At 33.7% G+C, this 60948-nt stretch overlaps 3 protein-coding genes and 3 long non-coding RNA genes across 6 annotated transcripts; 1 reads left to right on the top strand and 5 right to left on the bottom strand.

The window, feature by feature from the left end:
* Positions 1-1417: 1417 nt before the first annotated feature.
* Positions 1418-20290, bottom strand: LOC142234373 (organic cation transporter protein). Its single transcript, XM_075305496.1, has 6 exons — positions 19258-20290; positions 12609-12855; positions 12450-12553; positions 2054-2823; positions 1818-1999; positions 1418-1751 (listed from the first exon to the last, which is right to left on the bottom strand). The coding sequence occupies exons 1-6, from the start codon at positions 19509-19511 to the stop codon at positions 1575-1577; spliced, it is 1734 nt and encodes a 577-aa protein (XP_075161611.1). The 5' UTR covers positions 19512-20290; the 3' UTR covers positions 1418-1574.
* On the bottom strand, positions 15072-15715 carry LOC142234374 (uncharacterized). The gene is made up of 2 exons (XM_075305497.1): positions 15324-15715; positions 15072-15247 (listed from the first exon to the last, which is right to left on the bottom strand). Exons 1-2 carry the CDS (start codon positions 15483-15485, stop codon positions 15083-15085), a joined length of 327 nt encoding a protein of 108 aa, XP_075161612.1. The 5' UTR covers positions 15486-15715; the 3' UTR covers positions 15072-15082.
* Positions 20291-21448: 1158 nt separating the features above from the next.
* On the bottom strand, positions 21449-21979 carry LOC142237049 (uncharacterized). The gene is made up of 2 exons (XR_012722311.1): positions 21735-21979; positions 21449-21680 (listed from the first exon to the last, which is right to left on the bottom strand). It is a non-coding gene; the product is annotated as an uncharacterized LOC142237049 (long non-coding RNA).
* Positions 21980-26593: 4614 nt separating this feature from the next.
* On the bottom strand, positions 26594-27343 carry LOC142234820 (uncharacterized). Its single transcript, XR_012721720.1, has 2 exons — positions 27116-27343; positions 26594-27061 (listed from the first exon to the last, which is right to left on the bottom strand). It is a non-coding gene; the product is annotated as an uncharacterized LOC142234820 (long non-coding RNA).
* A 6848-nt stretch (positions 27344-34191) lies between these two features.
* LOC142232991 (uncharacterized) lies at positions 34192-51430 on the bottom strand. The gene is made up of 10 exons (XM_075303732.1): positions 51276-51430; positions 47634-47992; positions 47284-47579; positions 45326-46000; positions 43702-45218; positions 43131-43623; positions 42270-43073; positions 42036-42212; positions 35508-35601; positions 34192-35434 (listed from the first exon to the last, which is right to left on the bottom strand). Exons 2-10 carry the CDS (start codon positions 47965-47967, stop codon positions 35088-35090), a joined length of 4737 nt encoding a protein of 1578 aa, XP_075159847.1. The 5' UTR covers positions 47968-47992; positions 51276-51430; the 3' UTR covers positions 34192-35087.
* Positions 40858-41513, top strand: LOC142234682 (uncharacterized). Its single transcript, XR_012721679.1, has 2 exons — positions 40858-40969; positions 41033-41513. It is a non-coding gene; the product is annotated as an uncharacterized LOC142234682 (long non-coding RNA).
* Positions 51431-60948: the final 9518 nt, after the last annotated feature.

The raw sequence follows: 60948 nt of genomic DNA, 5'->3' as shown, positions 1-60948 counted from the left end.
TGGTCTAAACAATATATGTTTGGGTAGTCTAAGTTCCAAACATTTTGTATTTTTGCATTCAAATTCAATAATGTTGTCTTCCAAAAAACAATATGTTATTATGTGACCATATAATATGTTTGGAAGCATTTTGCACCCACAAATATTATATGCTTAAAAAAAATTCTCCCAAACAATATTGTGCTCAAAATTTTATTTATTTATTTATATATTTACAATCATAATGAATTATGAAAATAAACAGGTAATATAGGTGCTAACAACATAGGTTTTCGACCTGAATGCTCAAAATTTTGTTTCTGCCCAATTGTATATTCCCCGACATCTTTCTCACTTCCACTAGATTTTTTAGTTCTTAGCACCTTTTTCTGTAATACAAACATTGTAGAAGAAATTATTCAATTTTATGAATTTTTTTTATTTTAATTTTACCTTTTGCCGGACGGGGATTCGAACAGCGGACCACACAGTTTGTAAGGATCAAAGAAGTAGCTGATCAATTGCCCAAGGAAAAATAAAATGCTAATTTTGTAATAACAAGCAACAACCACCAACTTAATTCAATATCGCTCCCTGTTAAATAGCGCTCCAAGCTACAAAACACATATATGTTTATAGGCTATTTCTAAATTAATATACGTTTGCATCCAAGCATATGATATTTACAAACATTTTATGTCCCAAACAGAATATGTTCTAACATATTAACATATATGTCCCAAACATGTTATGCTAGTTTATGAACATTATATGCTTGCACTCAAAAATATTGTGTTTAAAAAATTGTGTTCCAAACATATAATGTTTATAGCCAAACATATGAAAAACAGTCTTTTTCAACCGTGCGGCAATCAAAGTTCTGCTCAAATGAAAAAATTTTAATGACCTGATAGCTTGCAACTACCTTCCCAAATATGCTTTGCATCATACACACGTTTTTGAAAAAAGTATTTAAGTTGTAGAAAATCCGTAAAAATTGAAAAAAATATAAACAATTTTAATACGAGCTAATTGGACATGAAGATTAAGGAATTGGTATTATTAAGCTGTTGAAAAGAAAATGTCAGATACCCATCTTACAAGCTTGGCTATACATATGTTTCGTTGTTGGCTAATACACATTTCCATAGTCTCTAATAAGATCTGGCTGGGTGAGTTGATTCAATTTGGGTCTTATATGCTAATTTCCTATGAAAATTACATACGAGTATCATTTCTCCCAAGTTGTACCATTTATTCGCCACCACTGTGCACCATCTTCTCATATAGCTATAATCCCTTAATGTTATTTCGGAAATCTTTACATGAATTCTCCGCTTCTTTGGCTCGGAATCAATACCAAAATCGTTAGAGTAAAGACAAAATCTGTGGAACCGGGCATGCCTTTTTTCAGTGTACCAAGAACAAACAACCCCAATTTGGTTTTATTTATAATAAAGATATCATCTATTTCCATGCACGTGAGTGGTCAAAGAAGTAGTTGTCAAATTTTATTTCTAATTTGCGGGGTGTATTTAACAAGGCACTTATCGGACTACCAACGTGCATATATTAAAATTGTCATAAATGACAATCTAGCCATCAAATTCTTGTTCACGCTTTCCTTCCGATTTGCTATTTAAGTTACTAGCCTCATCCATTGTTGTTGGCAGGGACTTGTTAGCAGTTTCGGGAAATAACAACGTCAGACAGCCACTGACTAAAGCAAATGCACCAAATAAAATCTGAGGAGCATACTGGTAATAGTTAGCCTGAAATAAATTTGGAATCATTTCATGGAGTTGGAAGTTTTGAAAACACCAATACAGATTACTTACCAACAACGGCGTCTGCGGAGCTATCATCGAACCAATGCGACCAATCATTGAGCATAAGGACAGAAGGCTATTTCGAACATTTGTAGGAAATATTTCCGATGTGAAAAAGTACAATACCTGAAAGCTACAGGTAATGGCGAACTTTCCTATTAGGAATAATGTCAACTCTGTGGCATGTCCATCTGAAATAGAAGAGCACTAATGGGTGATATCTATAAAACTGGTGGTATTCTTACCTTTTCCAAAAAGTATTGTTGCCCCCATACAGAGGGCACATACTAACATCGAACCACAGAGGGATGTGCGCCTTCCCAAAGAATTCATAATGAAGAGAGGAAGTATGAGACCTGGAACTTGGACCAGTCCGTTTAACATAAAATTATTGTATTTATTGCCTCCCAGATTAACCGAATTCAAACTCAAACCCAAGGCCACTAGAGTGTGAGTGAACCAACAGAAAGAGCAGTTCACTATTCTCCAGGTGAATCGTTTAAATGCCTTCCATATGGGATAATTGCTTTCATTAGCTTCTTGCAGTTTTTTGTTGTTCGAGTCCACCAATTGCTGCAAACTAGAATCTGAGAGTTCTCGGCGATTAATGCGTGCGGCTTTGCGTAGAATGGAAATTGCTTGATCATCGCGACGCTGGCTTAACAGCCAACGGACACTTTCCGGTAACAAGAACATAAAAAATATTTGCAAAGCTGCAGGTATATAGAGAACACGAAGTAGAACCCTCCAGTTTTGGAACTGACCTGCTAGTACACCCAGCAGAGCTTCACCCAAAGAATAGAATATTGTTATGATAGTGGCGGCAGCCACACGTTTTTGGGGACCAACCAATTCGATGGCCAATAAAAAAGCAGTTGGAAAAAGCGTACTTCCCACCACCATGTCCAGCAACTCGAACGACAAGAACATATAGTAGTTCTGGGAAAACGACCGAATGATACCCATAATGGAGCTGAGGAAGCCAGCATATGCCAACATGGTTCGACGTCCATATCTAATTGGGAAAGGAAACGAAAGGGTTATGATTGATTGAAAGTTTTATTTACGCAAAATTGATTCCATTAAGTTCTTTAATCGATCAATAACTGAAATAGCGCTGCAACTTGCAATGATGGAAATTATTCTATGTTTTCTAGAAGGTTGAGATGATGGGATGAATAAAATTACGTAAAATTCGGAATTGTATTCTGCCTTTTTGCTAATTCTGATAATTTGCCTAATTCTGAAAAAAGTCTTCAAAACTAAGGAAATCGTCTTTATCTTTATTTATTTGTTGACTTTTTGTATCTTGACCATAACGCGATCAAAAAATAGGAGTTGTCGTTGACACGTTTTAAAGACTCTGTTCGCACATGAAGAACAAAATCAGGAAAAAACTTACAAATTCAAATTTGTATTAAAACTCAATTTTAAATGTGTCATAATAAACAACATAAATGTGTCATTACTTCAATTCACCTCTTCTTTTTTGACTAGGAAAAAATGCCAAAGTATTAGTGTAAAGATAGCATTTTTAGAACCGGACGTGTTTTTTTAGAGTCAAAAATTTCAGAGCGTTTACTGGGGGGCTTACATTCGATTTGACTAAAATTTGGATCGTATTCTACAAATTATATTGGAAAATTTGTTGTTTGTTAATATCGGCTAGTGTTCTTGAAGCCAAATTATTTGTTTAAAATTTCATATTTTCCTTTCCGAACGAAACAAGATGTCGGTTGGAAACTTGGTAAAAGTTGTTGTTATTATTGTAGGCCAAATGGCAATGCAAACTGGCCATCTCGGATCCCATAAAAACCCGTCCCTAGATTTGTCCCATATAAACCCGTCCCCAGATTTGACTTCTTTTAGATTTTTTTGCAAAAATTTTACATATCGATCCATAATTACATATAGATCCAATACAAACCAGGGCTGTGGAGCCGGAGTCGGAGTCTGAAGATTTTGCTGGAGTCGGAGTCGGAGTCGTAAAAATTTTGCTTGACTCCGACTCCGGCTAAACCAAATTTTTTAAAACACTTCACATTTTTGTAACTAAGCAAGTTTTTACGCAAATTAGTTTCCATTGCGTTATTCATTCGATCAATGTACAGCATGATTGTAAATGAAAATCAACTTCCAATTACGGCTATCTTTTGATGTTTCCTAGAATGTTAGACTAGCAGATGGGCTGGATCGATCCATTTTAATACCCGAAATTATATTTTTTTTTTAATTTTATTTTAAGGCCATATACATATGTGGAATATTGACAGAAAGTTGCTTTTTATAGAAAATTTTGTTAAAATGTTATTTCTATACAAAGTTTTGTCAAAATTTTATTTCTATAGCAAATTTTGTCAAAATTTTATTTCTATAAAAAATGTATTCAAAATTTTTTTACTATAGAAATATTTTTTTTTCTATAGAAAATTTAGTCAAAATTTTATTTCTATAGAAAATTGAGTCAAAATTTTGTTTCTATAGAATATTTTGCACAATTTTATTTCTATAAAAAATTTTGCAAAAGTTTGTTAAACAATTTTTTTTAAATTTTATTTCTATTGATATTTTATTTCAATAAAAATTTAGTTCAAAATTTTATTTCTATAGAAAATTTTGCCAAAATTTTAAAGCAATAGATTGTTTATTAGAAAATTTGGTCAAAATTTTATTTCTATAGAAAATTTGCCAAAAATTTATAGTAATAAATTTTTTTATTATAAAATTTTGTCAAAATTTAATTTCTATAGAAAATTTAGTCAAGATTTTGTTTCTGTAGAATATTTTGCAGAATTTTATTTACTACACAAAAATTTTTCTAAAATTGTATTTTTATTGATAATTTTTTCACAATTTTATTTCTATAAGAAAAAATTGTCAAATTTTATTTCTATAGCAAATTTTCTCAAATTTTTTTTTCTTACTGATGCTCACTGCTATAAAAAATGTATTCGAAATTTTATTACTATAGAAACATATTTTTCTATATAAAATTTAGTCAAAATTTTATTTCTATAGAAAATTTAGTCAACATTTTGTTTCTATAGAATATGTTATTTTGCAAAATTTTATTTCTATAGAAAATTTTGCAAAATTTTATTTGCTACATATTTTTTTTTAATTGTATTTCTATTGGAACTTTTTCAAACTTTTATTTCTATAAAAATTTTTGACAAATTTTATTTCTATAAAAATTTTATTCAAAATTTTATTTCTATATATTTGGTCAAAATATGATTTCTATAAAAAATTTTGCCAAAATTTTATTTCTATAGAAAATTTAGTCAAAATTTTGTTTCTGTAGAAAATTTTGCAAAATTTTATTTACTAGACAAAAATTTTTCCAAATTGTATGCTCACTGATGCTCACTGCTAAGTCGAAAACTTGTAGAAATGACTCAAATTTTTCAATGAATGAATCATAAATGCATTTTTGCGAAATTGTCTAAACAATTATAAATATTTCCCAAATATTGCCCGAGATTTTGTAGAAGTCTGATTTGAGATTTTATCAAAATGTAGATCTATATACAAAGTTGTGCAGAGTATATTATAATCGGCCCGCCCGACTTTAGACTTTCCTTGCATTTTTATTTTTTGTTAAAATTGTGTTACGTCCCATAAATTTATTTAATTTTAATTTTTTAATTAATTTAATTTTTTAATTTTTTAATTTAATTTTTAAATTTAAAGTACATAGATTTTGTAGAAGTATATACAATTTTGTCTAAATCGATTCAGATTCAAATTCATGCATATGGGAATATAAACCTTTATATAGCTCGCAACAAATTTAAAGAATTTGAGATAGTATCAATAATTTTGGTCCACAAATACATATATTATTGGTATCTTCTCATATTATGATGGGTATTTATAGCATTATTTTATTTATTAAACATTGCCCTAAATTTGAAATATAGAGTTTAATTGGCATCTAATGTGAAATTAAGACCTTTTTTTGCACACATAAATAAATACGATACTTTATATCGATCCACTTACGGTACCCCACAATAGAACTACAAATTAGTGGTATTAAAATGAGATTTAGTTATATTACCCGGAGTCGACTCCGGAGTCGGAGTCGGAGTCGAGCTGATGAAAAATGCTGGAGTCGGAGTCGGAGTCGAGCAAAATTGGCTCGACTCCACAGCCCTGATACAAACCAGATTTTCTTTTCTTGAGCCTACTGGCTCCATATTTCATCAGATCCGATGGAAAACCAGTTTGTTAAATGGACGAACATTGAGTATTTTGATCAAAAGGGGTAAAGTACGAAGACTCCGCTGGTGTTAATATTCCCATTTTATTCGCTACACTCCAAAAAAAATTAATCCTCTAATTCACTAAAGCCAATTTAACTTTATTTAAGTTCATGGAATTATTATTTTTGGAGAAAGTTTCCTTAACTATCAAATGGCGTACATTACTTAAATGAGCTAAACAACGGGAAAAAATTATACACAAATGGATAATAAAGATTTGCTAAATTCGCACTTCTCATAAAATAGTTTATTATTTCTTTAAATTTTACTATAAAAGCGCCCATCTTGAACTTCCTATAACACTAAAGACATTCTTGCAATTTTATAAATAACTATATTTTTTATTTTATTTATATTTGTAAAACCAACACAACAAGAAGTACCCTTATATGTGAAAGTGTTGGACGCATTGGAGTAAAATACAATATTAGTCTATATAACTTAATAATATTGATATGAATATGGATATACAAATTTAATTAAATAATTTATAGAGCTCAGTGTTAAAAGTTGTAGAGTGCCTTATGCGCTGTATGTTTGAAGGTAGTCCATTCCAGAGACGTAAAGGGAAAAATTTTCATTTTTTAATGAAAATGTTCTTTTTGGATCCGGAAGTGGTGCAAAATTGACGCAGAAGCGATGAATTTAACATGAGCTTGTCATAGGACGGAAGTCCTCCATTTCAACAGACGTTGCACTGAATTTGCATCACTTCTTTAGGTGTGATCCGAATTCAATGTTTTGGATGTAAATTAAAAAATTCTGTGATATTTTGTCAAATAAATAATTTTTATAATTTTTAAACGTTTGACCTCAAATATTTTCAAAAATTCACAATTATTTCAGATTAGATTTAGCATTTTTTTCAACAAATTTTAAATGATTTGTACCATTTTATGAATTCTTACTCTGTTTTTAATCTATGTGAAACAAAAAAAGTCAAAATTATCCATTAAAAGTATGAAAAAACCAACATATAAAAAATTTAATTAAAAGAACTTCCTGGGTAGTTAAAATAAAGAACATCATTGGGAGTGCATCTTTTGGAAGTGCTTTTAAAGTTGTGCCTTTGGAAGAACTTCCAAATTTTTTTGCTGGGTAGTTATGTCGTTGATGATGACTTGAAGTCTGCGACTATCGTTGTAATTACAGCTACCGAAGATTTCAATGCCATATAAAAGGGTAGGGATTAGATAAGATTTTACTAGCAACATTCGAATCTCGTAAGGTGTGCTCATGCGTACAGCTGTGATTCAATTTTGAATTAAACGTTAATCCTAAATTTGTGGCTGTAACTACACGAGGTATGTATATGCTGTAGCTTTCCGCTTGTAAATGGTTAAAAATTTAGATTTCGTGGGATTTATGCATAGCCCATTACTCTTTGCCCACACGCTCACAAAAAATCGCTTCTGTAACATATACTCCCAAACATATTTTGCTTCAAGCATATACATTTTTGGGTATTGTCCAAACATTTATATGTTTGATCTCTTCCAATATATAATATGTTTGAAAGCATATTAGTCTAAACAATATATGTTTGGGTAGTCTAAGTTTCAAACATTTTGTATTTTTGCATCCAAATTCAATAATGTTGTCTTCCAAAAAACAATATGTTATTATGTGAACATATAATATGTTTGGAAGCATTTTGCACCCAAAAATATTATATGCTTAAAAAAATTCTCCCAAACAATATTGTGCTCAAAATTTTATTTATTTATTTATATATTTACAATCATAACGAATTATGAAAATAAACAGGTAATATAGGTGCTAACAACATAGGTTTTCGACCTGAATGCTCAAAATTTTGTTTCTGCCCAATTGTATATTCCCCAACATCTTTCTCACTTCCACTAGATTTTTTAGTTCTTAGCACCTTTTTCTGTAATACAAACATTGTAGAAGAAATTATTCAATTGTATGATTTTTTTTATTTTAATTTTACCTTTTGCCGGACGGGGATTCGAACAGCGGACCACACAGTTTGTAAGGATCAAAGAAGTAGCTGATCAATTGCCCAAGGAAAAATAAAATGTTAATTTTGTAATAACAAGCAACAACCACCAACTTAATTCAATATCGCTCCCTGTTAAATAGCGCTCCAAGCTACTAAACACATATATGTTTATAGGCTATTTCTAAATTAATATATGTTTGCATCCAAACATTTTATATTTACAAACATTTTATGTCCCAAACATAATATGTTCTAACATATTAACATATATGTCCCAAACATGTTATGCTAGTTTATGAACATTATATGCTTGCACTCAAAAATATTGTGTTTAAAAATTTGTGTTCCAAACATATAATGTTTATAGCCAAACATATGAAAAACAGCCTTTTTCATCCGTGCATGTATGGACGCGATATAAGTCGTCATTTATGTTTATAAGACATTGTTGTCGCTAATATACATAGAAAACAACAAAGGTCCAAGTATAGATCCTTGAGGAATGCCTTTGGTTATTTCCAATATACTGAACAAAAGTTATCAGAAGTAACCGCTTGAATTCTGTTTGACAGATACGAAGATAGAAGCTTACATGCTGAGTCAGAGAAGTACGAGGGCGGTTCCGAAACTTCTTAGCCTATCAATGAAAGAGAATAGTTAGTTTTTCAAAAATATTTTTATTTTTCAATATAATCTCCTGAAACTGCAATACACTTAGTCCAACGCTTTTCTAGCAATTCTATTCCTTGATTAAAATAGTTTTCCTTAAGGTATTCAAAATAGCGGTTTACAACTGTAATTTCATCTTCATTTGAGGTAAAACGCTTGCCAGCAAGGAATTTTTTTAGATTTGGGAACAAGTAAAAATCACTGGGAGCTAAATCAGGAGAATAAGGTGGGTGGTCAAGCAACTCGTAATTTAATTCGTTGATTTTTTCCGTTGTTAAAACACTCTTGTGCGCTGGTGCGTTGTCTTGATGAAAAATTATTTTTTGTGTTGTAAGCCAGGACGTTTTTCTCGAATTTGCTGTGGTTGCAATAGTACTCTGAATTTATTGTTTTACCCTTTTGCAGATAGTCAATCAATAAAATACCTTTGAAGTCTCAAAAAACCGTTGCCATAACCTTACCAGCCGATTGCATTGTTTTTGCCTTCTTTGAGGCATTTCCTTCAGCTTCAGTCCATTGTTTGGATAGTTCTTTTGTCTCTGGAGTATATTGGTGGATCTATGTCTCATCAACAGTTATAACGCTGTTTTTGGACGACCACGTTTAAATTCAGCAACCAATTTTTTACTGTTGCATATGAAGGAGCACTTTCACCTAACACATTCACCATGTCATTATGAATTTCTTGTCCCGATAAACTTTTTTTATGTAAATATTTAATGACAGCACGCGTTTCTACGGATGCGTCTTTTTTGAACACCTGTTCCTATATGAAGGAGTTGCCAGATCGAAACAAAATTTAACATGTGTTCATAACAGAGATGGGAGTTTCCAAAACACTTAACTTTTTTCTGTTTATACCGCGCTTTTTGTGCTAGGCTAAGAAGTTTCCGAACTGCCCTCGTACTCGATGCTTTCATAAACTTCGTTCTGGCCAACACAACGAAATGTAAATGGATTTTCAATAGGTGCAGTAGACATTTGATCATAAACTTCTGGTGAAGGTGGATTTGATTCGATGTTAACTAAACGTTTATTCAGCTCATTAATATCGATTTCAATTTTATTTGGTAGATGTACTCCAGGCCCAATGCCGATATTACGAATTTCTTTCAACTTACTTTTAGAATCAAGGGCTTTTCGGAATCTTTCTTGAAAATATGAATTTTTCGCCATGTTAATATGTTTTACAACAAGTTTTCTTGCGCTTTTAAAGATATTATGCAGATGCGGCATTTTATAACGTTTCCAGCATTTGTAAGCTAAATTTCTGTCATCTATCAAGTTTCTCATGTTAGAGTTGTACCACGGTGGCTGTTGTGTTTTTATTTTTATGGCTTTTACAAGAATAAAGGAATTATAAAGCATTATTATATGATTTGAAATTTACATGATAATTAACTGATTCAAGCTCATACGTCGAATTCCACGGAACTGCATTAATAGCTTGATCTAACTCAAATTGGTTGAGGTTTTTAAAATCTCGATATGTTACAACTTGTTCTTTCCTAGCAACATTGAATTCATATGTTTGAAAGATTAAATCATGTTTTAAGAATCCCGGAACCGAAAGTTGATCATACAGCAGCGCTGTCGATGTTTGACATAAAAAAACAAATTCAAGTAATATTAGTTGGGAAGAGACCTCACTTGCATTACCAAGAGAGTTTCCACAATCAAATAACTATTGAAGTCACCAGCAATGACAACGTCATTGTAATCCAAAGAAATAGTTCTTATGTTTTCTACTACAGAAGCAAAATCAACATGTCTATGAGGCCTATAGACACATTCTTTATTTATTATTAATTAGTTACTGTTGCCGAACGACTAACTATTTCGTCCTGAAAATATATTTTGTCTTTACGTTTCAATATTTGTGTCGCCTATTGTGATTGATCATACTTTTTGACGTTTGGTTATCCGTAGTTTTGTTTCCCCTTTGATCCTCTTGTTTGTTATCGAATAATTTTTATTTGGAATCACAAAAGGAAAGAGGTGCAAAACTGCGGTGAGTATTTTGTATTAGTTTTATATGTATTTTATTTTACCGTTATTTGACATTGTTTTTAATCACATTCATACCTAAAATTTGTTTGTGTTTTCAAACTGTTAAATTGGCAAAACCTCCGGACTCAATTGCGGCCAGCAACAGTTACAGATGTATGCAGTAGCAATTGAGACCAAAATGTATGCCGTATAATGACAATCACTTTGAATTTAATTGTGAATATTTTTTAAGATGTATTTAAAAGATATAAAAAGTTTTTATCAGAGCGATTTGAAAACACGTATATTTTGAACTCCAATTTTGTTCCTTCAAACTACAAAATTTTCTTTAACAAGTGAGAAAAATTTCGTGAATTTGTAGAAAAATATGTACTAATGGATTTATTTACCGTGATGGAATGCAGAAGTCGAAAGAATATTTAACCAAGGAAACATTTTGAATACAACGTTAAAAAATAATATGAATGTCGTTACACCTGAAAAGTGTACACTGTACTACATATAGTTAGTATATATACTAACTCCCATTTTCATGAAGCTCCGTTAGTGCATATAACAGTTAGGAATTTAACTGATACAATTTTTTTCAGTTAAAGTTAACCGAAGAAAAGATATTTGCAATTTACTTCCTCTTCACTATCCAGCAACAAAATTTGGAAGTTGTTCTAAAGGAACAACTTTAAAAGCGCTTCCAAAAAAAAATGTTCTTTATTTTAAGTACAAACGAAGTACTTTTGATTAATTTTTTTAACACGGTTTTTTGATATTTTATAATTTTAACTTTTGTTGTTTCAAAAAAGGTTTAAAAGAGAGTAAGAATTAATAAAATGGTATATATTGTTTAAATTTTGTCGAAAAAACTGCTAACTCCATTCCAAAAAAAAAAATTTGCGAATTTTTGAAAATATTTGAGTTCTAACGTTTCAGACAAATCATAAAAAATTATTTGGCAAAATATAATAAACACATCCAAAACACTGAATTTGGAACCCAGTTTAAGAAGTGATGGAAACTCAGTGCAACGGCTGTTGAAATGGTGGACATCCGTCCTATGACAACCACATGTTAAATTCATCGTTTATGCGCCAATTTTACACTACTTCCGCATCCAAAAAGAATATATTCACTAATTTTTTGGCGACGCTTTTTTTGCTGGGCGGCAATTAAAGCATAATGGAAATACAAGAAAATGGCCGTAAAACAAATAAACATTTAAAGTAATTTTTTTTATTTGTTAATAATAATAAAAAATCAGCTTGTTTTTTCTATAAATTTTGTTTGATCTAGCTACTTTTGCTTTTCAATAATTGGTAATACTAGTCCTACCCCATCCTCCGTATAGCCTACATTGCTCCTTCTGATTACTTCTTGATCCGTTCGATGACACATGACCGGACAGATTAGCATTTTCGTTCTTATGAAGAAGCCAAAACATGGGTAAAAAGACGAGTCGTTGCCGAAAAGAAAGAAAATATAGTAACTAACGATGGGTCAATATTTAAATTATTCAGTCTGTTACAATTTTCTTGGAATAAATTCTCAAAAAATTCCGCATCCCAATACGGGACTCGAACCTGGGTCCTCATAGCTTTTGATTATGATAAATAGTAATGAACGCTGTTTGTAGTTTTAACTACGCATGGTGTCATGTAATCGCTGACACTGTCTGTTTTCCGTTTGACATCAATGTTTGTTGATTCTCTTTCATGAACGGATCTCACCACTTACCTATCTGCCAAAAGTCCTCCCAATGGAATACCAATAAATTGGCCAACATTATTAATAGTTCCTGCCATATTCAATTTCCATTCCTCAGAACAAAAAATTCCGAACTACAAAGAAGATAATGTTCGTTAATAAAACGACAATTAGGCTTGGAGCTCTTACCTCATTCGAAACCGTATATTCTTCATCGCGGAATTTAAGATCTTTTCCACATTTCTCCAAACGAGAAGAATTAAAATATTCGGCTGCACAGTAACCGCTGGATGGTAATGAGGAATATGTATCCATTACCCCTTCAAAGACATAACGGTTGCATTGATCTAGGTCTGAACCTTTGCTTGGTATGGTGAAATTTACCCAAGGTTCCGAATATTGGGTTGTAAGACTATCACATTGCGTTACATTGCACCTAAAAAAATAATATTTAATGTTGATAATTTGTTTTATATAGATTGATAAAATACGATATAAACATCCCGTTACTGATTATATGTTTTTATTACTAAAGGGTGATTCTTTTGAGGTTAGGATTTTCATGCATTAGTATTTGACAGATCACGTGGGATTTCAGACATGGTGTCAAAGAGAAAGATGCTCAGTATGCTTTGACATTTCATCATGAATAGACTTACTAACGAGCCACAACGTCGAATTTTCAGTGAATGGGCCCTAGAAAAGTTGGCAGAAAATCCGCTTTTTTATCGACAAATTTTGTTCAGCGATGAGGCTCATTTCTGGTTGAATGGCTACGTAAATAAGCAAAATTGCCGCATTTGGAGTGAAGAGCAACCAGAAGCCGTTCAAGAACTGCCCATGCATCCCGAAAAATGCACTGTTTGGTGTGGTTTGTACGCTGGTGGAATCATTGGACCGTATTTTTTCAAAGATGCTGTTGGACGCAACGTTACGGTGAATGGCGATCGTTATCGTTCGATGCTAACAAACTTTTTGTTGCCAAAAATGGAAGAACTGAACTTGGTTGACATGTGGTTTCAACAAGATGGCGCTACATGCCACACAGCTCGCGATTCTATGGCCATTTTGAGGGAAAACTTCGGAGAACAATTCATCTCAAGAAATGGACCGGTAAGTTGGCCACCAAGATCATGCGATTTGACGCCTTTAGACTATTTTTTGTGGGGCTACGTCAAGTCTAAAGTCTACAGAAATAAGCCAGCAACTATTCCAGCTTTGGAAGACAACATTTCCGAAGAAATTCGGGCTATTCCGGCCGAAATGCTCGAAAAAGTTGCCCAAAATTGGACTTTCCGAATGGACCACCTAAGACGCAGCCGCTGTCAACATTTAAATGAAATTATCTTCAAAAAGTAAATGTCATGGACCAATCTAACGTTTCAAATAAAGAACCGATGAGATTTTGCAAATTTTATGCGTTTTTTTTTTTTTAAAGTTATCAAGCTCTTAACAAATCACCCTTTATATTACATGGGATATATAATTACATCCTTCAATCACGGATAATCAAAGTCATACACTCGTTTCCGCATCACCATCCTATTTTCATTGAAGTAACTTTTTTTTTTCTTTTAATTTGGCAGAGATTCGTGTTTCATCTGCACACTGTCAAGTTCGAAGATGGGCTATATCGATCCAGGTTTTGATATAGGTCTCATATGAACCGGACCAGTCTTTAGATATCATTTGAAATATCCTTCATGTTCGTAAAGATGATATTTTAATGTAAGAACTAGGACCAAATAGAAGAAAAACGACCGAAAATTAAAACGATTTTTCTGCAAATGTACCCTATTTTCATCGATATATTTTGAACCACTTAGCTTATAACAGATCCAATCGTACACGTTTGTTCGTCATCTCAATACCTTGCATTATTCTGACCCATCTGTTGATATATATTAAACCTTATTGACCCAACGAGGTCCCTACTGACCCATCTGGAATACCTAGCTTGGGAGTCCCTTCTGACTCGCTGTGGTCCTTACCTTCCTATAGGGTCCCTTCTGGCCCATTTGGAATATAGAATTATATTTAATTCTATTAAAAAGTTATATTTTGTAATGTCCAGGCTGCTATTAGCCGTGTAAATAAATTAATTAATTAATTAAGTACCAACAACGACATAATCGGATTTTCTAGCTCAAGATTTTACAAGTGAAAAAAGGAAAAAAATTAAGATATAAGGATATTTCAAAAACTGTTCCATAAAAAATGTAACCTTTATTTTCGCATTCAGCACATGAAAATACATGAAAAGTCACCTCTCATCAAATGTACATGAAAAAATGTTATTTTGTAATGTAGGGCAAATTAATGAACATACCTGAGAATTGAAACTTCTTCGCATATATCCTCATTCTGATATCATCGAATTCGCTGCCCACTTGACGCGACTAAAGTATTCAATTAATTCAATTATTCTTTATTGTTTTTTATATAACGTTACAAAATGTTATATAGGTTCAAGTATATAACTTATAGTTAATAAAGAATCATACAGCATGGTTTGAATTCAAACCGTCTGCTGGAAAATTGAGTTTTAGTTGTTGATAAATTGATTAATTAATAATTAAATTCATCTATTAAAATTTTTCTATAATTTAAGACTTCTTTCAAGTATTTGCATAAACGGTACCAACAAAAATCTTCACCTCTATTTAGGATATCAACGATTTCAAATTGATGCAGTATAGTTTTCCCAATATCGGGCATCGGCCAAGAAAGTGGAACATCGTTTCATCTTCTCCCATGTTACACAGCGAACATCTATGTACAATTGTATTGAATTGATTTGCATTCAGTCCGAAGAGGTCTCCTCTTGCCTTCAAAATATAAGTAATTTGTTCTCTATTGCTATTCTCGTTAAAATAAAAAGCTGCCATTCTGTAGTCTACGTACTTGTATAAATGGTTTTGACTTTGTTGCGCTTTTTGTATGTATGAGTTGTGGATCCTTTTTTTGCATTTCCATTAACAATTTTCGTTGGACATCCAGCCATCTTTCCTTATTTAATTGTACGCTGTCTTTAAACCAATCCAAATTTTTATCTGCCAGTTTCATAGCCAATTTATGTGGCAGTCTATTATCTTCCTTGTCGAAAAATACTGTTAATAAAAACTGCAGATGAAGGGAATATGTATAAATATGGCCTGGTTCGTATCCCGTTTCCAAAGCAATTACATAATTTGCAGTACTGTTTGGTAGGTTCAGCACACGTTTGATGAAAAATCGATATAGTTTATCCACCTTGTCGAAGTGTGTTAGTTACTTTTTCTACATTTACTAACCAAATAAACTTTTTTTGAGTGTGGGCTTCTAGACCCCGAAATTTTTATCCGATTTGCCTGCAATTTCAAATGTAAAGGTACTATAGGTCCATAAATAGGTGTGTCTAATGTAGTGTGTATCGGTCCATGTTTTTGTATAGCTCCCATATATACCAATTTCTTGATTTGACTTCTTGGGGGTCTAGACATCCCAAGTTTATTTTATTGTTCTGAAATTGAAAATCTAAAAATATGTGAGGACCACAAATAGATGTGACGAATAAGGTGTGCATCGGTCCCATATACATATACCGATCTCCAGATTTAACTTCTTGGGCTTCTAGTCACTCCAATTTTTATCAGATTTGTCTGAAGATGGAAATATGGAGGGACTTTAGCGAAGTAGCGTTGGCATTAAATTGCATTTTTGTTTTACCTGCCTTTTTCAGTTTGAACCCAAGTAGAGAGCAGTATATCTGGTATATAAACTAATGAGCTGAATTATGTAATGGTAAAAAAGTTCTTTCTTTTGGATTTAAAAATATGAAAAATATCCGATAATAATAAAAATATGTATTTTCCATTTATATTTTTTTTCTAGTTCCAGAATTTGCAAAGTATCATCAATATAATACCAAATACTACATTGCTTTCCCATTATTTTTGTCTTTGATTGGTTCAAATTTTAATAGACGATTTTAATGTGTGGAAATTTTGGAAAGGAATTGTTACTAAAATTAAATTACCGAGCTCCTTAATACACCTTTTTATGCTAAAAGACTACAACTGCAAAAGAAGATTATAAATCTGCAACCTGGAACTAAGAATTGAACTTGATATTCTATGCAGGTAATGTTTAACAAAATTAACTTTTAATTGAACAAAATTAAATTCGAATTATTCTGTTTACTTTCAGAAAAACTAATTTAGCTTACAGTCTGCTGATTTATTGGAAATCTAGGCGCATCTACATATTAGAAGGAACATGCTAACATGGTTATTATTATAAGGAAGATAATGATTTATATAATTTATTTTTTTCACCCTATAGTTGTTATTGATAGTAGTTGTATTTGTAAGTTATGTTAGAACAAAACACAAATGACAAGAACCATCTATTGCATAATTCAAAAAATAATAAAATATTAAATATGTTTTATAAGAAACACATATTTTCTTTTATTTCAAATAAAAGTACGATTTTGGGGTCGCAATATATAAATTTTTTGATCGAAATTTATAGCCAATTTCAATTAATTATTTAATTAAATGAATCAAATAGTTGATTGATTTTTGTCGCGAAATTAATTAAAATTTTAATTGATTCAATTAAAACTGTGATTGAATTTTATGTTAAAAATCAATCACGTTTTTAATTGATTCAATCACACAATTAATTGATTCCGTGACAAAAGTCAATTAAATTTTTAATTAAAAATCTTGTTGGTTTTCAATCAAAATGGGTGATTGATACTATCATTTTCGTGATTGAAGACATTTCAATTAAAAAAATGATTGAATCCGCGATTTTCGTGATTGAAATCAAAAATTTTTTTTTTGTGTGTAGGTATAGCCCTCATAAAAATCGACGTCCAGATTTATTTTGCCTCTTAGAAGAGCAAATTTCATCCGATCCGTTTGAAATTTTGTACGTTATGTTAATATACTCGTATGACCTCTAACAACCATGCAAATATTGGTCCGAAATTATTATATACCCCCATATATACAGAACCATGCAAAACTAAATCCATATCGGTATATAATTATATATAGCCCCCATATAAACCGATACCCTAATTCGACCTCCAGAGCCTATCGAAGGAGCAAATTTCATCGGGTCCGATTAAAATTTGGTACGTGATGTATGTATATGCTCTCTAATAACAATGCAAACGTTTGTCCAGATCGGTCAATTATACGTTTGTCCATATCGGCCTAAATTTTATCCACATTTGGGAGGTGTCCATTTATGAGAGGCTAATTTTAATGGGTTAATATAGCTAACAGCTTACGACAATTGTCCATTTTTAGAGGTATCCGGGTTTCAGAGTGTCCAAGAGTGAGAGGTTTCACTGTATATAGCACCCATATAATCCGACCCAGTAACATTTAAGTTTGAAAGCCTTTCATCTGATTCGATTGAAATATGGCCCTATAATTACCTATACGAAAACTGTTAATAATTATTTATAGACTCCTCTATATAAAACGATCACGGTAACTGATCGCAAGTAATTCGATTGAGGATGACAGTTTTAGTAGAATTTTGTATGCAATCCATTATGGAGGGTACATAAGATTCGGCCTTGGTGAACTTTCGACAGTATTTTTTTTTTGTTTTTATGAATGCTTAATTATCAGTGAATAAAAATGTATTCATTAGTTGTAAATTCTTACTTCCCGAGAAGAAATCAATGTTAGTAAAACTGCTCTTATGATGGACGTTATAGTTAATTTTAATTAAAAAAATCTAAATTAAATTAATATTATTAAATTCTAAAGGGTGATTCTTTTGAGGTTAGGATTTTCATGCATTAGTATTTGACAGATCACGTGGGATTTCAGACATGGTGTCAAAGAGAAAGATGCTCAGTATGCTTTGACATTTCATCATGAATAGACTTACTAACGAGCAACGCTTGCAAATCATTGAATTTTATTACCAAAATCAGTGGCAGAAAATCCGCTTTTTTATCGACAAATTTTGTTCAGCGATGAGGCTCATTTCTGGTTGAATGGCTACGTAAATAAGCAAAATTGCCGCATTTGGAGTGAAGAGCAACCAGAAGCCGTTCAAGAACTGCCCATGCATCCCGAAAAATGCACTGTTTGGTGTGGTTTGTACGCTGGTGGAATCATTGGACCGTATTTTTTCAAAGATGCTGTTGGACGCAACGTTACGGTGAATGGCGATCGCTATCGTTCGATGCTAACAAACTTTTTGTTGCCAAAAATGGAAGAACTGAACTTGGTTGACATGTGGTTTCAACAAGATGGCGCTACATGCCACACAGCTCGCGATTCTATGGCCATTTTGAGGGAAAACTTCGGAGAACAATTCATCTCAAGAAATGGACCGGTAAGTTGGCCACCAAGATCATGCGATTTGACGCCTTTAGACTATTTTTTGTGGGGCTACGTCAAGTCTAAAGTCTACAGAAATAAGCCAGCAACTATTCCAGCTTTGGAAGACAACATTTCCGAAGAAATTCGGGCTATTCCGGCCGAAATGCTCGAAAAAGTTGCCCAAAATTGGACTTTCCGAATGGACCACCTAAGACGCAGCCGCGGTCAACATTTAAATGAAATTATCTTCAAAAAGTAAATGTCATGGACCAATCTAACGTTTCAAATAAAGAACTGATGAGATTTTGCAAATTTTATGCGTTTTTTTTTTTTAAAAAGTTATCAAGCTCTTAACAAATCACCCTTTACTACAAATTTCCCAAGAATGGCTGTCAACTCAGTTTTCAAGATCGAGATATGACATCCCTAGTGATTAAAAAAATAAATTATTTTGGCCAAGATTAAAAGAAAAAAAACAAATAATCTTTCGCACGCACCTGTAAACAACCGGACTGGTTGTAAAAACATACGAAATTGATTGAAATGCGTTGAATACCATGGGTATGCAGAGGAGAACATAGTTGAACATTTGATATCGCCCAAATTCGCCAATATGAACAAGAATTGTATCCAGTACATTGACATCACCCTCCGCTTTACACATCTCCAGTTCTTCAGCTTCATTATTTGATGAATGGTCATTACCAAGTGCTTCGTTCGTCATTATATCGTGAAGTTTGTATTCATTCATTTACAACAATCGATTGTTTGCCTTCCCCGTCTCTTTCTCACTCAAATTCACTTACAAAAGCTCTCACCCACACTGTCTCACTACAAACTCTGATTGCAAAACTCTCTTTGTTTTGGTAGTTTGTTTTGATTTCGTTTCTAGTTGTTTTTGTTTATTTTTTTATAAATTCGGTATTTTTATTATGATTTATTATTGTTCAATATTTTATCACAACATTGTTTATTTATGGCAATTAAATAAATGAATGCACTTCTCATTTCACTTGATTTCTTTCCGATATCTCAAGTCACTGAGATGGAGAACATTGAGATTGAAAATCACTGACGACAAGCGGCACACAGCGAGGCATGTTTCGCAACCAAACAAAATCTTTCGACTACTGTAGCACATTGGTTTCAACTCATTGAGGTATTGTTCTGATTCAATAGCCGTAGATTAATATGCTCCAGCAATAAAAAAGTGTTCTTTATCGATGTTCTTTTTATCGTTACGATTATCAGAAAATTAGTTAATCGTTAGTGTGAACCCACAACTAAGTTTTTATTTTATTATTAATAGGACAATTGAAAAGTTCGGGCCGGGAACATTGGAAACAATACACCGAGAGAATTATTTTATTGTTATTATTACGAATCATTCGCCATTAAATATTCTTCATAAATACATTAAAACAACGAAATTCAACGAAAAAAGTTTTACAAAGGACTTTCTACGATTTGGTACTTTTTTTCTTTACAGTTACCACCATTTTCATGAAGCTCCGTTAGTGTTACGTTAGTTAACGAGCTTTTAAACCGCACTATGGACATTCTCTCTAAACATTTATACGCCATTTTTCAGTTAAAGTTAACCGAAGGGACGATATCTGAAATTTACTTTCTGTTAAGTGGCAGATAACGGTGTTACATGAAAATTACCGCTAATGATTAACGCGAAGAAATTTTGAGAATAAACTTTGAGAATATTCGTTAAAATTACGGAGAAGTTTCGTTTGCATCATAAAAGTGTGTACACTGATAGAAAAAATGCGGTGAGTGGCCGTTTCATAAAAAGTTACCGTTCATAAAAAATACCAAAATGAGAGAAGTTTGCTTAAATTGAGCTCATAAGTGTCTCAAATGAATAAATTTTACTTAAATTGTGCCTGTCTTGAACTTCGTACAGCGCAAGACATTTTAACAATTTTTAAATCCAAATTTTTCCTCCAACATATGCAATTTTCTTAAACAACAAAACAAAATTTATTATTTTTAATAAATGTTCTTCAATTTTACAAAAAGCATTAACTTTGTTTTTTATTGTTGATGTATAATTAGTTGTCATTGACAGCAATTGCAGTGAGCTCCATTTGAAATCTCTAATAAAACACCATACTGTTCGGCTTGGATTCCAAATGAATACTAATTACTTTATTGAATAAAAACTTATATCTAGAATATTGAAAATCTTAACCTAATCTAGAACAAGACAACAATAATCTGTTATCATTCTTTTAGCTCTCTTATCACCTAACAACCGATCCCAAGTGAACATGCAGCACACATGCATGTCCACTAGATCTTTAGTTGTAACCTTTCGAAAACACCCTCACACATAAGTGTTTCTTAGAATGAGTGGTTCATTTTGATCCCCACCTGACCACAACGTTCGTTATCGTATTCGATATAGAAATATTCTCGGTTTTTTCTCGAAGAAAACTATCGAAAACGATATCGAGAATGGTTCGAAAAAATTTCGAAAAACGTTCATCTGTCGTGCTGTTACTGCCAGCAAACTCTTCGTTTTCGAAGGCTTGCCAGTGATTCGTTAAAGAAGGTTTCGCGATATCTATAATTGATCGTTAACGAATCTATCGAAGGTTTTCTATACTTTCGAAGGTTTTCTATACTGTTTTATTCTCATTTTGTTCCCATTATAAGTTGTGTAGTAAAAGAAAATTTTCAAGTTTGTTTTTATTTTATTACAACACAATATAGATAATTATAATACAAAATAATATAGATATTAGTGTTGCGAACAAAATACTTAAAATATTTATATTTAGGAATATATATTTAAAGTGATTTAAGGCACTGCATTGACTTCATTGCCGGAATTTCTTATTAAACCGGTCGTGGCTATGCCATTGAAAAGGATATTAACCAATGAGTAACATTTTCCTGGATACATCTGCAAATTAGAAAATTGGTAGTTTTTTAAAAGATATATAAATAAATTACTTACCTCTTTTATATTCGCTAACACACTTCACCCGCACTTAACAGTTTCTTAAACTGAAATGACTTTTTAATCTCTGTCTTTGTCAAAAACAAACATGGCGGAACACCAACAAATAAGCCGAAAAATATTCGTTATTACTTCGACAAAACGAACGTTCGAAATTTTTCTATTATCGAACTTTTCTCGAATAATGTGCGCGTTAATTTTTTTCGAAAAATGTTCGCTTTAGCGAACCTTCGCCATTTCTCGGCACTTTGGTCGGGTGGGTCGTTTCTCTTATCTTCACAAGTGGAAAGAGAAAGTAATAAACATAAATGTAAACACTATGCTAGAGATTATTGATATTTAGTTGCATAGGACGTATTTGTTCCATATGCATTTGTTTTGATTAGAACCCCTCAGAGATCCCATGTTCAAAGCAAATTTGTTTTGAACATTCTGCCGGGGGACTTGCTTCTACATAAGTGGACTGTATTAGTATTACAATTTGTATATCTTATGAAATATAAATTTACATAATTTCAGTTGGTACATTATAATGTGATAACTTAATTTTCTTTCATTCTTTGCATAGTCTTACATTGTATTTTAAGTGTTACTAAATCTAGTTATTTTCTTTTGATTTTAAAGTCTTATTTTAGTGTGATATATGAATATAATTTTTTAATTAAAATATACAATCTTAATTAAAAAATACGATCAGCTTAGATCACTGTTCAATTTTACTTTTTCGCATCTTGTCTGGCTCTTTCGGAGCCAGCACATCACCATCCGTCTTCTTTCCAATTTGGCAGTGAGTTTTACGCTTTCGTGTTTGCTGCTGGAGGCTTGACATTCATCCCTTTGGAGACAAGTGAGATGCATCTGTTCTTTATGTTTATAATCCGTTCTACCAATTTTGATGCCACGGATGAAGTTTTGTCAATAGCGGGTCCCTTCATTCTTCGTTTCTGCTTCACCATCTTCCACCTCAACATTTTTAAGGGCACCAACGTCAAGCTGTTCGTCCTTTTGTGCATGTTTCTTCATCACCCACTAAATCATTTTCAACTGATTATAGGTTGTCAATTGTGGCGTGTTCATAGGACTTCTCTTCCTTCTCAGCATCATAGTCCGATACATCCTTCATAACTTGAACTTCAAACTGTTTCTTGAATTCCTCCCAATTCGAGGAAATTTCTGTAGACGTTGCTTCTTCGACTTCAAAATGATTCTTGAATTCCTCCCAATTCGAGGAAATTGCAGTAGGCGTTACTTCTTCAACTTTAAACTGCTTTATGAATTCCTCCCAATTCGAGGAAATTACATTAGGCGTTGCTTCTTGGGCCGTTACACTCGCCTCATTTTCTCCAAAGTGAGGACCTGGCGGCGCAAAGGTCCTCACCGCTTTCCAAAATTTTAGTTTTATCGTGCTCTTCGGTTGCGTTCAACAACTCTTATTTTTCTAAATTGAGCCTTTTCATTTGCTGCCTCTCACAAATAAAGTTTCAACAATAGAGCATCTTTATTTTGTTCGTATAAATCTTCAACCTCTTCGAGTACTTTGGTGAGATAAACGAGGGGTGCATCGTTATTAAAAATAAGCTGCCAGTACAGATTATCCAACTCCTTCATCCATACTTCCAAATATGTCTTGGAGCGAAACTTTGTCATCTTGTGTCTCCCATTGCAGCATTGTTGTTAATACCTTACGAAAAAGATATTGTATTCTCTCCATCCTCATCACAAATTCCATCTTTGTTCTTTTGGTTGGTATGGAGATTATTGTTTTTTAAATTTGTTGTTGTGTTTAATTCGTTGTTAAAGCCACGAATTACGCTTTTCCCACTCAATATATTTATTTATTATTATAAATATTTTTATTTTATTTTGTCACTGTCTGAGCAGCGACTTACGCTTTCTTTTAATTCGTTGTCCAAGCCACGAATCACGCTTTTCTACCATTTTTTTTAATTGGATTTGTTATTAAAATATTATTAAATATTTTTTATTTATTTTGTCGCTGTCTAAGCCGCGACATACGCTTTTTAATTAAATTCCAATGTTTGCCTTTGTAATACGCCTTTTCCTTTGAATTGTATTCTTCAATGGATATTTTTTTTTAAATTTTTGGTTCAAGACTCACCTCTGGTGGGGAAAAACTCAGGGGCTAATCACGGCATTCGATATCAAAAGTTTTTGATCGAAATCTAAATTTTTTCGGATCACGCGAGTCGATATCGAGTTTTTTTTGATCGACAATATTTTCGATTGGTAAATTGCAATCGTAAAAAAAATTTCACTAGTTATACCCTAAACCACATAGTGGTCAGGGTATAATAAGTTTGATCGGCCAAAAAATGTGCATACCAGAAATATTGATTTTAGACCCCATAAAATATATACCGATCGACTCAGAATCACCTCCTGAGTCGATCTAGCGCTTGGTGTCCGTCCGTCCGTCTGTCCATGTATTTGTTGTTCACAGGATTCCGGTCGCAATTATTAACCGATTTTGATGAAATTTGGTACAGGGAGTTTTTTTGGCACAGGGACGAACGCTATTGAATTTGGAAGAAATCGGATCAAATTTAGATATAGCTCCCATATATATATGTATCGCCCGATTTCGACAAATGGGGTCACGATGCGCGTTTTTTCAAACGGATCGTCACCAAATTCGGCAAAAGTTAATCTTTTCCATCGCCCTTCAAGTCTGCAAAATTTCATCCTAATCGGTTCAGATTTAGATATAGCTCTCATATATATGTATCGCCCGATTTTTCCCAAATTTGGCCACAAAACCTTTATTTATCATCCGATCTTACTCAATGTTGGCTAAATGTAGTCTTCTATAGCACTAACTATATGTGCAAAAAATCATCGAAATCGGTTCATATTTAGATATAGCTCCCATATATATGTATAGCCCGATTTTCCCAAATTTGGCCATATAAACCTTATTTATTAACCGATCTTACTCAAAGTTGGCTTGATTCAGTCCTCTGTAGTACTAATGGTGTGTGCAAAATTTCATCGAAATCGGTTCAGATGTAGATATAGCTCCCATATATGTATCACCCGATTTTGAAAAATTCGCCCCTAATAACCTTATGTTTGACCATACAGGCCTCATTTCTTAACTGATCGTACTCAAATCTTGCACAAGGTAACCTTTTGTGGTAATAATCAAACCCGCAAAATATTATGCAAATTGGTTCAGATTTAGATATAGCTTCCATATATATGCATCGCTCGATTTTCCCAAATTTGACCATAGTACTCTTATTTATTAACCAATGTTACTCAAATTTCAAATTTTGATGTACTAGCCGATCGTACTTATACGTACTTGTAGCTCTTATATAAGTAAATTGCTCGATTTTTACAAATTTGTATTTATTACCCAAACTAATTTAACGATTTTCTCTTTTTTAATAATGGGCTCAATATTAGTGGCATACTAACTCCGTAGGTGCAATATCAACACAGCCAGTGTTGCTAGAATTAGGGGAAATTCCCTATATGTAGGGGTTTTCTAATATTTAGCGTCTTGTAGGGACGTACACGGATGAAAAAGACTGTTTTTCATATGTTTGGCTATAAACATTATATGTTTGGAACACAAATTTTTAAACACAATATTTTTGAGTGCAAGCATATAATGTTCATAAACTAGCATAACATGTTTGGGACATATATGTTAATATGTTAGAACATATTATGTTTGGGACATAAAATGTTTGTAAATATAATATGCTTGGATGCAAACATATATTAATTTAGAAATAGCCTATAAACATATATGTGTTTAGTAGCTTGGAGCGCTATTTAACAGGGAGCGATATTGAATTAAGTTGGTGGTTGTTGCTTGTTATTACAAAATTAACATTTTATTTTTCCTTGGGCAATTGATCAGCTACTTCTTTGATCCTTACAAACTGTGTGGTCCGCTGTTCGAATCCCCGTCCGGCAAAAGGTAAAATTAAAATAAAAAAAATCATACAATTGAATAATTTCTTCTACAATGTTTGTATTACAGAAAAAGGTGCTAAGAACTAAAAAATCTCGTGGAAGTGAGAAAGATGTGGGGGAATATACAATTGGGCAGAAACAAAATTTTGAGCATTCAGGTCGAAAACCTATGTTGTTAGCACCTATATTACCTGTTTATTTTCATAATTCATTATGATTGTAAATATATAAATAAATAAATAAATAAAATTTTGAGCACAATATTGTTTGGGAGAATTTTTTTAAGCATATAATATTTTTGGGTGCAAAATGCTTCCAAACATATTATATGTTCACATAATAACATATTGTTTTTTGGAAGACAACATTATTGAATTTGGATGCAAAAATACAAAATGTTTGGAACTAAGACTACCCAAACATATATTGTTTAGACCAATATGCTTTCAAACATATTATATATTGGAAGAGATCAAACATATAAATGTTTGGGCAATACCCAAAAATGTATATGCTTGAAGCAAAATATGTTTGGGAGTATATGTTACAGAAGCGATTTTTTGTGAGCGTGCATAGACATGTACCCCTTAATTTTCTTAAATATGCAACTGCGGTTTATCTCCCAGACCTATATGTTACCCCACAAATGCTTATGATTACTAATTCTGTAATGGTGGTTTAGGGTATGATATAGGCGGCCCCGCCCGACTTTCTACTTTACTTACTTGTTTTTTACATTGTTTTCGCCATATAGGAATAGTAAATACATTAGTTTTAGTTCGAATTGTTGCTAATTTGTAGTAAATTTACATACAGTATGTCAAAAAAGTGTTTTGACAATAGGATAAAACTTATGTTTTGTTCCAAAATTAAATATAATTTAATTTTAAAAAATATTTTATTATGTATTTTGCAAAGTATACATATTTTATTTTTCTCAAAACGAATTAACAACTCGATTTTTACTTCAATTATTTCTGGAATTTGAAATATTTGGCAATGTCAAAAGACTTTCTTGGCATACTGTATAATGAACATATTTTGAATATTTAGGACTAATGCAACTCCAATAAAAGTTAAACAAAAATTGGTCATAGTCGAGTTCGGGAGCGAGCATCCTCGCTTGGCAAAGAACCATATATAAAGTGCACATGCTAGATCGATATCCAAGAGATTGTGATCAACCAATTACCGTACCATTCCGTGACAAACATAACGCTTCTGGACCACCTTGTAAGAATAGTGAATGATGAAGGCTTCCACTGGCAAAAAGTGTTAAGACGGCGGACAATTGCAAGCCAATAGAATTGAACATGCCACCAAAAATTATTTTCCATTTGAATGCCTCCTTCGTCAGCCGAAATCGTCCATTGAGCCTGCAAAAAGGTGACTTTCTAACTGTGCACACCATTTCAAACCCATGTACTTACACAAATAACAATGTGCACTTTTATTCCTTAGCTGTCGCCGAATTATTTTATATTCATCTCATCCTCCAATTAGGAAGGAATTCGGAGGAATGTAAATAGAGATATGGGTCCATAATAAAAAATGCAATAAAGTTTACATTTTACTTTGAAATCTTCAAAAACATGTGTTTTTCTACATTCTATTTTGTGCCGCTAACTTAATTTTGTCATTTCATTTTGTTCTGTTTCGTTTTTGCTGTTGGCAATGCTACAGAAATTGCATCTAATTTCGATCGCGTGATGGCGTGATCCAAACTTTTAATCGTATCGACAATTTTTTCGATACGATTATGAATTCGATATCGAATGCCGTTATTAGCCCCCCGTTTTGTAAAAACCAAAAATCGTTGTTTTAAGGATATATTTCCTTTTATATGCTTCAGCAACAATTTTTGTTTTCAAATTATCCGCTCGATGTGGCGGGGCTGACTGTAATTTATTTTATATTCCTTCTCGTTGTCTAAGCCACGAGGACGCTTTCTCACCGAAATAATTTTTTCAGTGATTATTAGGTGCCCTTCTGGATACATTTAGAAGGACGCCAATAAGAGTCCCTTCAAACAATCAGACAAAGTGCACTTTAAGATAGTTGTAAAAGAATCATTGTGGTCAAGTAAAACACGATTGTATAGAGGTTTATTAATTTTATTAAACATTTATAAATTCTCATAAATATAATATTTATACGACTATCACATCACATTCAACATATTTTTATGCATTAATAAAAAATTGATGTTGAGTTAAAAATTGCAAGTTACATGTTGTAGCGTCTATCAGCCAGTGCTTTTATGCCAATGGAGGCAGCGTGCCTGGAAAAATATTTGAAAAACTATCACTTTATTCCATTTGGAAAGTCAAAAAATTTTCAACAATATACATTTCACAATTTTAAGCGAAATAACTATGTTTTCAGCACTTCATTATCATTTTTATTTAAATAAATTATAAGAAGCTAGTTGTGCTTGGTGTTTCACAACATATAAAATGGCTCTTGTAACAATAGTGATGGCAAAATACTTTCATGCGAATAGTGATGGCAAAATACTATCACAGTTGGCGATTGTTGCAGTGTCACTAACGAGTCTGTTGTAGCGATGAGGATGAAATGGAACTTTGAAATGCTGGCAGGGATGTAACTTGCCACTTGTAAATCAACATCATTCTATTATTAATGAAAAAATATGTTAAATGTGTTGTGATAGTGGTATAAATGTTATATTTATAAGAATTTATAAATGTTTAATCAAATTAGTAAACATCTAAACAATCGTGTTTTATTTGACCACAATGATTCTTTTACAACTATCTTAAAATGCACTTTTTCTGATTGTTTGAAGGGGTTCTTATTGGCGTCGTTCTAAATTTACTATAAAAGGTACCTAATAATTGCACTCATGTGATACTTTTTTGTAGTAACTTGCGTGGTACAATTTCTCAATAGTGACGGCGCTTTTCCAGTGAGTTTTGGATATCGTATACGATTGTTTTCGACATGGTGGGGATTCTCAGAAGCGCCGTCAAATTCAAAAAATGTTGGCAGGGTATAGGTTAGGGGGCAGCCCGATGTATCAGGCTCACTTAGACTATTCAGTCCATTGTGATACCACATTGATGAATGTCTCTCTTATCACTGAGTGCTGCCCGATTCCATGTTATGCTCAGTGACAAGGGACCTCCTTTTTATAGCCGAGTCCGAACGGCGTTCCACATTGCAGTGAAACCACTTAGAGAAGCTTTGAAACCCTCAGAAATGTCACCAGCATTATTGAGGTGGGATACTCCACCGCTGAAAAACTTTTTGGTGTTCGGTCGAAGCAGGAATCGAACCCACGACCTTGTGTATGCAAGGCGGGCATGTTAACCATTGCAGCACGGTTGGCAGGGTATACGACTATCACTTCACATTTAATATAATTTTTTGCATTAATAGAAGAATGATGTTAAGTTACAAGTAGGAAGTTACATGTTGCAGCGTCCGTCAGCCAGTTTGTTTATTTACGATGAAGGTAGCGTGTCTGGAAAAATATTGAAAAACTATCACTTTACTCCATTTGGAAATTCGGAAATTTTTCACCAATATACCTTTCACAATTTTAAGCGTAATAACTATGTTTCAGCACTTCATTTTCGTTTTTATTTAAATAAATTATAATTAGCTAGTTGGACATGGCGTTTCACAAAATATACAATATCTTTTGTAACAATAGTGATGGCAAAATATTTTCATGTGCATTCTATAATTTTTGATACGCTTTCCCTATCACAGTTGGCGATTGTTGTAGTGTCACTTACGAGTCTGTGGTAGCAATGAGGATGAAATGGAACTTTGGAATGCTGGCAGGGAATAGACTAAATAGTCAAAGTGAGCCTCAATCTTAATCGGGCTGCTACTTTAACCTAACCTTTGCCCAACGTTGAAAACCCCTTAAATTCCAGTAGACAAAGGTCCGCAACTTTATTTTTAGGAGGTAGGTCTCCTCTTTGCCCGCCTTTTTTTAAAGTACTTGTAATTTACAGAGAACGTGGGGGGGGGGTTATAAAAGTAATATGGGAGGACGTCCTACCAGCCCAACTCTCCGAAAATTTCAATGAAGGATAGGTTGGTGTTTAGACAAAGATTCGCCAAGTTATTTTTATACCCTCCACCATAGGATGGGGGTATATTAACTTTGTCATTCCGTTTGGAACACATAGAAATATTGTTCTAAGACCCCGTAAAGTATATATATTCTGGGTCGTGGTGAAATTCTGAGTCGATCTGAGCATGTCCGTCCGACTGTTGAAATCACGCTAACTTCCGAACGGAACAATCTATCGACTTGAAACTTGGCACAAGTAGTTGTTATTGATGTAGGTCGGATGGTATTCCAAATGGGCCATATCGGTCCACTTTTACGTATGGCCCCCATATAAACCCACCCCCAAATTTGGCTTGCGAATCCTCTAAGAGAAGCAAATTTCATCCGATCCGGCTGAAATTTGGTACATAGTGTTAGTATATGGTCTCTAACAAAATTGGTCCGCATCGGTCCATAATTATATATAGCCCCCATATAAACCGATCCCTCGATTTGGCTTGCCGAGCCTCCGATCCGGCTGAAATTTGGTACATGGTGTAGGTTAGGTTAGGATAAGAGAGAAGTTCACCACTGTGGTATCACAATGGACTGAATAGTCTAAGTGAGCCTGATACATCGAGCTGCCACATAACCTAACCTAACCTAACCTAGGTTAGGTTAGGTGGCAGCCCGATGTATCAGGCTCACTTAGACTATTCAGTCCATTGTGATACCACAGTGGTGAACTTCTCTCTTATCACTGAGTGCTGCCCAATTCCATGTTAAGCTCAATGTCAAGGGAACTCCTTTTTATAGCCGAGTCCGAACGGCGTTCCACATTGCAGTGAAACCACTTAGAGAAGCTTTGAAACCCTCAGAAATGTCACCAGCATTACTGAGGTGGGATAATCCACCGCTGAAAAACTTTTTGGTGTTCGGTCGAAGTTGGAATCGAACCCGCGGCCTTGTGTATGCAAGGCGGGCATGCTAACCATTGCACCACGGTGGCATGGTGTAAGTACATGGCCTCTAATGACCATGTAAAAATTGGTCCACATAGGTCCATAATTATAAAGGGTGGTTATTATGATATTTTGGTATTACTCAATTATGTATGGAACAAAATATCGGCCAAATGGGCGCCGCGACCTCGGTGGCACACCTTCATCCGATGGTCCAAATTTTCGATGACGCTGAGGTTCTATGCCGTTAATGTGCCGAATTATCTCATCCTTTAACTCTTGAATTGTTGCTGGCTTATCGACGTACACCTTTTCTTTCAAATAACCCCAAAGAAAAAAGTCCAACGGTGTCAAATCACATGATCTTGGCGGCCAATTGACATCGCCATTACGTGAGGTAACACGGCCATTGAATTTGTTGCGCAAAAGAGCCATTGTTTCGTTAGCTGTGTGGCAAGTGGCACCGTCCTGCTGAAACCACATATCGTCCACATCCATATCTTCCAATTCAGGCCATAAAAAGTTCGTTATAATCTCACGATAGCGAACACCATTCACAGTAACAGGCAGTCCTCATTTTGGAAAAAATACGGCCCGATGATGCCGCCAGCCCATAAACCTCACCAAACAGTCACTCTTTGTGGGTGCATTGGTTTTGTCGACACTTTTGGATTCTCATTCGCCCAAATGCGGCAATTCTGTTTATTGACGAATCCACTGAGGTGAAAATGTGTCTCATCACTGAAGATGATTTTCTTCGAAAATTGATCATCCACTGTTGCCATTTCTTGGAACCATATAACACGTTGTTGGATTGTGTATCTCTCCATGGTTCAAATTGAGTAGGTCTGAAATAGAGAAATGTCAAATAAAATTCAAATTCGGAAAAAAACTTGGCGTTTAGGTGTGGTTCACATTCAACATCGGCCCTTACAATTTAACCACCCTTTATATAGCCCCCATATAAACCGATCCCCCGATTTGGCTTGCGGAGCCTCTAAGAGAAGCAAATTTCATCCGATCCGGCTGAAATTTGATACATGGTGTAAGTATATGGTATCTAACAAACATGCAACAATTGGTCCACATCGGTCCATAATTATATATAGCCGCCACATAAACCGATCACCAGATTTGACCTCCGGAGCCTCTTGGAAGACCAAAATTCATCTGATTCAGTTGAAATTTGGTACGTGGTTGTAGTATATGATATTTAACAACCATGCCAGAAGTGGTCCATATCAGTCCATAATCATATATAGCCCCCATATAAACCGATCCCGAGATTTGGTTTTGGAGCCTCTTGGAGGAGCAAATTTCATCCGAGTCAGTTGAAATTTGGTACATTGTGCTAGTATATGGCCGTTAACAACCATGCCTAACTAGGTCCATATCGGTCTATAGTTATATACAGTTTGTCAAGAAAGTGTTTTGACAATGGGATAAAAATTATGTTTTGTTCCAAAATTAAATATAATGAAATTTTAAAAAAATATTTTATTATGTATTTTGCAAAGTATACATACGTACACAGAATTAAAAATTTAATAAAATATTTAATATTTCAATTATTTCTAGAATTTGAAATATTTGGCAATGTCAAAAGACTTTCTTGACATACTGTATATAGCCCTCAGATAAATCGTTCCCGAATCACACAAAAATTGGTTCATATCAAGTTCATAATTGTATATAGCCCCCACATAAGCGACCCCCATATTTCAATTCTGGCTCTCTACGTATCGTGCAAAAAGTCCATATCGATTCGTAATTATTTGTAGACTTACCTATACATAACTTTTTTGTCTAATATTTACCACGTATGGACTAACTCACAATTTAGAAAACGATGTTAAGAAGTTTTAAGATACCACAACCGAAGTAATTCGATTGTGGATGACATTCTCTCGTAGAAGTTTCTACGCAATCCATGGTGGAGGGTACATAAGATTCGGCCTGGCCGAACTTGCGGCCGTATATACTTGTTTATATTTACTTGGAGAGGGGAGCAAAGTAGGTGAGGACCCTACTGGCTGTTTTAAAGTGAAAAAAACTAAACCTCTCCTATTTATAGCTCATACACATTAGGCTCACAATCTACCAAAAATGGATTTGAAATCCCTTTTTTATAAGGCAAATGAAATTAAAATGGGGTACCTGATTTTTTGATATTTGGATGGGAATGGAGACCACCTCATCGTCACAAATTTTGAAACTTGAAAAAAGTTCTCCTATTTTCGCTCTAAGTTACTTTTTTTTCAAATAGTCAGGTTGAGGGTGGTCTCTAGACAAAAATCCCCTACTTTATTTTTCGATATTTGATCGGGGAAGAGTATTTCCCTTTGTTAATATGAATAAACCATAATCTAAACGTCTCCGATTTACTTGAAATTTACAGGGAATCTGCCCAATTTTTTGTAAATTGAAAGTTTTCCGATTTTCTGGAAATCTAAAGGAAATTTAGGAGGTGGAACACGATACTTAATTTTTTGATATTTACACGGGAGAGCCCTTTCTTTCCTTAATTTTTTAAGTAGACAATTTGAGTTTTCATGAAATTGACAGCCAACATAGAGGGTGCGTCATTTTCCGACAAAGTTATCTTGTCCGTGCTGGACATTTTAAATATTTACATTACCAATTGCTGTTACGAGGGTTGTTTTTTATATTTCCGGCAACCCTAGTGCTGCAATCTGCTAACTGACAGCTCTATCGTGAAGCTTAAATTTTTTTACGTTATACGTTTTGACAATACGAGCGCAATTTGTGTTTACAGCAACTTAAAGTATTCATCTCGCCCACAAAATTTTATTAAATCGGGAACATTTTCGTGTGATTTTTACAGCTTTCGACGTGGATTAACTCAATAGTATGGTATGATGGTATTGTAAATTCATCCAAGACGAATTTCTTGAAAGTCGTCCAATCTGATATGTTCAGAATTCATGTTTTGGAGATCAGAGTGACAAGAGTGCTTTGACAATTGGTCCAAATGCATGCAAAAGCGAGATATCTTAGTGGGGAATATTTTGAAAAACAATAAAGCTATGATTGATACATGTTTTTGTTCTCTAATCCCGAAATATAAAAGACAACCATGCAATGTTTGACCATATTAATAGCATTTGTTACAGTTAAACCCAAATAAATCTGAAAAAGGGAAGCAGTTGCTGTTTGATGAAATTTCAAACATTGTCAGTATTTTTTAAAACTTTGAATGAAAGGTTTAGATCGGCTGAAAAAGGTAATATAGAAAGATACTTAACTTTTCTCTGTTGGTTAAGCTACTCTTGTAATTTAGTCAATGATTTTAATCCGAAATCAAAACAATAATAATGATTAAAGGATAACAGCAAAAAAATGTTTGTTGATCATTCGACTTTAGCTCTTTTTTTACATAAAAATCGAAAATAACTTTTTTGGCACGGAGCAGAAAACAACATTCGATCTGCTAAGCACGTGTTATACATATAGCAGCGTGTAGCTTGTTTTAAATCCTAAAACTAAAACACTGTTATTCGTATATGTATCTAATTGATGATATCACTTTATTAGAAAATTTGGATTAGATGGATTATACCTAAAATGTAATTCAAAATTAAATAAAATGTAATTAATTATGAGTATCAATACAAGGAAATTGGTAAAAATCCAACTGGCCATTCATAGTATAAATTCATGTCAATGCCAACATCTTTTCTCTTAGAGTTTAAGTTTTGTTTTTAAAAGACGTATCCGAATGTCTACCAATATTTTACTTATAAGACATATACCAAATCATATTGGACTCGATAGTTTAGAATTAGGGTGTAAAACAAAAAAACAATACATATAATTTGTTTTACTAATATCCTTTTGGAATGTTAAATGAGAATAAAATAATATATCACAATAAATCAGTAAAAAACTTGTGCACACATGTTGTAATACATAACGTCATCATAATAAATGTCCGAGATTTTTCGAATATATATATGTACGCAGGTGATATACTCTATAAATCTGTTGAGTATATTTCCAAATATACTAATGCAAATTGGTATCATAAGATCAATAATAATAAATTATGTTTGTATAGAAATTGACTGCAGATAAAATAGATATTTAGATTGTAAATATTTTGATATTTAAAATTTAACATATGTTTTCTCTGAACTCGAATGCACGATAATATTTTCTAACTACTACATATTCATTAGAACATCAAATATATAGCGTCTATTTTTTTTCTAAATAGTTTGAGATCGTATTAGATGGCTATTCATTTTATGTCGTATTTTAATATAGCCAATATTAAAGATAAATAGAGGGAAAATATTCGTTGTGACACAACCGTTAGAATTCTTTATCAAATCATTGTGAAATGTCTCACATATTATCCCTTTCCAAATTTGTTCATGTTTACTGTATTTAGAGATTATACATTGGGTTACTAGTAGCATCGAATAACTGCTTTCCAGTTGACTCAATCATAGAGCGTAAAGCAATGCTACGCTGTTTGGAAACAGCTTTGCGTAATATCACTTCGAATACATTGTTCTCGTCAACATTGTCCATTGGCATATGATCGCGCTTTATGATATTATCTTTGGGCTTTTCGAATATCAAGCCTCCGTTATTTGTATCAATTGCAGTTACACATTCAGTGTTAAATTCTTTAGTCCATAATTCCACATTACGACTTGGTATGACTTCGCTGGGGAAACATTGCAGCAGTTCTTCAAAATTGCAATCAGCAACCAAATTATTAAGAATTTCTAAAAGCGAAGTGAAAGAAAGTTAATTTTATGAAGCTATCTTAAATATTTAAGTTTAGCTTTATTAACTCACCAGTTACATAGGATTTCCAATTTGGCAGAAGTTCCTTTTTACTTAAGATTTTCTTAAACAGAGATTCCCATTGTTTTGGTGTAAAATTATTTGACTTTAAAGAGAAAATAAAATTATTATAAAATATTAATTTCAAGTCAAGCGATAATACATGGGTTTGAGAAAGATTTGAATTCAAAGTTTACTGAAAATGGTATTTTTCAAATTCGATTTTGATTTTGTAATGACACCTTTTCTGAAGAAATATTTTAAAAAATGTATTTGGTTATTTAGCTATAATGATTTACGTCGGCATTTAAGATTACCCTCGATTAGGTAAGGTTCCATTAGCAACAATTAACAACAATGCTCGATGTTTTGCCAAACGAGAATCCTTTCTCTTTTTCAGCAGACAGACAACCGATGATTTAACATTCGGCAAACTCAACAAATTGGTGGCCTTATCTGTCTTGGAGCAGCTAAAATTAGTAGGCATTCGAGAGTTGTTGTTATAACATTTTTTAATGTATTTCATCCATTTTGTCCTATACTTGTAGCCAGATCAAGAAACTCTGCGACAAGGATGGGGTGTGTCCAGAGTGATCTGGTGGTGAGACGGGTAGGCTTGGCTGGGCAAGCGAAAAGGTGACGAGTGTCATGTGGCCCTTGATTACAGATGGGACACACGTCACCTACGCTGTTATTAATCACTGATAAGTAGGTATTGAGGCGGCTGCACTTGCCAGCCTCAATATGACAGTGTCCTTGATATGTTGCAATCAATTTCGAGAATGTTGCACCTTTTTTCCCAATCGAAATCGCCATTAGTCTCCGCATAAAGGTGATCCAGGGTTGTACAGCGGGGACATCCTGTTGCAGTTCTAAGGGCATCGTTCTTCCACGTTATTCCACTGCGTGTCGCTTTTTGAGGTGTCCACACTGGCGCTGCATAGTTTACCACTAATCGATCAACAAGGTTTCTTTGTCCGCACCCCAAGTGCTGCCGGCAAACGACTTGAGGGCCTTGTTTCTACCGCGGAGCTTACAACAAATTGCAGTGACATGGGCGGACGACCTAAAAAGGCTGTCGAATGTGACCCTGAGAATCTTGGGGTAATTTGTGGTCGGAATTATTTCGTCGTCGACTCTGATATTCAACTGCCTGCGTACTTCCGCCGTCCATATAGAGAATAGTGTGGCTGAGGACTTGGTGGGAGATATCCTCAAATTTCTTGCATTGAAATAACTGGTAAGATCAGCGATGTAGGCATTTGAGAGTAAAAATCGGAGATGGTCCGAGTAGCAATTTTTTGGGTTTTCTACTGTCAAAAAGTTGTAAACGTTGAGAACGTCATATAACTGTATAAAACGTAAAAAACGTAGTATATTTCAAAAACATCTACAGGATCCTTAGATTTGATTACAAAAACTATGTTTAATATCCTAAAACGTCATATCGAAGTACTTTAGATTTTTTTTATAATAATATTTTGAAATTTTTACTCAAAAAGCAATTTGCAGGCTTAAACCTTTGAATGCAACGCATTTTCAAATTGTTGAAACTGTGAAAATTCTTGTGACAAAAATTGGATTTACGCAGATTTATATTTATTAATAACTCCGATTTTAATACGGCTATGTGAAATCCAACTGGCAGTAGCATGCCCAAATTTACTTTTTTTTTTAAGGAAAACGCATTATCAAATCAAGGAAGACATAAATGGTTCTAAAAAACGTATACCGCACAAAAAATACTTATATTGAAAAAAAAAACTAAGTATTTTTTAAAGGTTAGCATTTTCTTTTAATGAAAACGCATTCATAAATAAACAAGTAAGGAAAGTCTAAAGTCGGGCGGGGCCGACTATATTATACTCTGCACCACTTTGTAGATCTTAATTTTCGATACAATATCACATCCGTCAAATGTTGTGGGGGACTATATATAAATGTTTGTCCCAAATACATACATTTAAATTTCAATCGATCTGGACAGAATTTGATAGACTTCTACAAAATCTATAGACTAAAAATTTAAGTCGGCTGATGCACTAGGGTGGAACACAATGGTAGTAAAAAAAATATGGGAAACATTTAAATCTGAAGCAATTTTAAGGAAACTTCGCAAAAGTTTATTTATGATTTATCGCTCGATATATATGTATTAGAAGTTTAGGAAAATTAGAGTCATTTTTACAACTTTTCGACTAAACAGTGGCGATTTTACAAGGAAAATGTTGGTATTTTGACCATTTTTGTCGAAATCAGAAAAACATATATATGGAAGCTATATCTAAATCTGAACCGATTTCAACCATATTTGGCACGTATAGCTACAATACTAATTCTACTCCCTGTGCAAAATTTCAACTAAATCGGAGATAAAAATTGGCCTCTGTGGTCATATGAGTGTAAATCGGGCGAAAGCTATATATGGGAGATATATCTAAATCTGAACCGATTTCAACCAAATTTGGCACGCATAGCTACAATGCTAATTCTACTCTCTGTGCTAAATTTCAACTAAATCGGAGTTAAAAATTGGCCTCTGTGGTCATATGAGTGTAAATCGGGCGAGCGATATATATGGGAGCTATATCTAAATCTGAACCGATTTCAATAAAATTTGGCACACTTGACTACACTACTAATTGTACTCCTAGTGCAAAATTTCAACCAAATTGGGGTAAAACTCTGGCTTCTGGGACCGTATTAGTCCATATCGGGCGAAAGATATATATGGGAGCTATATCTAAATCTGAACTTATTTCAATAAAATTTGGCACACTTGACTATAGTGTTCATTGTTCTTCTTGTGCAAAATTTTAAGCAAATTAGGATAAAATTCTGGTTTCTGGGGCCATATAAGTCCATATCGGGTGAAAGATATATATGGGAGCTATATCTAAATCTGAACCGATTTCTTCCCAAATCAATAGGGTTCTATTCTGAGCCAAAACACATACATGTGCCAAATTTGAAGTCGATTGGACTAAAACTGCGACCTAGACTTTGATTACAAAAATGTGTTCATGGACAGACGGGCATGGCTATATCGACTCAGGAGCCCACCCTGAGCATTTTTGCCAAAGACACCATGTGTCTATCTCGTCTCCTTCTGGGTGTTGCAAACATATGCACTAACTTATAATACCCTGTTCCACAGTGTGGCGCAGGGTATAAAAAAAAGTACGAAATATTTTTATATTGTCAAAAACTAAGTGTTTTACAAAGGTTTACAACGTTTTTGACGTATGGTAAAATACGTCGTAAATGTATGTCAAGTACCTTATAGTTTACGACAGCCTGTCTCTGGTAGTAATCAGTCCTAAATATTTTTTTCTATTCATTATATCTGTAGGCAGTTGGTTTTGATGTTTTTTATACCAAATAGTTTATATATAAAATAAAAATAAAATTTAAAACAATACAAATAAATAAAATGCAATATATTTAAATATAAATAAAATAATACAAATATATAAAGTTCGAGGAGCAAAAATGGTTAACAAAAAAATATCATTTTACATATTAAATTTATAGTCGTAAATATTTAAAACTTTGTGCTAAATAAACCTGCGTTAGTAGGCATTTGAGAGTAGTAATCAATACCCAATTTCTTTATACCCGTGTAAAAATTGGAGGATCCAATCCTATCTAATAATATAAAATTGGATCTGATTGGATCTGTTCAGATATTGGTTCAGACATAATTAGATATGCACAGATATGCTATATATGGTGCTAGATCTGGTTAGATATAATTGCAGATCTCATCATGTATAGTATAATATCTAATTATATCTGGCATATCTAATAATATATGCTTAGATAGGACCATATATAGCACTATATCTTATAAGATATGGTAGATATAACATCATATCTGACTATATATGGGGTTAAATACGGTCCAAAATATAATAAAAAAAAATCATGAATAAGTTAAAAAGATTTTTGAAATACACGTCTAAAAAACTATTCGAGATATATACACAAAGTTACAGATGGAAAAATAACTTTTGTTTATTTAACGAACTTACATAATACATCTTATGGCCATTTTCATGTAGCTCCGTTAGGCTTTAACTGGCAGTTAACAGAAAGAAAAATGGAAATATCTTTTCTCCGGTTAACATTAACTGAAAAATTTTCAGCAGTTAAGTTTCTAACTGGCATATGGAATATATACGCAAGATGAGAGATATGTAGATATCACGGTTTAAAAGTTCGTTAGCTAACGTAGCACTAACAGAGCTTCATGAAAATGGGGGTTAAAGTATTTGGCAGTTTATAAACATGTTTTTCGAGTTTCAGAACATGGTTGAGCTCCTTCACTTCAGATGGTTTAACAATCTAAAACAGTCAGTTTTGGAAATGGATATAATGATCAGCGCCAGTTTTTAAATGTTTTATCGCATACTGCTGGTTGACGTCAAAAAGAGTAATAAAAATAAATTGTTGAAAATGCGCAAAGAATCGCCTTTTTTATTAATTGTACAGTATAGATATTAGTTTTGGTATTTTTATATAAAAGGGATGTGTAGATATTTGTATCCACTTGACACCTCGAGTAGTAAGAAAAATGTGGGTTTCATCAAAACACTCATTTAGTATTTGTCGTTCCCATGCGCTTGGAGTTTAATTAACCTTCCATCCAAAGCATTATTTAGTATCCTAAGCAGAATTTTTATTTTGAAATATACTCATATAAAAAGACTGCTGTAGGAAACATTGACTGCTGTTTTTTTGGTAAACAAAAAAGTGCTGTTTTCGCAGTTTATCTGCGAAAGTACAATCTGTTAGTTTGGAATAACAGACATACTGCCCAAAAGTTAGTAGTTTGCTTAAATAATAGAACTTCAAACATTAAAAAAACGTTTAGTAGATTTTGATTATGCAATAACATTTCTGAACAAGTCGCCCTTTTTAATATATGTCCCACTCGGAGATAGTAAATTACATTTTATTTAAAACATTTTTAATCGCGGGAAACGTTTCCTTCAAAAGAGCAATGGTTTTGTTGCTTGTCGTAATTGTAAAAAGTAAACGTTGCCCAGATCACCAAAAAGTCGTACCTTGAGGATGGGTGCTTCAATACCTTCTTGGTTTTCTAAGCAAGAAGGTGACGCAGGCACCGAGTGAAATGAGCCTCATTAGTCAAGATGATTTTAATATTTATATAGTAAATTTAATTTAAAATTTCAAACAACAAAAGTTTCTTCTTGTTTCATCTATCATACGTTCTAATAAATGGGTTCTATACATTATAAAAGTGCTTCATGTTTTTAGTGTGAACGATCCATCAGTTTTAACAACAACCTCAATGTCATTATGTCAAATGTCAACGCCGTCAGGAGCATCACTTCTAAACAAATTTAACGCAAGACTAGCTGAGAAAATTAAGAAATTTAATATATTTGTTTTAAATGTGTTCCTTTGATAAAGTGTATATCGTTTCCTTTATTGCGGAGATTATGTAGGTAAGTAGATTATATTTGTTATTTCCTTAGTAGTCATTTTCATATTGTTTTACTATTTTCTAGATTTGGAAAAAAAGAAAACCTCAGTGGTGTACTGGTTAACATGCCCGCCTTGCATTCAAAAGGTCACGGGTTCAATCCCAGTTCCGATCAACACCAAAAATTATTTCGGCGGTGGATTATCTCCTCGCAGTAATGTTGGTGACATTTCTGCTTCAAAGATTCTCTAAGTTGTTTCAGCGCAACGTGAAATGCCGATAGGACTCGATTATAACAAGGAGGTCCCATGTTATTGAGCTAATTATTGAATCGAGCAGCAGTCAGTGATAAGTGAGATGTTGATCACTGTGCTGTAATACTTTATTCGCGTGTCTAAGTCCAAAGCAGAAGAAACAAAAGAAAAAACCCTTGGACAACACTCTAACTCAACTGTCAATACTCTTAAATAGCTTTGATGGATCAATTTAAATTAAACATATTTATTATGCACATACTTTTTGTCTGTATTATTAAATAAAACAATTGATCTCATTTGATATACAAATTATGGGCTTTTATGTGTTGAAAGATCTCGAAAGATACAATTGTATCAAATAATATACAATTGTATCAAATAATATACAATTATATCAAATTAGATCTGATTAGATGTCTCATTTTTGAGATCTGATCAGATCCAATTTCATAGTATTTAGATCTGACCAGATATAACCATTTTTCGGATCTGCTCAGATCTGACCATATCTTGGCTCAGATCTAACCATATCAAATCAGATCCCCCAATATTTACACGGGCTGGTATTCATTTTATCTCTAGGTAGTTAGAATATATGCTTTCTTATGTCCATTTTTTTGTGACGTAGTCTACATATGGCAGTTTCCAACTCTGTTTAAATCTAATATATGTACTTAGTATTAAGGTGTGACTATAAGTCAAGTTCTTGCAGTCCTTGATTGTAGTCCTAATTATTATTTTTAATTGTTTTTTTTTTTTGTTTTGTTTAGTTTTGTTTTTTTTTCTTAAATTTAATGTATTTTCTTTATATTTCTCTTCCACTCAACTTACCTTTCCATATTGCCACAGATATTCCGGACAAAAGTTTAACATGTAATTGATAGCCAAATGTTTTGGTAATATTATCACCAAAAAACTATCAATGCCTAAAAGATTTGGCGTTTTTTGAACAAAGGCAATAAACTCTTCAATAATATCCAACTCGATTTTAGGAGATGCCAATAAGGACTGAAATTAAACAAAATATGATTATGCTATTCCAGAAGACATTGACGTGCAAATTACCTGAATTTTAAGAGTCAGTGTAAGTAACTCATTGTGCCAACCCACGAAACGTACCTCGGTCTCTCCCTCATCGACATTGGGATAGCTAAAATCTCCCCGTCTAAAAGGTGGTAAGCGATTAAGATATTGCGGACGTTCCAACAAACAAGGTATTGGCCGAACAAATGCTTTAATGTGCTTCTCAAATTCTTCACCGCTAAATTTATAATCTGGCAAAAGAGCCAGATTTAATGATTTCGGTTCAATAGCAACACTTGAATTTGTTCCTTTTCCATAGTATAGAAAACTTGTCTTATTCGGATATAAATTTTGTTGTTGAAGTCTCATATCCAGTAGATGGCGCATCATGAAGGCAATGCACTCCATACGTAAACTAAGAAAATCCTCGTTTAACGATTGTTGCTCGACATCTGCAGACTGTAGGTCGGTTATCAAGTCACTTAGGGCTTTCAAACGGCCCATATACATGCGAAAGAGTATCTTCAAACCCTTACTATTGATCTCCGATTCATTCGGCTGTTCATCTGTGTTGAGAAGCGAAGGCGAGGCATTTGAATTTCGTTTGAAGGGCGACTGCTGACTCTGAAGTTGATCGTAAACGATACGATTACAGTTACCGGAATTTCGCATTTCTTCTACAGATGATGTGGGCACCGAATTACTTTCTCCACTGGAATGTCCCAAGGATTCACTATCACGGTCTCCCTCATCGTATTCATCATCGGTCGGAGGCGGTGTATTATTGCTGGGACCATCTTGCGTAGCATTCAATGGATTTACATCCAGCATATCGTAATAGTAAACCTGAAAAATAGGATATTTTCATTTGGACTATTGACAATTGCGGGAAAACATTCATACCTGTAAGATATTAACGAAAATTTTTTGCGAGGTTTGGTAGCCTTTTTGACCTATGTGCGAAGCAATGTAGTTCAAGAAGAGTGTTAGAACTACATCCAAGGTAATACTACGTTCCACACATAATGCATGTATGAAGACATCACTAATAGCCTCTATTAAATCGCCTTTTTCGGTTGCTAACAAGATTGCCTCCGTAAAGTCGGAGAATGAAATCACTTCAGTGTGACTATTGGGTTGTAAGGACTTCTCCTTGGCTTCTCTGTTATAAGGGTTTGCTTGTACTGATTTGGGGGAGCCGCTAACATAGTCACTCGCCTTATTACGCCTTTGTTTCTGATATAAAGTTGTGGTATCATCGAATAGAACATTCTTGTATTTTATTAAGGCCACGGCCAAATCACGCCTATTTGTGCGCGATATAACCTCTTGGGCCAAAATGTAATTTGACATGCGAGCAGCTGTGACAGCAAATAACAAATTATCTTCGGGACTTCTACAACGAAAAAACAAGAATAAATCGAATTAAGAAATACTACCAAAAACTAAGGAATTAGATCGAACTTCAGCTTACAAATTGTCTAAGAACTTCAAATAGTTGATAATTTCGCCACTTATAGAATCTGCTACAACCGGAGAACTTAGCATTATATGGGATATTTCTTGGGGCGAATATTTAATGAAGAGATTGAGAAACTCCAAAGAGAGAGGTACCTGAGTAAAACCTTGCTTCACCACACGACTTGGCGTAAAGAACGGTTTTACCTGCTGATTCAAAAACGAGGCATTCAAACGATTGCTGCCCAAATCCATTAGGAATAATTTGACAGTATAAATAAGTCCTGCCAAATGTTGTGGTTCAATGATGGCAGATGAATCATCGCCGGGTGTTAACGGCGCACTAACCACCTCCCCATTTTCCTCTTCCAAGTATAAGAAATTATTTATGTAATTTGCATAGATCTCAGAGAGCAATTGGTTACACATTTTATAAAATCCTGATGCTTGCATATATATCTCCTTTTTTCTGGATCTAATTGAGAAGTCGGCCAATTTACGACAGTTGTCCATGAATTTGATACGTAGATGGGCCTCTCTGTCTTCGCATAATTTCTCAAATTGCAATGAGGTACTCATTCTTAGCATAACATGGGCTTCTTCCATAAGGTCGTAGAAATTAGAACTACTGGCCGAACGATATGTTTCAGCAATTAATTCCAAATCCAATACAATTTGTTCTACAGCGGGCACCTCCAGATTATACAAGGTCCACTCATTAGTGACTGAGGGTTGATTGGCATGACTGTTACGCAATAGATTATGCTTGGCCTTAGCCTCGGCAATAAATCGAGCAGCAATATTACGTTTTCCTTCGCCAGTACTTCTGCGCTTTGCAGACGTTTCAGAATTGGAATTCGAAACTAAGGCTCCATTGCTAATCAGCACAACGTTATTACGATTCACACAAACATATTGCACGTGCATAAACGAGGAGAGACCCACCACAGCAATAGGAGCATTAACATCAGGGCTAGATTCTTCGGGAAATAATTCGGCTAATGATGGATATTCAAATCGATTGTTGAAAAGCTTGTGCCCAATTCGAGATGTATGCGTTTCTACTGACTCTGTGGTAATGGCATATATGACGTAATCGTTAATGTGCACCTGAAGCACTGGTGCAGTAAATGAATATGTTGCTATAGGTTTCTCATTTTCATTGTACCATTTGCCCTGGGCACAAAACGTGTACAGGTAGCCATCGACACTGCTAGCCACTAGCAAAGCAAAACCAATGCAACTCTGATGTTTATGGGATTTTAATGTTCTACGATTTATGTGTTTAGATGTTGTAATTGCTCCCGGTATCTGTTGATTTCCCATATCGTATTCTGGGTCATCGATCTCATCTGATTCATTATCATTACGCTGATATATGGCCTTCAAATCCATGCATCGTAAAATATCAACAACACGACCGCCACCCGTTTCCGATGTCTTCATGCAAATCTGTAGTAGTTTCCTTATGTCGTATTGCACGGTATTCTCTTCGCTATATGCAGACACGATTTTACCATTACTTGAAATACGCTGTAGAAAAAGGAAATTTTAATTAACAAATCACAGATATTAACAAATACAATAGAGTTGATCTCTTAGCTCTGCCTTATGACATCAATATTGCTTTTGATAAATACCTGGACATTCATAGCTTTAGCCTCATTAACTAATTTTATTTTGATTTCGTTAGCTTTGGTTGGAGTAATGATTATTTCCTGTGTGTCACAAGTTATATTGAGTTTGCCGTTGTTGCCATCTGCATCACTTTGCTCCCATTGCGACTTAATGTCTACCTCGAATTCGCGACCACAAGCAGAATTAACCATACGTGCCACATTGAAATCAATTGGGGTTCTACCCGGATATCCATTTAACGGATGACCGCTTGCAGTTGTTTCCAATGAATCGGTCTCAAAGCTGTTATGACTATGTGTAGAAGGTCCACCACTAGTTTTGCTTACAACACTTGATTCGGAATTCAAAGCTACATCCTCAGGATCAATTTCTATATTATTTTCGATATCGTAATCTTCCCCATAAATTAAAGTACCACCAGCACCATCACCTGCTGTACATACATTACTAGCAAGAACATCAATTACACGAAATGCAATACAGTAGCGATTATTCATGCAAGCTATGACGTTTTCGGCCAAACTTAATTTGAGGGGAACAAAGTTGAGATTGACAAAGAATTTGAATGGTAAGAAATCAATGTATTTAAAACGTGGTTGAGTGCTTTCGTGGACGCATTGCGTATACTCGTACAAATAAATACGTTCCTTGCTACTAACGATTATGTTTCCAGAAGTCTGAAATTAGAAACAAAATGCATTATATAAAATAAAAGAGTTGAAAGCAGATGAAAGTAAAAAAAGAGAAAAGTACAACCATAAAATAAAGTCTACAAAAAAACAGCATCCGGTGTCTGTTTTTATATTTTTAAAATTATTGATCGAGCTCGAACAACAATTCGTAAAATGTTTAAGTTTTTATGAAAATTATCAAAAAATTATATTTTGCGCTAAAATCTTTTTATAGTATTTTAAAACATTTTCCTAATCCACAATTTGAGAAAAAAATAATTTTTATGCAAATTTAATACACATTCGTAATATATTGGTTTTATTGTGTAACAACAGCACCTACATTACTTTTTTGTTTGGTTCAGTCAAACTAGAAGATTGTTTAGTGAATTCTGGTTTAAAAAATAAAAGACAAGATAAGCAAAATTTGCCATTTACCAAGGGAAACTTTTCATTACACAAAATAAACTGGTGAATTGAAAGATTATATGTGACGTTTCACTACATTGTCTTGCTGTATTCCAAATGAAATTAAGCATTTATTTTTTAACGCAAATAACTTTACGATAGCATCGAAGAAGCCTTATTTGCATATTAAAGGTGATAAATAACATTCCAAAATTTTATCACTTAATTTTCAGAAAGTCTGCCATTACAAAATTTTTGTTAAAATATCAGTAATTCGTTTTGTATGAGTGTATTTTTTCCTACTTAGTAGTTATTTTCGTCACTACCGTCTTGATCTCACAATAAATATGACATTATGCGTTAATACTGGGGGTTGATGTAAAGGTTAGTGTCTTAATTATAGAGAAATTGGCTGAAATATTAAGAAATATTTATTTCTAAGATATTTAAACACAAATGAATATGTTTCTCAGACCGTGAAATGTAAATTTAAATAACAACGCCGTACTCTTTGCAGCGATACAAATAACGTTGTAACATTGGATATTTAGTACAAAGAAAAACAATTGTTTTATGCTTTTGCACAAATATGTTATTTCTAACAATGAGCAATACAAAATGTTTAATTTCAACAGATATTTTCATGTCATGGCAACATGTATGATCAACACCTTTACCCTTTACACAGACTGACAACTATATTGACTTGAAATATACTCAAATCGTGAAATGATGTTTAGAATGCATTTCCAATATTTTATAAACTTCGATTATTTTTCTGCATTTGAATGGAAATATCTACCAACCGGACTATTTTATCTTTAACTACACTAGAAAATATCGTGACCACAAATTATGTACGCTATCCTAAGATATCTTACCTGACAGCATTGAATCAAATCCGGAGGACTACGCAATGGCAATTCGATTACATCAATACTTTTAACTAAAGGTGCTTTTGGTGTCGTCATAGATGCAATCCTAATCGTTATAGGCAAATCGATTAGCTTCGATTCAGGAAATTTCCAAAAATTTGCATAAATTCTAACAAACATTTTCGTATCATCTTCAGTATATACCGCAGCATTATTACTGCTGCTGGTGCAACTTATACTCGATGTTGTTGCATGTACTGGACTACCAACGGTCTCCTTCTCCAGTGTAAGAAGATATTTACCTGAAAATCAGAATTTTGCAAAAACAAATACAATAATTAAAAATACACACTAACCTGCTTCACAATATATTAAATTGACTACTTCTCCAACCGTTGCCAAAGTGTATTTATTGGGTGACTTTTCATCATTGCTAGACGAATTTGGTACTCCAGAGTTTGATGACGTTGAATTATTAGCCGGTTCTAGTGCATTTGGTGCAGTTGCTGCACTGACTTCATTTTCTTCTCCTGTTTGTTGTCTGTCGATAATATCATAAATCTCTATAAACTGTTCGGCACTGCTAATTGCAATACGATTCGAATCAATCAGTGTTGCCGACAATATTTCACCGTTTAAAGCAAACGTATTTTGCTTAGCAAAATTATAGGCCTGTAATATTTTCACCATTTTACATCAATTTCCAATCCAGTACCTGTAACCGAACACAATAAAAAAATATATTTTAAAAATAGCTTCGTTGCTTCAGCGATATTTGGTCATAATTCTAGCAACGCCCTGTTCATATATTCAAAAGGTAACGTCATACTTTGGTGTTTTAAATACGCGACCCGTTCATTCAGAGGTTAACACATGTATCCGCGATGACCATCATAATAACACTAAGGAAGTCACACACAACAAATTAACTTGACTCTACACTCTTCTCTTGAAAATTAAATTTTTTGAAGCTAGAATTGCTTTAAAAGAGCAAGAGAACGAAACGAAGAAACGAATTTGTGGCCTTATTAATCGCCCACCACTATAAATTATTATTATGTGTACATCCGTTAACGCATGCCGTCTGTATATGTGTGAAAGTAAATTCTTACAAGTGTAAGCATATTGTTAATGTCTGTCAACTCGTTAATCATCACTTTGGCTTTTATGGACATCATAATCTATTTCAGTTAAAATTTAGGCAAACAAATACGCAAACTTTTAGAAAATGTTGCACTAACATCCCACAAGGGATAAGGGCTAATGTTTACAAAATTGTTTTATACTAGAGAGTAGCAGAGAGCAACAAAAAATTAAATACATATTCGAATAGAGGAAAATAATTATAAAATGTTGGTATAAATCTATAGAATTTTTTATGAATATTAATATAAAAATTAGTTGCTGAGTTTTTGGCCTAATAAGATAATTTAAATTAAACTATATAAGGTGCAACATTTTAGGAGTGTTCGTAGTATAATTTATAGGTCGTAGTTGTGCAAGTAGGCTAATTTCTCCAATAAGAAACATTTTTATAAATCGATAAAGCTGTATCTCTTAAATATAATCTTAATAATAGCCCATTTGTTGTAGATACATAAAAATAACTTGTGAAATAATTGAAAATTTCTCTAAACCAAAATTGCAAGAGCAAAATGAGCATAAAGATAGGGCAAAACCTAACCAAATTATTAACATAGTAAGTAATAACATAATCTACGAGCTATATGTTAGGTATAGTTGCGGCCCGTTATTTTTATACCCTTCACCACTACTGTGGTACAGGGTATAATAAGTTTGTGCATTTGTATGTAACGCCAAGAAGGAGTAATCATAGACCAACCTTTTAGTATACGGATCGGCTTAGAATTAAATTCTGAGTCGATTTAGCGATGTCCGTCTGTCTGTCTGTCTGTCCGTCTGTCTGTCTGTTGATGTATTTTTGTGTGCAAAGTACAGCTCGCAGTTTCAGTCCGATTGTCCTAAAATTTGGTATAGGGTCCTGTTTCGGCTCAAAGACGATCCCTATTGATTTTGGAAAAAAATCGGTTCAGATTTAGATATAGCTGCCATATATATTTTCATCGATCTGGTCATAATTGGCATGTATATCAACCGATCTTTCTCAAATTCCGTACATCCGAATATTTTATGGGCCTCGAAAAACTTGCAAAATATCAGCCAAATCGGTTCAGATTTAGATATAGCTCCCATATATAGCTTTCGCCCGATTTGCACTCATTTGCCCACAGAGGCCAACTTTTTGCTCCGATTTAGTTAAAATTTTGCATAGGGAGTAGAATTGGCATTGTAACTATGCGTGCCAAATTTGGTTGAAATCGGTTCAGATTTGGATATATCTCCCATATATAGCTTTCGCCCGATTTACACTAATATGACCACAGAGGCCAATTTTTAACTCCGATTTAGTTGAAATTTTGCACAGGGAGTAGAATTAGCATTGTAACTATGCGTGCCAAAATTGGTTTAAATCGGTTCAGATTTAGATATATCTCCCATATATAGCTTTCGCCCGATTTACACTCATATGACCACAGAGGCCAATTTTAAACTCCGATTTAGTTGAAATTTTGCACATGGAGTAGAATTAGCATTGTTACTATGCGTGCCAAATTTGCGAAGTTTCCTTAAAATTGCTTCAGATTTAAATGTTTCCCATATTTTTTACTAAAATTGTGTTCCACCCTAGTGCATTAGCCAACTTAAATTTTGAGTCTATAGATTTGTAGAAGTCTGTCAAATTCTGTCCAGATCGAGTGATATTTAAATGTATGTATTTGGGACAAACCTTTATATATAGCCCCCAACACATTTGATGGATGTGATATGGTATCGAAAATTTAGATCTACAAAGTGGTGCAGGGTATAATATAGTCGGCCCCGCCCGACTTTAGACTTTCCTTACTTGTTTAAGCTCACTTAGACTTTTCTGTCCGTTGTGATATCACAATTAGTTAACTTTCTCTTATCAATGAGTTCTGCCCGATAGTTTGCTTAGTTCAATGTCAAGAACCATTATCTGCTAACCTCTGCGGAGGTTCCCAAAGAGTAACCACAGGTGAAACACCGACTCAGCATTGACCTTATTACCAAAAATGGGGCCATATCGATACTTCTATCCGTTCGGTACGTGAACATAGTATCCACCTTGTGAAAACCACAGAGGAAATACTCCACAATATCGTTCCATAATTAGATACTGCTCCTACGTGCACCGATACCTAATGATTACGAGTGTATCTTAGCTAACTTCGCGGTGCAGTTTGGAGTAACAAAAAGGATGCTGATAGAAAATAACAACACATTGTCAGATCGCTGTGCACGCACAAATTTGCAATCGCAGAATTTCTTGATCTGGATTAAACTGTCTAAAACACTAACATCAAGCTGGTCATTAACATTGGTGGGAACTAGCTTTACTTATGGAATGTTTATAATATTACTGATAAAAGTGGTTAGAGAAGTCTTTAAATATCGGCCGATCATATTTAACAACTTCCGCTTATAGTTTACATACATATTTGAAAGGAATGTCGAGATGACCTGTTTTAGGTAAATAATTGACTTTAGACACGAAGGTTTACGTATACAAAGAACTTAAAAAACCCACACAAAACACTAAATATTTATAGGTCATAGGTCAGAATGACACACACACTGTGAAACAAACTGTGAAAACAGGAAACGGAAGAATTTTAACAAGACACACATTAACCAATATTATGATGCAATATTATGAACGAAGGGGTTTTTAGAAAATTGCAATAGGCCCAAATTTGTATAATTGCCATAGCCGACTTTTACACCTATACAGATATAGGTTCCCTAAAAAAATAATAAGAGAGAGGTATTTTCTTTTCTAGTGTAATTAATTTTCACTTTGTTCTTTGGATGAATACTTCAGATAACGTATCAATCAGAGGAAGTGGGCGATTTTCACAAAACTCCATTCTTGTAGACTTCCTCCCAATACATACCACAATGCAAATTTTATTAAAATCTCTTATCCGGTCGAGAACCCAGACAGACGGAACAATTTAATAATCCATGAACGCAATTTCACTAGTTTTTTACATGTTTTCACATAAACTTTAATTTAAGTATTGTTTTTCCGAGTAGTTTCCACTTTGCTATTGTTTTTATATCAGCTGTTTGCCGCAGATATCCCGAAATTGGTGTTGCCACATTTCGGATTTATATCCGAATCAATGCATGCAACAAAGGTTAGAATTCAATACACATTCAAGCATGCTTGTTGCATAAAGCTAATTAAATTCAAATGTATATCATGTCCAACAAATACAAGGATGAGCATTTTTCATAGGTAATGCTTAGTACTAAGTTCGTTTCTGCGAAAAACGAATATCTTCATCTATCTCTGTAAATAGGGTCTCAAACCCAGGGATGTTAACTTATTTATGTGAAATAATATGCCTGCCTATTTTTTCGTGCGAAAAATCCAGGTTTGTATAAATATGTGTCTGAAAATACTCAAAACAATGATTTCGCATTTATTCCTCGCTAATGCCTAGTACTAAGTTCGTTTTTGCGAAAAACGAATATCTTCATTTATCTCGGTAAATAGGGTCTCAAGCCCAGGGATGTTAACTTATTTATGCGAAATAATATACCTGCCTATTTTTTCGTGCGAAAAATTCAGGGTTGTATAAATATGTGTTTTTATATGGAGTATAACAGTTTTTCGTGCGAAAACGTTATCTTAGTACTAGGCTTAACGTTTTTTATATGGAGTATAACAGTTTTTCGTGCGAAAACGTGATCTTGTACTAGGCTTAAAGCCATATCAATTTGATAGTGAATCCCATCTTCAACATTAAATCAAATGCCCTTACAAATTGCTTGCTTTCAACAAATTTTCCAATAGGTTTGAAGCATTAAAATGAGATTTAGTTTGAAAAGTTGTTGCTAATATGTTGAGAAATTGTTGCTAACGTGTTGAACCCTACTATTGAGGGTAATGTCTGTTTTTTGTTGAGAACGCGATTTTCTCTAAAATTTCTCATATTGAATTCTAATCTAATTCTTTGAAAAAATGTTTGAAAGCGTATTGAATATAAGCATTTCTCCAATGCTTGTGTTTATTGGGGTGTATGTGAAGAATAGGGTGGGTGGCTTCAACTTGAGGTCATTGTTCAATATAAGGTCACGCAAAGTGTTTTCACGTTATGCGCCTTGCATACTATAACAGCCTATTTCTGCTATCCGAATTCTAGTCTTCGTTCGCATACAAAATGAAAAACAGCTGATTTTGGTTTCTCTAATCGAAACGAAAGCCAATGCGAACGACGACGTAAAGTCTAAAATTGGGTTTCTCTAACTCGATTCGTTCGCATTTTGTCGAACTGAAATGTCAAAATCATTCACCTGGTAAAGACCTTTCGTTTTGTGGAAAATGCTTTAATAATTGAGAAATTGATTAAAGCTTTTAATGTAAATATGTGATAAAAGTGATTTATATCGATCTATTTTTATACCCTCCATACCATGGGGGTATATTAACTTTGTCATTCCGTTTGTAACACATCGAAATATTGCTCTAAGACCCCATAAAGTATATATATTCTGGGTCGTGGTGAAATTCTGAGTCGATCTAAGCATGTCCGTCCGTCCGTCCGTCTGTTGAAATCACGCTAACTTCCGAACGAAACAAGCAATCGACTTGAAACTTGGCACAAGTAGTTGTTATCGATGTAGGTCGGACGGTATTGAAAATGGGCCATATCGGTCCACTTTTACGTATAGCCCCCATATAAAGGGACCCTCAGATTTGGCTTGTGGAGCCTCTAACAGAAGCATATTTCATCCGATCCGGCTGAAATTTGGTATATGGTCTCTAACAACCATGCAAAAATTAGTCCACATCGGTCCATAATTATATATAGCCCCCATATAAACCGATCCCCAGAATTGGCTTGCGGAGCCTAAAAGAGAAGCAAATTTCATCCGATCCGGCTGAAATTTGGTACATAGTGTTGGTATATGTTCTCTAACAACCATGCAAAAATTGGTTCACATCGGTCCATAATTATATATTGCCCCCATATAAACCGATCCCCAGATTTGGTTTGCGGAGCCTCAAAGAGAAGAAAATTTCATCCGATCCGGCTGAAATTTGGTACATGATGTTGGTATATGGTCTCTAACAACCATGCAAACATTGGTCCATATCGGTCCTTAATTATATATAGCCCCCATATAAACCGATCCCCAGATTTGGCTTGTGGAGCCTCTAAGAGAAGCATATTTCATCCGATCCGGCTGAAATTTGGTACATGGTGTTGGTATGTGGTCTCTAACAATCATGCAAAAATTGGTCCACATCGGTCCATAATTATATATAGCCCCCATATAAACCGATCCCCAGATTTGACTTGCGGAGCCTCAAAGAGAAGCAAATTTCATCCGATTCGGCTGAAATTTGGTACATGATGTTGGTATATGGTCTCTAACAACCATGCAAAAATTGGTCCACATCGGTCCATAATTATATATAGACCCCATATAAACCGATCCCCAGATTTGGCTTGTGAAGCCTCAAAGAGGAGCAAATTGCATCCGATCGGGCAGAAATTTGGAACATGGTGTTAGTATATGATCTTTAACAGCGTTGCCAATTTAGCTTTTTTCCCGCTAGATTTGGCTTTTTTTGAAGACGTTTAGCGGGAAAAAAATGCATTTAGCTTTTAGCTTTTTTTCTGGCTTTTTTTCATGACCCTTTTAGCTATTTTTGGCTTTTTTTATTTTCGACATGTTTCTATTGAAATATGGATAAATCGGCGTTTTTATCTAAGCCTTGCTGCAAGTATAAGGGTTTCCACATATTTCAAAGCTCAGTTGAAACATTAATAATGAGTCCAGCCATTATGCGGGCATTTTTGTAGCAAATACACCTTGTTGTAAAGTTTTTTCATTATATACATAAAAGTTATCGTAAACTTTAAATCTACTATTACCATACAAATTTGTTAGATAAACTGTCAGTAAATTATTGGGAATATTATCATTTGACTCGTTTATCCTTTTTATGTTATTATAATATTCTAAAGTTATTACGATATTACTAAATTAAAATAGTAGATGTGAATAGCTTTGTGCACTGAAAAAATATTGTCGTCTCCTTAAAATACGAACGCGAATTTTGGTTATAATAGCATTTGTGAATTTCTTTTATATAAACTGTTTATTATATAAACCTTGTCCAAAAGACGATAAAGTCGTTTTGTCCTTATAATTAAGTGATTCAACTTAAAAATGGGTATGTTTTCATGAAAGAAGGAAGAATTAATGAAATAGTCTTTAAATGTGAGGAGTTTTTGCATCTTAACCACAAACCAAAATAGCATTCAAAAACTTTATTTTAAAAACGTATATATACAATAATTTCTACTTGAAGTCGAGTCTGAATTTGGAAATTTAAGTTGGCGTTAGCACGTTTTTAAAGCACTTTGATAGCTCATGAAGAAAAGGAAAATGTTTTTACTGGGAAATGTAAACTATAGGAATTTTCTACAATTTAAATAAAAGTAATGTATTTCGAATTTTTCACAATTGCAAAACCAAACTAAAATTTTATTTAAAAAAATGACAAATCATTTTTTTACCAAACCCAAAGCATGCTTAGATCATTTAATATTTTAAAATAACGAGTAAATAAAATAGAGGTGTTGGGAAGGTAGCTCCCACAAAACGAAGGACTTCCAGTAAAAAATTTGTGATAGTAATCAAAATGTATCGAATACGCAAACAGAGCTAATATGCCTTAGATATTGTTACAGTCTCACAGAAGTGGAATTAAAATGAAAATAATATGCATTGTAAGTGAAATAAAGCCTTTAAGTTTGTTAAATTTCAATCAAAAATGTGACTTTTGATACAAAAAAATTTAGCTTTTTTTCTAGCTATTTTTTAGCTTTTTTTTAGCTATTTTTTTGGGCAAATCTAGCGGTTTTTGGTGAAACAATTCTGGCAACGCTGATCTTTAACAACCGTGCCAGAGTTGGTCCATATCGGTCCATAATTATATATAGCCCCCATATAAAACATTCTCCAGATTTGACCTCCGGAGCCTCTTGGAGGAGCAAAATTCATCCGATCCGGTTCAAATATGAACGTGGTGTTAGTATATGGTCGCTAACAACCATACCAAAATTAGTCCAATCACACAAAAATTGGTCCATATCGGTTCATAATCATGGTTGCCACTAGAGCCAAAAATAATCTACCAAAATTTTATTTCTATAGAAAATTTTGTCAACATTTTATTTCTAGAGAAAATTTTGTTAAAATTTTATTCGGTTCATAATAAAATTTTCATCGTTGTCAAAATTTTATTTCTATAGAAAATTTTGTCAAAATTTTATTTCTATAGAAAATTTTGTTCAAATTTTATTCGGTTCATAATCATGGTTGCCACTCGAGCCAAAAATAATCTACAAGATTTTATTTCTATAGAAAATTTTGTCAAAAGTTTATTTCGATAGAAAATTTTGTTAAAATTTTATTTCTGTAGAAATTTTTGTCAAAATTTTCTTTCTATAGAAAATTTTGTCAAAATTTTTATTTCTATAGAAAAATTTGTGAAAATTTTATTTCTATAGAAAATTTTGTTAAAATTTTATTTCTGTAGAAAATTTTGTCAAAATTTTATGTCTACTTTGTCAAACTGAATTATATACGTATTGGATCGATCTTTTTTGATTTAATATATACCACGTATGGACTTACATACAATTTAGAAGATGGTGTTAGGAGGTTTTAAGATACCTTGTCATCGACAAGCGTTACCGCAACTTAAGTAATTCGATTGTGGATGGCAGTGTTTAGATGAAGTTTCTACGCAATCCATGATGGAGGGTACATAAGCTTCGGCCTGGCCGAACTTACGGCCGTATATACTTGTTTTCTTTATAACCGCCATAGAGACCATTTAAGGTAAAGTCTAGCACGAATAAACACATACATTTCGAATGAAACACTCATTAAATGGAGAACTGAACTGTAATTATTGTAGAAATATGGAAATACAAATCCATACCCTGCCAGCATTTCAAAGTTCAAATTCATCCTCATCGCTACCTATGATGGGGGAAGCGTATGAAATGTGCATGAAAGTATTTTGCCATCACTATTGCTACAGGAGCCATTTTATATTTTGTGAAACACCAAGCTCAACGAGGTTCTTATAATTTATTTAGATAAAATCGATAATGAAGTGCTGAAAACATAGTTATTTCGCTTAAAATTGTAAAAGGTATAATGGTGAACTACGTCGAAAACAATCATATACGACATCAAAAACTCGTCGGAAAAGCGCCGTCACTATTGAGAAGTTGTACCACGCCAAGTTACTACGAAAAAGTTTCTCATCAGTGCAATTATTAGGTGCCTATTTAGATCAATTTCGAAGGACGCCAATAAGAACCGCTGCAAACTATCAGAAAAAGTGCATTTTAAGGTAATTGTAGAAGAATCATTGTGGTCAAGTAAAACACGATTGTGTAGATGTTTATTGATTTGATTAAACATTTATAATTTCTTATAAATATAACATTTTTCGGTTTATCTCATCACATTTAACATAATTTTTTGCATTAATAAAAGAATGATGTTGAGTTTTAAAGCGTCTATCAGCCAGTTTGTTTATTTCCGATGGAGACAGCGTGCCTGGAAAAATATTTTGAAAACGATCACCTTATTCTATTTGGAAAGTCGAAAATTGTTCACCATATACCTTTCACAATTTTAAGCGTAATATCTATGTTTTCAGAACTTTATTTTCGTTTTTATTTAAATAAAATATAACAAGCTGGTTGCGCTTGGCGTTTAACAAAAAATAAAATGGCTCTTCTAACAGTAGTGATGGCAAAATACTTTCATGTACATTTTGTACTTTTTGATATGCTTCCCCCATCACAGTTCGCGATGGTTGGGGTGACATTTACGAGTCTGTGGTAGCGTTGAGGATGAAATGGAATTTTGAAATGCTGGCAGGGCACAGACTCGTAAGTGACACTGCAACAACCGCCAACTGTGATAGTATTTTGCCATCACTATTCGCATGAAAGTATTTTGCCATCACTATTGTTACAAGAGCCATTTTATATTTTGTGAAACACCGAGCACGACTAGCTTCTTATAATTTATTTAAATAAAAATGACAATGAAGTGCTGAAAACATTGTTATTTCGCTTACAATTGTGAAAGGTATATTGGTGAACAATTTTTGACTTTCCAAATGGAATAAAGTGATCGTTTTTCAAATATTTTTCCAGACACGCTGCCTCCATTGGGAATAAAAGCACTGGCTGATAGACGCTACAACATGTAGCTTCAACTTGTAACTCAACATCAATCTTTTATTAATGCATAAAAATATTTAAATGTGATGTGATAGTCGTATAAATGTTATATTTATGAGAATTTATAAATTTTTAACAAGTATATACGGCCGTAAGTTCGGCCAGGCCGAAGCTTATGTACCCTCCATCATGGATTGCGTAGAAACTTCCTCTAAACACTGCCATCCAGAATCGAATTACTTAAGTTGCGGTAACGCTTGCCGATGGCAAGGTATCTTAAAACCTCCTAACACCATCTTCTAAATTGATGTAAGTCCATACGTGGTATATATTAAATCAAAAAGACCGATCCAATACGTATATAATTCAGTTTGACAAAGTAGACATAAAATTTTGACAAAATTTTCTACAGAAATAAAATTTTCACAAAATTTTCTATAGAAATAAAAATTTTGACAAAATTTTCTATAGAAATAAAATTTTGACAAAATTTTCTACAGAAATAAAATTTTAACAAAATTTTCTATAGAAATAAACTTTTGACAAAATTTTCTATAGAAATAAAATCTTGGTAGATTATTTTTGGCTCGAGTGGCAACCATGATTATGAACCGAATAAAATTTGAACAAAATCTTCTATAGAAATAAAATTTTGACAAAATTTTCTATAGAAATAAAATTTTGACAAAATTTTCTATAGAAATAAAATTTTGACAATGATGAATATTTTATTATGAACCGAATAAAATTTTAAAAAAACTTTCTCTAGAAATAAAATTTTGACAAAATTTTCTCTAGAAATAAAATTTTGACAAAATTTTCTCTAGAAATAAAATTTTGATTGTGAACCGATGTGGACCAATTTTTGCATGGTTGTTAGAGACCATATACCAATATCATGTACCAAATTTCAGGCGCATCGGATGAAATTTGCTTCTCTTTGAGGCTCCGCAACCCAAATCTGGGGATCGGTTTATATGGGCGCTATATATAATTATGGACCGATGTGAACCAATTTTTGCACGGTTGTTAGAGACCATATACCAATACCATGTACCAAATTTCAGCCGGATCGGATGAAATTTGCTTCTCTTTGAGGCTCCGCAAGCCAAATCTGGGGATCGGTTTATATGGGGGCTATATATAATTATGGACCGATGTGGACCAATTTTTGCACGGTTGTTAGAGACCATATACCAACATCATGTACCAAATTTCAGCCGGATCGGATGAAATTTGCTTCTATTTGAGGCTCCACAAGCCAAATCTGGGGATCGGTTTATATGGGGGCTATATATAATTAAGGACCGATATGGACCAATTTTTGCACGGTTGTTAGAGACCATATACCAACACCATGTACCAAATTTCAGCCGGATCGGATGAAATTTGCTTCTCTTTTAGGCTCCGCAAGCCAAATCTGGGGATCGGTTTATATGGGGGCTATATATAATTATGGACCGATGTGGACCAATTTTTGCATGGTTGTTAGAGACCATATACCAACACCATATACCAAATTTCAGCCGGATCGGATGAAATATGCTTCTGTTAGAGGCTCCACAAGCCAAATCTGAGGGTCCCTTTATATGGGGGCTATACGTAAAAGTGGACCGATATGGCCCATTTTCAATACCATCCGACCTACATCGATAACAACTACTTGTGCCAAGTTTCAAGTCGATAGCTTGTTTCGTTCGGAAGTTAGCGTGATTTCAACAGACGGACGGACGGACGGACGGACATGCTTAGATCGACTCAGAATTTCACCACGACCCAGAATATATATACTTTATGGGGTCTTAGAGCAATATTTCGATGTGTTACAAACGGAATGACAAAGTTAATATACCCCCATCCTATGATGGAGGGTATAATAAAACTAATAAACATCTAAACAATCGTGTTTTACTTGATCTTAACCCTGCCAACATTTTTTGAATTTGGGGGCGCTTCTGAGAACCCCCACTACGTCGAAAACAGTCATATACGATATCCAAAACTCCTCGGAAAAGCGCCGTCACTATTGAGAAGTTGTACCACGCCAAGTTACTACAAAAAAGTATCGCATGAGTGCAATTATTAGGTGCCCTTCTCGATACATTTAGAAGGACGCCAATAAGAGCCCCTTCAAACAATCAGACAAAGTGCATTTTAAGATAGTTGTAAAAGAAACATTGTGGTCAAGTAAAACACGATTGTTTAGATGTTTATTGATTTTATTAAACATTTATAAATTCTCATAAATATAACATTTATACGACTATCACATCACATTTAACATATTTTTATGCATTAATAAAATATTGATGTTGAGTTACAAGTTGCAAGTTACATGTTGTAGCGTCTATCAGCCAGTGCTTTTATTTCCAATGGAGGCAGCGTGTCTGGAAAAATATATGAAAAACTATCACTTTATTCCATTTGGAAAGTCAAAAATTGTTCACCAATATACCTTCCACAATTTTAAGCGAAATAACTATCTTTTCAGCACTTCATTATCATTTTTATTTAAATAAATTATAAGAAGCTAGATGTGCTTGTTGTTTCACAAAATATAAAATGGCTCTTGTAACAATAGTGATGGCAAAGTACTTTCATGTGAATAGTGATGGCAAAATACTATCACAGTTGGCGATTGTTGCAGTGTCACTTACGAGTCTGTGGTAGCGATGAGGATGAAATGGAACTTTGAAATGCTGGCAGGGAAAATGCACTTTGTCTGATTGTTTGAAGGGGCTCTTACTGGCGTCCTTATAAATGTATCCAGAAGGGCACCTAATAATTGCACTCATGCGATACTTTTTTGTAATAACTTGGCGTGGTACAACTTCTCAATAGTGACGGCGCTTTTCCGAGGAGTTTTGGATATCGTATATGACTGTTTTCGACGTAGTGGGGATTCTCAGAAGCGCCCCCAAATTCAAAAAATGTTGGCAGGGTTATTAATGAAAAAAATATGTTAAATGTGTTGTGATAGTGGTATAAATGTTATATTTATAAGAATTTATAAATGTTTAATCAAACATTTTGACCACAATGATTCTTTTACAACTATCTTAAAATGCACATTTTATGATTGTTTGAAGGGGCTCTTATTGACGTCATTCTAAATTTATGAAAAAAGGCACCTAATAATCGCGTTTATGCGATACTTTTTTGTAGCAACTCTGCGTGGTACAACTTCTCAATAGTGACGGCGCTTTTCCGACGAGTTTTGGATGTCGTATACGATTGTTTTCGACGTGGTGGGGATTCTCAGAAGCGCCGTCAAATTCAAAAAATGTTGGCAGGATATCTCTACGCGGGCTAATTTGTTAAAAAAATATTG

Source organism: Haematobia irritans, chromosome 4 (genome assembly GCF_050003625.1).
Source record: "Haematobia irritans isolate KBUSLIRL chromosome 4, ASM5000362v1, whole genome shotgun sequence".
Lineage (NCBI taxonomy): Eukaryota > Metazoa > Arthropoda > Insecta > Diptera > Muscidae > Haematobia > Haematobia irritans.
Note: the sequence above shows the minus strand (reverse complement) of the source record. Positions and strands in the feature narration are given on the sequence as shown.

Excerpts from the sequence above, each read along its gene's own strand:
- LOC142234374 (XM_075305497.1), bottom strand. The coding sequence starts at position 15,485 with ATGAAACTGGCAGATAAAAATTTGGATTGGTTTAAAGACAGCGTACAA. Across the intron at positions 15,248-15,323 it reads AGTCAAAACCATTTATACAA|GCAAGAGGAGACCTCTTCGG; the intron begins GTACGTAGACTA and ends TATATTTTGAAG.
- LOC142234373 (XM_075305496.1), bottom strand. The coding sequence starts at position 19,511 with ATGAATGAATACAAACTTCACGATATAATGACGAACGAAGCACTTGGT. Across the intron at positions 12,856-19,257 it reads ACCAGTCCGGTTGTTTACAG|GTGCAATGTAACGCAATGTG; the intron begins GTGCGTGCGAAA and ends TTATTTTTTTAG. Across the intron at positions 1,752-1,817 it reads CTCCGCAGACGCCGTTGTTG|GCTAACTATTACCAGTATGC; the intron begins GTAAGTAATCTG and ends AATTTATTTCAG.
- LOC142232991 (XM_075303732.1), bottom strand. The coding sequence starts at position 47,967 with ATGGTGAAAATATTACAGGCCTATAATTTTGCTAAGCAAAATACGTTT. Across the intron at positions 47,580-47,633 it reads TTTAATATATTGTGAAGCAG|GTAAATATCTTCTTACACTG; the intron begins GTTAGTGTGTAT and ends TCTGATTTTCAG. Across the intron at positions 46,001-47,283 it reads ATTTGATTCAATGCTGTCAG|ACTTCTGGAAACATAATCGT; the intron begins GTAAGATATCTT and ends TTCTAATTTCAG.